The 72,089-nt window shown below is 39.9% G+C and overlaps 2 protein-coding genes across 7 annotated transcripts; both read left to right on the plus strand.

The window, feature by feature from the left end:
* Window positions 1-11,302: 11,302 nt before the first annotated feature.
* Window positions 11,303-12,228, plus strand: LOC102410717 (S-phase kinase-associated protein 1-like). The gene has a single exon (XM_044944184.2). The coding sequence runs from the start codon at window positions 11,373-11,375 to the stop codon at window positions 11,862-11,864; it is 492 nt and encodes a 163-aa protein (XP_044800119.2). The 5' UTR covers window positions 11,303-11,372; the 3' UTR covers window positions 11,865-12,228.
* Window positions 12,229-18,822: 6,594 nt separating this feature from the next.
* On the plus strand, window positions 18,823-49,773 carry LOC102402750 (SLAM family member 5). Of its 6 annotated transcripts, none has more exons than XM_044944186.2 (7): window positions 18,823-19,237; window positions 20,360-20,485; window positions 25,765-26,145; window positions 44,587-44,889; window positions 46,501-46,629; window positions 46,829-46,911; window positions 47,185-49,773. In XM_044944186.2, the coding sequence occupies exons 1-7, from the start codon at window positions 19,180-19,182 to the stop codon at window positions 47,275-47,277; spliced, it is 1,173 nt and encodes a 390-aa protein (XP_044800121.2). In that variant the 5' UTR covers window positions 18,823-19,179; the 3' UTR covers window positions 47,278-49,773. The 6 variants fall into 6 exon arrangements, with proteins under 6 accessions (XP_044800121.2, XP_044800122.2, XP_044800120.2 ...); XM_044944185.2 differs by having other exon boundaries at window positions 18,825-19,237; window positions 25,750-26,145; XM_006050585.4 differs by having other exon boundaries at window positions 18,826-19,237; window positions 20,387-20,485; window positions 25,750-26,145.
* Window positions 49,774-72,089: the final 22,316 nt, after the last annotated feature.

The raw sequence follows: 72,089 nt of genomic DNA on the forward strand, positions 1-72,089 counted from the left end.
GCTTCTTTGCTTACTAAGACTTCTTGGGGTTCTGGACAGTCATCCGCCTGAGAAGGTGCACCGGCTGTACACCCAGAAAACCGAGCAGCAGGGACGGGAGAGGCGACAAGTCGCAGTGACCACGCTCACCAAACACCTCATCACCCGAGCTCCTCGGAGGTGGGAAGGGCACAAAACGCAGGCCCAACGGAGTCTGTGCCTCTGAGGACTACCCAAGTGCCTGAACCTGAGCGGCTTAGACCTGGGAGGTGCATGCAGCCCAGGGCCAGCCTCGGATGGTTCCCAGCAGAGCAACCTAGAGCCTGAGCTGTGTGGGCAGGGAGGATGCACGCACAGTGAGTGGGGGCAGGCCCAGTGTGGCTGAGACACTAGGAGCACATGCCAGTGTTATTTGTTTGCAGCGTCCCTCCCTCCCCACAGCGCGACTGAACAAGTGACCCTAAAAATGTGTCCACCACCGTCCCCTTGTGTCAGGGCGGAAATCAGACACTGAAGAGACCAGCAAACAGAAGCTAAAACCAAGGGACTGCCTTGGAAGTGACAGGTGCAATAGATTAAAACCTTGTAGTTAGTACCAACTACATAGAATGGGACCTATAGATCTTGAGAAATATAAGCCAGACCAAGAAACTTTCCGAAAATGAACTGACCCAACACTGCCCACAACAACACCAGAGAAAGTCCTAGATATATTTTAACTATTTTTATGATCATTCTTTCTTCTTCTTCTTTTTTCTTTTTCTTTTCTTTTTTCTTTTATCTTTTTTATCTTTTCTTTTTTTAACTTTTCTTAATTTTTAAGTCCTCAATTACTCCTTTAATTTTCATTTTTATAACCTACTAATTTTCAAAAAAAAAGACTATTTTTTAAAGCAAACTTCATATATTTTTTAATAACTTTTGTGATCTTCTTCTTCTTCTTCTTCTTCTTTTCTTTAATATTGTATTTTGAGAATCCAACCTCTACTCTAGATTTTTAATCTTTGCTTTTTGGTATTTGTTATCAATTTTGTACCTTTAAGAACCCAATCTTCAGTACCTATTTTTGCTTGGCAGTGAGATTACTGGCTTGACTGCTCTCTCCCCCTTTGGATTCTCCTTTCTCTCCACTAGGTCACCTCTGTCTCCTCCCTCCCCCTTCTCTTCTCTACCCAACTCTCTGAATCTCTGAGTATTCCAGACGGTGGAGGACACTTAGGGAACTGATCACTGGCTGGCTCTGTCACTTTCCTTTTCATTTCCCCCCTTTTATCCTCCTGGCCACCTCTGTCTCCTTCCTCCCTCTTGTCTTCTCTTGTCTTCTCTGTATAACTCCATGAACATCTCTGAGTGGTCCAGACTGTGGAGTGCACATAAGGAAGTGATTACTGGCTAGCTTGCTCTCTCCTCTTTTGATTCCACCTCATCTCATTTGGGTGACCTCTAACTCCCTCCTCCCTCTTCTCTTCTCCATGTAACTCTGTGAACCTCTCTGGGGGTCCCACACTGTGGAGAAACTTTTCATCTTTAACCTAGATGTTTTATCAATGGTGCTGTATAGAAGGAGAAGTCTTGAGACTACTGTAAAAATAAGACTGAAAACCAGAAGCAGGAGGCTTAAGTCCAAATCCTGAGAACATCATAGAACACCTGACTCCAGGGAACATTAAGCAATAGGAGTTCATCAAATGCCTCCATACCTATACTGAAACCAAACACCACCTAAGGGCCAACAAGTTCCAGAGCAAGACATACCACGCAAATTCTCCAACAACACAGGAACAAAGCCCTGAGCTTCAATATACAGGCTGCCCAAAGTTACTCCAAATCCATTGACATCTCATAACTCATTACTAGACACTTCATTGCACTCCAGAGAGAAGAAATCCAGCTCCACCGACCAGAACACCAACACAAGCTTCCCTAACCAAGAACATTGACAAGCCACCAATATAGCCCCACCCACAGTGAGGAAACTCCATAATAAAGAGAACTCCACAAACTGCCAGAATACAGAAAGGCCACCCCAAACTCAACAATATAAACAAGATGAAGAGACACAGGAACACCCAGCAGGTAAAGGAACAGGATAAATGCCCAACAAACCAAACAAAAGAGGAAGAGATAGGGAATCTACCTGATAAAGAATTCCAAATAATGATAGTGAAAATGATCCAAAATATTGAAATAAAAATGGAATCACAGATAAATAGCCTGGAGGCAAGGATTGAGAAAATGCAAGAAAGATTTAACAAGGACCTAGAAGAAATAAAAAAGAGTCAATATATAATGAATAATGCAATAAATGAGATCAAAAACACTCTGGAGGCAACAAATAGTAGAATAACGGAGGCAGAAGATAGGATTAGTGAAATAGAAGATAGAATGGTAGAAATAAATGAATCAGAGAGGAAAAAAGAAGAATTAAAAGAAATGAGGACAATCTCAGAGACCTCCAGGACAATATTAAATGCCACAACATTCGAATCATAGGAGTCCCAGAAGAAGAAGACAAAAAGAAAGACCATGAGAAGATATTTGAGGAGATAATAGTTGAAAACTTCCCTAAAATGGGGAAGGAAATAATCACCCAACTCCAAGAAACCCAGAGAGTTCCAAACAGGTTAAACCCAAGGCAAAACACCCCAAGACACATATTAATCAAATTAACGAAGATCAAACACAAAAAACAAATATTAAAAGCAACAAGGGAAAAACAACAAATAACACACAAGGTGATTCCCATAAAGATAACAGCTGATCTTTCAATAGAAACTCTTCAAACCAGGAGGAAATGGAAAGACATACTTAAAGTGATGAAAGAAAATAACCTACAGCCCAGATTACTGTACCCAGCAAGGATCTCATTCAATTATGAAGGAGAAATCAAAAGCTTCACAGACAAGCAAAAGCTGAGAGAATTCAGCACCACCAAACCAGCTCTCCAACAAATGCTAAAGGATATTCTCTAGACAAGAGACAGAAAAACGGTGTATAAACTCGAACCCAAAACAATAAAGTAAATGGCAATGGGATCATACTTATCAATAATTACCTTAAACATAAATGGGTTGAATGCCCCAACCAAAAGACAAAGACTGGCTGAATGGATACAAAAACAAGACCCCGGTATATGTTGTCTACAAGAGACCCACCTCAAAACAGGGGACACATATAGACTGAAAGTGAAGGGCTGGAAAAAGATATTCTGTGCAAACAGAGATCAAAAGAAAGCAGGAGTAGCAACACTCATATCAGACAAAATAAACTTTAAAACAAAGGCTGTAAAAAGAGACAAAGAAGGACACTACATAATGATCAAAGGATCAATCCAAGAAGATATAACAATTATAAATATATATGCACCCAACATAGGAGCATTGCAATATGTAAGAAAAATGCTAACAAGTATGAAAGGGGAAATTAACATTAACACAATAATATTGGGAGACTTTAATACCCCACTCACACCTATGGATAGATCAACTAAACAGAAAATTAACAAAGAAACACAAACTTTAAATGAAACAATAGACCAGTTAGACCTAATTGATATCTGTAGGACATTCACCCCAAAACAATGAATTTTACCTTTTTCTCAGGTGCACATGGAACCTTCTCCAGGATAGATCACATCCTGGGCCATAAATCTAGCCTTGGCAAATTAAAAAAAATGAAATCATTCCAAGCATCTTTTCTGACCACAATGCAGTAAGATTAGATCTCAATTACAGGAGAAAAACTATTAAAAATTCCAACATATGGAGGCTGAGCAACACACTGCTGAATAACCAACAAATCACAGAAGAAATCAAAAAGGAAATAAAAATATGCATAGAAATGAATGAAAATGAAAACACAATAACCCAAAACCTATGGGACACTGTAAAAGCAGTCCTAAGGGGAAAGTTCATAGCAATACAGGCATACCTCAAGAAACAAGAAAAAAGTCACATAAATAACCTAATTCTACACCTAAAGCAACTAGAAAAGGAAGAAATGAAGAACTCCAGGGTTAGTAGAAGGAAAGAAATCTTAAAAACTAGGGGAGAAATAAATGCAAAAGAAACAAAGGAAACCATAGCAAAAATCAACAAAGCCAAAATCTGGTTCTTTGAAAGGATAAATAAAATTGACAAACCATTAGCCAGACTCATCAAGAAACAAAGGGAGAAAAATCAAATCAATAAAATTAGAAATGAAAATGGAGAGATCACAACAGACAACACACACATACAAAGGATCATAAGAGACTACTATCAACAATTATATGCCAATAAAATGGACAACGTGGAAGAAATGGACAAATTCTTAGAAAAGTACAACTTTCCAAAACTAAACCAGGAAGAAATAGAAAATTTTAACAGACCCATCACAAGCACGGAAATTGAAACTGTAATCAGAAATCTTCCAGCAAACAAAAGCCCAGGTCCAGACGGCTTCACAGCTGAATTCTACCAAAAAATTTAGAGAAGAGCTAACACCTATCCTACACAAACTCTTCCAGAAAGTTGCAGAGGAAGGTAAACTTCCAAACTCATTCTACGAGGCCACCATCACCATAATACCAAAACCTGACAAAGATGCCACAAAAAAAGAAAACTACAGGCCAATATCACTGATGAACATAGATGCAAAAATCCTTAACAAAATTCTAGCAATCAGAATCCAACAACACACTAAAAAGATCATATACCATGACCAAGTCGGCTTTATCCCAGGGATGCAAGGATTCTTCAATATCCGCAAATCAATCAATGTACTACACCATATCAACAAGTTTAAAAAAAAAAACCATATGATTATCTTAATAGATGCAGAGAAAGCCTTTGACAAAATTCAACATCCATTTATGATAAAAACTCTCCAGAAAGCAGGAATGGAAGGAATATGCCTCAACATAATAAAAGCTATATATGACAAACCCACAGCAAACATTATCCTCAATGGTGAAAAATTGAAAGCATTTCCCCTCAAGTTAGGAACAAGACAAGGGTGCCCACTTTCACCACTACTATTCAACATAGTTTTGGAAGTTTTGGCCACAGCAATCAGAACAGAAAAAGAAATAAAAAGGAATCCAAATTGGAAAAGAAGTAAAGCTCTCACTATTTGCAGATGACATGATCCTCTACATAAAAAACCCTAAAGACTCCACCAGAAAATTACTAGAACTAATCAATGAATATAGTAAAGTTGCAAGATATAAAATTAACACACTGAAATCCCTTGCATTCCTATACACTAATAATGAGAAAATAGAAAGAGAAATTAAGGAAACAATCCCATTCACCATTGCAACGAAAAGAATAAAATACTTAGGAATATATCTACCTAAAGAAACTAAAGACCTATATATCAGATGAGATCAGTCGCTCAGTCGTGTCCGACTCTTTGCGACCCCATGAACCGCAGCATGCCAGGCCTCCCTGTCCATCACCAACTCCCTGAGTTCACCCAGACTCATGTCCATCAAGTCAGTGATGCCATCCAGCCATCTCATCCTCTGTCGTCCCCTTCTCCTCCTGCCCCCAATCCCTCCCAGCATCAGAGTCTTTTCCAATGAGTCAACTCTTCCCATGAGGTGGCCAAAGTACTGGAGTTTCAGCTTTAGCATCCATCATTCCTTCCAAAGAAATCCCAGGGCTGATCTCCTTCAGAATGGACTGGTTGGATCTCCTTGCAGTCCAAGGGACTCTCAAGAGTCTTCTCCAACACCACAGTTCAAAAGCATCAGTTCTTCAGCGCTCACCTTTCTTCACAGTCCAACTCTCATATCCATACATGACCACAGGAAAAACCATAGCCTTGACTAGACTAACCTTTGTGGCAAAGTAATGTCCCTAGAAAACTATAAAACACTGGTGAAAGAAGTCAAAGAGGACACTAATAGATGGAGAAATATACCATGTTCATGAATCGGAAGAATCAATATAGTGAAAATGAGTATACTACCCAAAGCAATTTATAGATTCAATGCAATCTCTATCAAGCTACCAACAGCATTCTTCACAGAGCTAGAATAAATAATTTCACAGTGTGTGTGGAAATACAAAAAACCTCAAATAGCCAAAACAATCTTGAGAAAGAAGAATGGAACTGGAGGAATCAACCTGCCTGATTTCAGGCTCTACTACAAAGCCATAGTCATCAGACAATATGGTACAGGCACAAAGACAGAAATATAGATCAATGGAACAAAATAGAAAGCCCAGAGATAAACCCACGCACCTATGAACACCTTATCTTTGACAAAGGAGGCAAGAATATACAATGGAGAAAAGACCATCTCTTTCACAAGTGGTGCTGGGAGAACTGGTCAACCACTTGTAAAAGAATGAAACTAGGACACTTTCTAACATCATACACAAAAATAAACTCAAAATGGATTAAAGATCTAAACATAAGACCAGAAACTATAAAACTCTTAGAGGAGAACACAGGCAAAACACTCTCCGACATCACAGCAGGATCCTCTATGACCCACCTCCCAGAATATTGGAAATAAAAGCAAAAATAAACAAATGGGATCTAATTAAAATTAAAAGCTTCTGAGCAACAAAAGAAACTATAAGCAAGGTGAAAATACAGCCTTCAGAATGGGAGAAAATAATAGCAAATGAAGCAACTGACAAACAACTAATCTCAAAAATATACAAACAACTCCTACAGCTCAATTCCAGAAAAATAAACGACCCAATCAAAAAATGGGCCAAAGATCTAAATAGACGTTTCTCCAAAGAAGACATACTGATGGCTAACAAACACAGGAAAAGATGCTCAACATCACTCATTATCAGAGAAATGCAAATCAAAACCACTATGAGGTACCATTTCACGCCAGTCAGAATGGCTGCAACCCAAAAGTCTACAAGTAATAAATGCTGGAGAGGGTGTGGAGAAAAGGGAACCCTCTTCCACTGTTTGTGGGAATGCAAACTAGTACAGCCACTATGGAGAACAGTGTGGAGATTCCTTAAAAAACTGGAAATAGACCTGCCTTATGACCCAGCAATCCCACTGCTGGGCATACACACTGAGGAAACCAGAAGGGAAAGAGACACGCGTACCCCAGTGTTCATCGCAGCACTGTTTATAATAGCCAGGACATGGAAGCAACCTAGATGTCCATCAGCAGATGAATGGATAAGAAAGCTGTGGTACATATACACAATGGAGTATTATTTAGCCATTAAAAAGAATACATTTGAATCAGTTCTAATGAGGTGGATGAAACTGGGGCCTATTATACAGAGTGAAGTAAGCCAGAAAGAAAAACACCAATACAGTATACTAATGCATGTATATGGAATTTAGAAAGATAGTAACCACAAACCTGTATGCGAGACAGCAAAAGAGACACTGATGTATAGAACAGTCTTTTGGACTCTGTGGGAGAGGGAGAGGGTGGAATGATTTGAGAGAATGGCATTAAAACATGTATAATATCATATAAAAAATGAATCACCAGTCCAGGTTTGATGCAGGATACAGGAAGCTTGGGGCTGGTGCACTGGGATGACCCAGAGGGATGGTATGGGGAGGGAGGTGGGAGGGGGGTTCAGGATGGGGATCACGTGTACACCCGTGGCAGATGCATGTTGATGTATGGCAAAACCAATACAATATTGTAAAGTAAAAATAATAAAAATAATACTAATAATAAAATAAAGAAATAGTTGGGAGTGTCTCAGCTAAAGTTACTCTGTGAATTGTTTTAGATTCTCAGTCAGTTCAGTCACTCAGTTATGTCTGACTTTTAGAAACCCCATGGACTGCACACACCACGCTTCCCTGTCCATCACCAACTCCCAGAGCTTGCTCAAACTCATGTCCATCGAGTTGGTGATGCCATCCAACCATCTCATCCTCTGTCATCCCCTCTCCTCCTGCCTTCAATCTTTCCCAGCATCAGGGTCTTTTCCACTGAGTCAGTTCTTCGCATAAGGTGGCCAAAGTATTGGAGTTTCCACTTCAGCATCAGTCCTTTCAATGAATATTCAAGACTGATTTCCTTTAGGATTTACTAGTTAGATCTTCTTGCTGTCCAAGCGACTCTCAAGAGTCTTCTCCAACACTGCAGTTCAAAAGCATCAGTTCTTCATCACTCAGCTTTCTTTAGCATCCAATGCTCACATTCATACATGACTACTGGAAAAACCCTTAGAGTTTTAGACTCTAAGGGTTACCATAACAAAATAGCAAGGCAGGGTGGCTCAAACAATAGTCATTTACTTTCTCACAGTTCTGGAGGCTGAAAGTCAAAGTTCAAGATGCTGGCAGTTTTTATTTCTCTTGAGGTCTTGCTCCCTGGCTTGCAGAAGGTCCCTTTCTTGCTGTGTCTTCACATGGATTTTCTCTGTGTGTGCATATCCCCCTTCACGAAAGGGTCCAGTGATACCGATGTAGTGCCCTACTTTACGACCTTTTTAACCTAGCTGCCTTCTTAAAGACCCTATCTCCAAATACAGTCATATTGAGAGTTAGGACTTCAACATTTGAAAGTGAGGGATGAGAGGATGGGTTATAATTCACCTCAAAATTGAAGTGCTTTGAATATTTATTCAATTTCATTGTTTGTTATAGATATGATTAGATTTTCTATTTCTTCTTGAGTTCATTTAGATAGTTTGTGTATTTCTGGAAATTTTTCTATTATCTAGGTAATCAAATTCTGTCATACAATTATTCACACTATTTCCTCATAACTTCTTTTTTCTGGGCATTGTAATTAACATCCTAATTTATAAAAGTTTGGGAGTACGTCAAGGCTGTATATTGTCACTCCGCTTATTTAACTTATATGCAGAGTACATCATGCAAAATGCTGGGCTGGAGGAAGCACAAGCTGGAATCAAGATTGCTGGGAGAAATATCAATAACCTCAGATATGTATATGACATCACCCTTATGGCAGAAAGTGAAGAAGAACTACAGTCTCTTGATGAAAGTGAAAGAGGAGAATGAAAAAGTTGGCTTAAAGCTCTACATTCAGAAAACTGAGATCATGGCATCCAGTCCCATCACCTCATGGCAAATAGATGGGGAAACAGTTGAAACAGTGGTAGACTTTATGGGGGGGGGGGGCTCCTAAGTCACTGCAGATGGTGACTGCAGCCATGAAATTAAAAGACGCTCACTTCTTTGAAGGAAAGTTATGACCAACCTAGACAGCATATTAAAAAGCAAAGACATTACTTTGCCAACAAAGATCCATCTAGTCAAGGCTATGGTTTTTCCAATAGTCACATATGGATGTGAGAGTTGGACTCTAAAGAAAGCTGAGCACCGAAGAATTGATGCTTTTGAACTGTGGTGTTGGAGAAGATTCTTGAGAGTCCCTTGGACTGCAAGGAGATCTAACCAGTCCATCCTAAAGGAGATCAGTCTTGAGTGTTCATTGGAAGGACTGATGCTGAGGCTGAAACTCCGATACTTTGGCCACCTGATGCAAAGAACTGACTCAGTGGAAAAGACTCTGATGCTGAGAGGGATTGGGGACAGCAGGAGAAGGGGATGACAGAGGATGAGATGGTTGGATGGCATCACCGATTCAATGGAAATGAGTTTGAGTAAACTCTGGAAGTTGGTGATGGACAGCGAGGCCTGGAGTGCTGCGGTCCATGAGTTCGCAAAGAGTTGGACATGACTGAGCGGCTGAACTGAACTGAACTGAACTGTTGTACTAAGTTCATCTTTTATCTAGTGTGCCCATTAACACATATTTATTTTAATTACTTTCTGCAGGTTGTCTTTTAAATAAGATTGAATAAAAAACTGTAATAAATGACCAAAAAAATCATATTCCTTTCTTAAAATTTTGTTTATTTATTTTAATTGGAGGCTAATTGTTTTACAATATTGTGGTGGTTTTTACCATACATAGACATGAATCAGCCATGGGTATACATGTGTCCCCCATGTCCTGAGCTCCTCTCCCACCTCCTTCCTCACCTCATCCCTCTGGATTGTCCCAGAGCACCAGCTTTGAGTGCCCTGCTTCATGCATCAAACTTGCACTGGTCATCTATTTTACATATGGTAATATACATGTTTCAATGCTATTCTCTCAAGTCATTCCACCCTCGCTTTCTTCCACAGAGTCCAAAAGTCTGTTCTTTACAGCTGTATCTCTTTTCCTGTCTTGCATATAGGGTCATCGTTGCCATCTTTCTAAATTCCATATATATGTATTAATATATTGTATTGATGTTTCTCTTTCTGACTTACTTCACATTCCTTTCTATATTTGCCTTTTCTTATTTTCTCTACTGGTACTCTTCCTTAGTTTATATGATTTTATTTATTGTACAGTATATTCTATTTTAGGCTGATAAAGCAGGTCTGCAAGTAAAAAACTATTAGTTTTTGTTTATCTGAGTGTGTCTTAATTGGTACTTAAAGAATAGCTTGCTGTTAATCAAGATCTTGGCTGACTTTTTTCTCTCAACACCTGCATTTGTCATCCCTGCGTCTTCTCACTGCCTTGGTTTCTGAAATAAACTGTTAATCTTATTGGGTAATCCTTTTTAATATGATGAATCACTTCTTTATTTCTACTTTCAAGGTTCTCTGTCTTTTGATAACTTGGTTATGATATGCCTAGGTGTAGACCTCTTTGAATTTATCCTGTTTTGACATGTTGAGTTTTTTTATTATTAACTTTGGGAAATTTACCACCATTTATTGCTTTGAACATTCTGTGTGGTCCTTTTTCTTTTGCCTGTCTTTCTGAGAATCCATTACATGTGTGCTGATATTGTCATGGTGTCCCTCGGGTCTCTGATAATCTGTTTATTTTTCATTATTTTTTCTTTCTATTCTTCAGGCTGAATTATCCAAATTGACATATCTTTGATTTGTTGGGGTTTTTTTTCTGCCTGTTCATAAATGTTATTGAGTTACTCTAGTGATTTTTTTCTACAAGTTATCATATTTTTCAACTCCAGAATTTCTACTTGGTCCTTTATCTTAATTTCTGTATCTTTGATGACACTTACTATTGATGATACTTTGATCTTATGTTTTCCTTCTGTTCTTCATATTTGATTTCCTTAGTTCTTTGAACTTATTTAAACAGCTAACCTAGAGTCTTTGCCAAGTAAGTTCCATATTTGGTTTTCCTCAGGGATGTTTTCTACTGATTGTTTTTTTTTCTGTGTGTATGGATCATATATTCTGCTTCCTTGTCTTGTATGTTTTATTGGAAATTATACATTTAAATTGATAAAATGCAGCAACTCTGGAGATCAGGATCTCGTCCCTAAAAGGACTTTTAAAAATTGAAAAGTCGACTGTAGTGGCCTTGTTCTCCGCTTTTTAGTGTTGCTGTTTGACAACGTTGCCCTGCTCACTTCAGCCTCCAGCCCGCCATCTCCTTGAGACCTAACACCATGCCTTCAATTAAGTTGCAGAGTTCTGATGGAGAGATATTCGAAGTTGATGTTGAAATTGCAAAACAATCTGTGACCATCAAGACTATGTTGGAAGATTTGGGAATGGATGATGAAGGAGATGATGATCCAGTCCCTTTGCCAAATGTTAATGCAACAATATTGAAAAAGGTCATTCAGTGGTGCACCCACCACAAGGATGATCCTCCTCCTCCTGAGGATGATGAGAACAAAGAAAAACGAACATATGATATACCTGTTTGGGATCAAGAATTCCTGAAAGTTGACCAAGGGACACTCTTTGAACTTATATTGGCGGCAAACTACTTAGACATCAAAGGTTTGCTTGATGTTACCTGCAAGACTGTTGCTAATATGATCAAGGGCAAAACTCCTGAGGAGATTCGAAAGACATTCAATATCAAAAATGATTTTACTGAAGAAGAGGAAGCCCAGGTACGCAAAGAGAACCAGTGGTGTGAGGAAAAGTGAAATTTCATGTCTAACGCTGTAACACTGTAAGGATTATTCCAAATACTAGTTGCACTGCTTTGTTTATAATTGTTAATATTAGAAAAAGAGTCAACAAATGCAGCAGCAAGTCAATTGTATCAGCAGAATGTTGTCCTCATTGCATGTGTAGTTTCAGTACAGTTCCCAAACTTAAGGCCCAGTTTCTTCTAGTATGATTGAAAGTTTCTTTTCTTTGCTCTGAATAAAATTGAACTGTGGATTCCCTATAGAAAGTGGCATTTTGGGCTTTCCCTTTTTGTAAAGCAATTTCTGCCTAGTTTATTGTCCAGTTAATTTTAGTTCAGTGACTTTTAAAGTTGGCGTTGTAAATAAAGCAACTTGCGAAAAACCTTCTGAAATAGAATTTAACAACGTATTATGTTTATTCAACTGGAAACTGGATAAAGGCTACTTGAGGTAAATGCTTTGAGTGGGGTTGTCAGAGTGTCTTTAATCTTCCTGGATGAGTAAGTACCCCTGGTATTCATTAGCCTGTATGTAGCAGGGCTTCCTTAATTGGGTCTGAGGGCTTATTTTTGCACTTTTAATCCTCTCAGCTTTCAAGGCTCAGTTACTACTCAGTTAGTGGTTTGGGAGGAGATATAATAATTAGTTTGCTAGCTTTTCAGTTAAAAAAGATAGCCTATATGGTGTTTCATCTTTTTATAATCAGTGATCCCATGTGGGGAAAACTATTCATACTACTTACATGTAGAAAATAATTTAACCTTTAATGTTAAAACGTGTGGCATAACCCAGAAAGCATCCATCATGAATGCAAGATACTTTCAATAAAGTTACCTAGTAGGTAGTAAATGGTTAAAAAAAAATTTGAAAAGTCCTTTTCAATTATAATTGACATGTAATATTGTGTAAGTTTAAAGTGTACAATATGTCAAGTCAATATATATAGTGATTGCAATAAAATTACTACGACAGCATTAGCTAACATTTCTATCATATGATTCTAATTTCTTTGTTGCTGCTGCTACTTCTGTTTGTAAATTTTTGTCATTTTTATTTAAAAGTTGACTTTTCCTTTGACTTTTCTGAAAATATTCTGAATTTTGTTGTGTGTGTCCAGTGGAGTTTCTGATTGGTTGGCTTAATAGACAACTAGTGCTGAAAGGAAATCTCCTTAAATGTCTGGAACTAATACATCTTTTAGTCTTTGGTGAAGATCTCTGTTTGAATTTTGGGCTTGTCTTCAACACTCATTCATACAGTTCACAACTCTACCTTAGGCTTCAGTTTCTACTTATGATGATGATCTCCAAGGTCAGCTGCAAGTTAGAGAATAAGACCATCTCAGGCTTTTTTGAAAATTGTACACAGTGGCATTTTCTTGGACTGTATGCATTTTCTTGGACTTATAGATTCCTGGGATATGTCAGAACTTTTCAATGTGTCTATAAACATGTCGTTACCAAGGTTTTCCTTTTAAGATATTAGTTAGTCTCTTGTTTGCATTACCAGTAATCCAACTCCTCAGGTATCCACAAAATGAAAACTTGCTCATAATTGCTTTGATGAATGCCACTGGGTAAAGCCATTTCACAGTGGAAGAGCTCTGAGTTAGGCCAAATACAGACTTCCTTGCAAATGAAGTCTTCCAATTTATCACCAAATACTTGATATCATGACAGCTTATTGGCAATGCTTCTGTTTGTCTTTGTTAAAGCTCCTTGTTTGTCTTTGTCATCTTGAGATGCTATAGCAAAACACCATTGAATGGTATTAAACACAACATTTCTTTCTCACAGTTATGGGGCTTGTTCAAAATCAAGGTACTGACTGAATCAGTTCCTGGTGAGGGCCCTCCTCTTGGCTTGCAGATGGTCAGTTCTTGCTGTATCTCACAAGGAAGAGACAGAAAGAGCTCTCTAGTACCCCTTCTTATAAAGGCAATAATCCCATCATGAGGGCCCCACCTTCTTGACCTCATCCACCTCATTACCTCCCAATTGCCCTGTCTCCAAATAACATAATATTGGAGGTTAGTGATTCAACATAAAAATTTGGGAGAAAACAAACATTTGGTTCATAATACTGTTCTGAATGTGATTCAGCCATTTTTCTTGACTGTTGGGGGTCAGCGTGAGGCACTCCGCCTGTAGCAAAGGTCATGAGGAAGGAGGCTCGACATATGCAAAGGCGGGATCGAGCCTCAGGAGTCCCCCTGGAAATCCTCGAGCATCTACCCCCATAACCAGAGCCTGCCTACTTTACTACTTTGTGCTCTCACCTACACCTCTGACTTTACCGGGGGCTGTCCCCCACCACCTCTTTCAAAGAAGGAGTTAACTTAGAGCTCCAGTTAATAAAAATTCCTGGGCGTGACAAGAGTGTTTTAACCTACAAACTCCTCTGAAGGTTCTCTAGCCTGCCTGACAGGCTTGTCCGAGCACATGTGATTGCTTACAGCCTCCCAACCGTGAGAGGCATGAGAGGCTTTAAACCTTCTAAAAACAGGTTCCTTAGAAAAGTTAGAAAACCATTAGTATAAGTATAGTGGGCTGATTAGAAATTGTATTGGTGAAGGGTTTGTCATTTGTTGAGCCAATGTTTGTTGCTAAGTCTCCACATCCCCTGCCCCTGTACACATTAATGAATACATAGAGAAAATAAGTATTAACCTCTGATATTAATCACGTTAGACCTTAGGCTAAGTGAATTCTTTCCTTAACTAAAACCCACTACACCCTCACCCTATAGGAATGTAACTTTATCTGGTACCTTCGGAAGGTGGAATCTTTTTTAAGAATAATCACCCCTGGAGAAATAAGTGTCCTGGTTGACTGACCGCTGTCACAAGGAGAGGGTCATAAATTGTCAGTAGGCCCCCTGGCCAGAAGATGATGTAACACCCCTAAGACCTCTGTATACATTTGTATGAAGCACCTGACTTTGATAAAAGTCAGGACTGCTGACCCCACGTGACTTTTGCATAACATCTCAGTGTATAAAAGTAGACCATGGAAAATAAAGAATGGGGATCAGTTTCTCCAAATACTGGTCTCCCCATGTCGCTCTCTCTCTCAAACTCTGGCTGAGTCTCCATCTGGAGCATGGAACCCATCAAGCTTACTAATTTTTTCTGGGCTTCTAAGATCCAACCGGGGAGGCCTCAGTGTCTCCTCTCCTTCAGGAGAATGGAAGGACGCCTGCGGCCTACGTAAGTGGTGCAAACTTCTTGTCTTGAAGTTTTTTTGGTCTCCCATGTAAACCAAGCTACTCAGCCTCTTTTCTCCACTGAATTTTCCTGCTGAGCTATCCTCATTCTATTACTCTTTACATCTCTAATTAATATCTAATTGAAGCTATTGTATCCTGATCCTTGCCGACGCCGTCCCTGCTTCGAGCTCCCTGGATCAGCTGGGGCTGGACCTCAGCACTTGACTATATGCTCCTCAGGTTGCTGCAAACCATTGGATAATTTCCAGCATTCTGAAAAAGATATCCAAAAGTGTAGTTGGTTTTCTCACTTCTTCTATGAAGGAGAGAATTTTGTATGATCCTAAATTTTCTATCCTCCACATTTGAGTACACATGTTAAAATACTCATTGTTTTCTAATCACATCTAAAGTTTTTCAGTGTGTGCTGTGTATATTATGTGTTCAGTAGTTAAGTCATGTCTGACTCTTTACAAGTCTATGGAATGAAGCATACCAGTCTTCTCTGTCCTCCACCATCTCCCAGAGTTTGCTCAAATTCATGTCCATTGAGTCAGTGATGCTATCTAAACATCTTATCTTCTTCATCCCCTTCTCCTTTTGTCTTCAGTCTTTCCCAGCATCAGGGTTTTTCCTGAGTCAGCTCTTCACATCAGGTAGCCAACGTATTAGAGCTTCAGCTTGAGCATCAGTCCTTCCAACAAATATTCAGGGTTAATTTCCCTTAGGATTGACTGGTTGGTCTCCTTGCTGTCCAAGGGACTCTCAAGAGTCTTCTCAAGCACCACAGTCTGAAAGCATCAATTCGTCAGTGCTCAGCCTTCTTTATGGTCCAACTCTCACATCCATGCATGACTACTGAAAAAAACATAGTTTTGACTAGATGGACTTTTGTTGGCAAAGTTCTGTCTCTGGTTTTTAATATGCTGTCTAGGTTTGTCTAGCGTTCCTTCCAAGAAGCAAGCGCCTTCTAATTTCATGGCTGCAGTCACCATCTGCAGTGATTTTGGAGCCCAAGAAAATAAAGTCTGTCACTGCTTCCACTATTTCCCCATCTATTTGCCATGAAGTGATGGGACCAGATGCCATGATCTTAGTTTTTGAATGTTGAATTTTAAGCTAGCTTTTTCACTGTCCTCTTTCACCCTCGTCAAGAGACTCTTTGAATTCATCTTCATTTACTCCCATTAGAGTGGTTTCACCAGCATATCTGAGGTTGTTGTTATTTCTCCCAGCAATCTTTTTTTCAGCTTGTAATTCATCCATCCCAGCATTTCTCATGATGTACTCTGCATATAAGTTAAATAAACAGGGATTTGACAATATACAGCCTTGTTGTACTCATTTCCCAATTTGGAACCAGCCAGTTGTCCCAAGTCTGGTCCTAACTGTTGCTTCTTAACCTGCATACAAATTTCTCAGGAGACAGGTAAAGAAGTCTGGTACTCCTATAAATTGAAGAATTTTCCAGTTTGTTGTGATCCACACAGTCAAAGGACTTAGTATAGTCAATAAAGCAGAAGTAAATGTTTTTATGGAACTCCCTTGCTTTCTTCATGATCCAATGAATATTTGGCCCATTGAAACCATCCTTCATCCTGTTTATGATTTTTATTATAATTTTTATTGATGTATAGTTGATATACAGTATTATGTTATCAGGGGTACAGCATAGTGAGTCAATATACTGATAGCTTATACTCCATTAAAAGTTATTAGAGGACTTCCCTGTTAATCCAGTGGTTAGGAATCTGCCTGCCAGTGCAGGGGTCATGGGTTCCATTCCTGGTCTGGGAAGATTCCACATGCTTCAGGGCAACTAAGCTGATGTGCCACAAACTTCTGAAGCCTGCACACTCTAGAGCCCATGCTCTACAATAAGAGAATTGAGATGCCTCCACACCGCAACTAAAGAGTAGGCTCTGCTCACCACAACTAGAGAGAAAGCCCATGCACAGCCAAAACAAAAATGTTATTGCAAAATAAAGGCTATAATTTCCTGTGCTGTGCAATATATTCTTGCTGCTTACCTCTTTTATATAGTAGCTTGTATCTCTTAGTCCCATTCCCCTATTTTGCCCTCCTCTTCCCTCTCCCCACTGGTAACCACTAGTTCTTTTTCTATATCTGTGGGTCTGTTTCTGCTTTGCTATACATATTCATTTGTTTTATTTGATAATTTTTAGCAGCAAATAGATACCTGGATTATAGAGTAGAAGGTAAGGAGGAAAAAATGGACAATGAAGGCAAGTTGTCACCCTGCAACTGCTGCCATCTCTTCCCCTCCCCGGCCCAGCTATGAAATGCCCCGGTTCTCTGCTGCAAATGCTACAGGCTGGAATGGTGGCTTTTCTCTCTCAAGCCAGGCAGAGTGGTCAGGGACAAGATCATAACTCAGAGCCTCTCTACCAACATCTTTTATCTAAGCACCTAGCCCTTCTTACTCCTGGGGCTGAAGTTTCCTTCTACATCAGGAAGTGACCATCCTTTCCATACTGAGATCCTTTCTCTCTCAGTTAAAACTTGAGTTTCTCAAAATCTACACTCTTCTCTCCCTCCTGGTCATGTCCATTGCCTGGCTGATGTCAACAGTGTGTAAACACCTTGCTGCTTACTTGAAATATAACCTTGGACAAGTTATGTAATAGCTTTGGACATTCTGGATACTCTTCTATAAGATGCATATAATGATTAGGTAATAGGGTTGTTTTGAGGATTTAATTCAGCAAATAATTTCGATTAGCCGAAATGACACGTATAAATCTTCTGGTAAAGAGTAGATATTGAATCAATACTTTGGTCACCTGTGTGAAGAGCTGACCCATTGGAAAAGACCCTGATGCTGGGAAAAAACTGAGGGCAGGAGAAGGGGACAACAGAGGACAAGATAGTTGGATGGCATCACAGACTCAATGGATAAGAGCTTGAGCAAACTCTGGGAGATAGTGAAGGTCAGGGAAGCCTGGCATGCTGCTGTCCATGAGGTCACAAAGAGTTGGACATGACTTAGCGACTGAACAACAACAAGTTCTTCATGTAACGCAGTCCTTAGGTGGGGTGTCCTGTCCTGTGCAATTCAAAGAAGATAGACATGACCACTCGTGATGTTTTCCAGAGGTCCAGAGCCTTCCTATAATTTCTGGCATTTCCTAGGGATTTTCACTCTCATGGTCACTTCTCTGACTGGTTTTCCAGGGCTCCCCATCTCACTCAGCTCTACACTTCTTTATTATCCTGTACCCCATATATACACATGTATATACTTGGCTGCAGCAGAGCCAAGTGTGCCTTCCTTTAATTCCCCAAAACATTACCAGTACCAAGTAGTTTCATGTAATAAACTCTTACCAAAGTTTCTGTCAGGGAATGTGTGCATGTGTATGTGCTATGCCTTAGAACAGGATGGCTGGGATGCTGAAAATGAGATCAGACCTCTGGATATTTTTAAAGTCACTGATGTTTTACCAAGATGGATTATCTGTTGGCTGACTCTCCTCACAGTGTCCCTGAACTCCAGTGACATTGCTGGTTTCCCCTCTCCAGGGTTCTCCTTCCCACAGCCCATGACCCACATAGTTTTCATAACTAAAATGTTCCCACACTAGGATTTCTCTCATGAGAATTGTGAGGACCAGTGGAGGAGGGGATTGTGGCTTGCTCTCCATTGCCCTAAAGGCAACCAGTGAATGAGCAGCCCATATTTTCAATCATTATAAATAGTTTTTGACCACAGGATGCACGAACCACATTTTAAGCTGATTTGTCTGCTATTAGGTGGAGTAGGGGAAAATAAAACTAATTTTGAATATTCTCCTGTCTGGGATACTGCACAGCAAGTTTTGGAAAGAGCACAGACTAGACTTCAGAAGACTTGCTTGAAATAGGAAAGGGGCTGTGATTGGGGGGATGTGTCTTCAGCTTGCTGTCAAGAGTCCAGGTCTTGCCCTTTGATTAGCTCTATGACCTTTTACAGATAATAAAATCCCTCTTGGAGGAGAGTTTTACATCCATAAAAGATTTAATATGCAGTACCTGACTACCTTAAGTGTACGGTCATGGGGCCAGTCCTGTGGACCCAGCTTTGGGACTTTCTGCCTGAGCAGCTGAGGGAGAAGCCGCAATGGGAAGGAGAAGGAGGTACATTAAGAGGATGGTGCTGCTCCTCCAGAACATGGGAGGTGAGAGTCTCCGATAATGTGGGGTATCCAGCATGGGGAGAAGAAGCCAGGGCCTGACCCTCAGCCAGTTGTGTGAAGGCTGACGCAGCTGAGGCTGTGGCCAGGAGGAATGTGTAGATGTCTCTCTCTTCCCCTCTGTGAGAGCAGGAATGGAGCTGGCAGAGACTAAAGGGAAATGCTTGGTTGTGGCACAATTTCTATTGGGGGTCTGGATTTGCCTGTGTATACAGGGAGCCCTGATGACAGCTGGGAAGGCCATACAGAAGCAAGCAATAGATAAATGCCAATATTTGTGTTGGGATGTGGGAAGTTGACACTTCCCCCAAAGAACTTTCTTCCTTGCCCACAGCTTTTTACATAGGAAACTGAGAGTTGAAGTTTCTGAAAAATTACAAAGAAAATTTGACTCATTAAATGGAAAGGAGACAGAGGAGCCACCAGCCCAGATGGGGCTTTGTTGTTGTTTAGTCTCTAAATCATGTCTAACTCTTTTGCAATGCCACGGACTGTAAACTGCCAGCCTCCTGTGTCCATGGAATTTTCCAGGCAAGAATACTGGAGTGGCCTGCCATTTGCTTCTCCAGGGGATTTTCCCAACCCGAGAATCGAACCCATATCTCCTACATCTCCTGCATTGGTAAACAGATTCTTTACCCCTGAGCACCTGGGAAGCCCAAGATGGGGCTTAGCCTAGGCTTTTTGCGGAGCATGACTTCTGTGCCTGACCACAGCCTGGCACTGGTGAGCTGGGCTGCCCGGGGCAGAGCTGCTACCCCAGGGAATCACAGAAGAGTATGTGAGAACTCCAAGCTAGCTTCACTGAGTGGGGTCTGTCCAACAGTATGCCAGGCACATCACAGAGTGAGATTATTTATACCTTCATTTTAAAATTACTTATTGAGTGTGTACTGTATATGCTGGGGATAAGATAAAAGGGCTTTCTCTAGACTGACAGAGCTCGGGCTTCCCAGGTGGCGCTAGTGGTAAAGAACCCGCCTGCCAATGCAGGAGACATAGACTGACAGAGAACTAACATGCTGGCCAGGGTCCACTAGAAACAAATTTGTTAGCTCCACCCTGAGGGTGGGAAGCTGGGGCCCAAGCTTTTCTCTTCTCTTGCAGCTACTTTCATCAATATTTCCTCTGCAGCTGAACGGGCTGGCAGGCAATCTGCAATGAGGCCCTGCTCAGAAGACCCCCACCTCTGCTGGACCTCCTGGCCCCTGGGATTCATCAGTCTCCTTCTCAGTGAGTGGCCTGGGCTCCTGGGGAGGGAGGGATGTCGGATAAAGCCAGCCAAGCAGGACCCTACCACTTGGAGTGCTCTTTAGGATTTGACGTCTTTGTTGAACAAAAAGGGACAACAACTCTGTTATAAGCTTTCAAATGCAGTGTACTTGGTTTAGAGCCTCAGAGTGCAAGGAAAGAATAATATGGCCTTTTTGGTTGTTGCAAGTCTGGGACCCCTGAGCTCAGGCAGCCTTGTCTGCATTAAGAGAACCATTTCCAAGGAGGTAAGGTTGCTTCTGCTGCGGTAACAGGGAAGCCAAGAGAGCCTGCCCGGGGTCCTGGGGAGAGGGAGTGAAACAAAGAACATGGCTCCTTGGGGCAGAGGGCAAGGGAATGAGGTTCTCCTGGTCTAGACTTGGAGAGGCCCTGGAAGCTTATACCAGACATCGTGGAGGAGGAGGCCGACTAGAGCCCCAGGTCTGAGCCAGAGAAAGCAACTCTGGTTAGGCTCCTTGGGCTTCTCTACTAGAAAGGGATAGTGAACACACACTCTCCACCAGGGTTTGGGGTGCAGATCCTAGCAGACCTTCACAAAGGAGAGGGTCCTTGCAGTCTCCAGTTTATCTCACAAGAGTTTATAAATTTTGCATTCCACCTCAGTGTTAGTTTTCATTTTGAAAAGTTGAAAAATTACCTCCCAGTAAAACAAGTTCTCTGGGAGGATGCCTTCTATAATGCAAAGCACTGTTTTAGGGCAAAACCCTAGAAACAATGAATCTTTACGTCAATTTGGAAATGATTGAACAAGATGGGAAGTTTCTGTATGGTGGAGTATTATGAAGCCTTAAAAAAAAACAGTCTACCAATTGGCTGGGAGGTATTTCTAATTTTTGATAGTGTCAGATGCATGGATTTCCATCAGTAAGATGCAGAAAACTGTATATAATAAAATCTTAATCTTGTAAATGAAACAGTAATCTTCGATATTTAAAATCATCTATACACCCATGTACTTATGAGAGTAGGAGAATATGCAGAAGAAAATTTAATAGATGACTAACAGGGGATTAAAATGGGGGAAAAGTTTGGAGGTGGGAGCAGAAAAAGTGAAGAGAATAGGAGTTGAGCAAAAATGAGGAACTGAAAGAAAAAGAGAATGTCCTAAAGAAGGATGTGTACCAAGAAATTATCCTTCAATTAAAAATAAATAAATTTAGAAAATTCACAGGAATAATGTAGATACATCTATAAATTTATGAAAGATTAGACAATTGTATATATAAAAATTAAATACAAATGAATGAAGAAAAGAAGAAAATATTGTGGATTGTGATTTCTGGATCAGTTCAGTTCAGTTCTGGATAAAATTTAACTAATTAGAGAGCATTTGTAAAACCGGGCCAACTTATATTAATAAAGGGCATTGAAATAAGGACTATATCCCAGAAGTTTAAGATTGCTTCTGTCTACAGTAAAATATAGATTGTCTTCGCTTTTCCAGTGTTATTTAACTGCAAAAATATGTTCAAAATTATAGTCTTATCCAAAGTCTGGGACTAGAAATTCACAAATAAAAAATAAAGAGATGGACACAAAGTGAGATAAAGGGAGAAAAAAAGAGAGAGAAATTGTTTGAATTTCTCATGTTAGAGATGAGACAATCTGCACACAGAGAAGGAACATGACTTCCTCGGGGTCCCCCAGGATCTGGGAAGGAGTGGAACTTGTGGCCCCCTTAGCCCCAACCTCCATGGTACTGAATGAGATGGACACTTCCCAGCAGAGGTTGGGCACCCTGGGTGAACTGAAAGAGGCATCATTGGAAGGAATGTTAAAATGCTCTACACATTTGGAAGGGTGGGTGGTGAGAAGTGATGCTGTGGGTGAAGTATCTTTTTCTTTATCATTCTTAACATCTTTAACCCTTTTATGGACATGAGTTTGGAAGTAGTGGGAAAGGAAGCTTGAAGATGAGTCCAGTTCACACTGGAATTTCCCAGAGACACAGAAGCTACTGGAGAGGTCAGGGAGATGCACTCACCATAGCAATAGTCTCCTTCATGCCCTCAGTGTGTCCCTGTGTCTACTGGCAGAACACAAAGAAGAAAGGGTCCCTACCGTCACTGGCATCTAGAGAGAGTCATGGAGATGGAGGAGATGTGCAAAGGCACAGGTGGGTTTGATTACGAGTTGAGAGAAAACGGTGATTGATTTCCTGGGTGATGATGAAAGAAGGGTCAGAAACGGGAACAAAATATTATGTTGATTTTTAAATTTTATATCATTTAAATAAACTTTACTCTCTTCTTTATAACCGCAGCCTTTCTGGCTTAATTTTCTTCTTCAGGATTAGACCTTTTCTAGTGCACAATGCTGTTACTGTCTGCCTTCTTTTTCTATGTCTTATTTCATCTTCTTCACAGCTGGTGCTCACCACCAGCTGTGAGTCCATCCTCCCTGCAGCCTGAGAGCTGAGCCTCCTCTCTCCCTGGTGCCCTCATTTCCAGCAAGTGTAGGGTCTGGTGGGTCTGCTGTTTAACTCTCTGCTGGCCAGAAGTCCCTGCTCTGCTCTTTATGCATGCTAAGTCGCTTCAGTTGTGTCTGACTCTGCAACCCCATAGACTGAAGCCCGCCAGTCTCCCTTGTCCATGAGATTCTCCATGCAAGAACACTGGAAGAGATTGCCATTTCCTTCTCCAATGCATGAAAGTGAAAAGTGAAAGTGAAGTCGCTCAGACGTGTCCGACCCTTAGTGACCCCATGGACTGCAGCCTACCAGGCTCCTCCGTCCATGGGAGTTTCCAGGCAAGAGTACTGGAGTGGGCCCTGCTCTGCTAAACCCCTGATATTACTTGCTTCCATTTTCCCAGGAGAGAAAGTTGGAGGATTAGCCTCCAAGAGCTGCTTAGATCCTGGTGATGAGACAGCAGTGCTGGGAGGGGAGCCCCCGGGGAGGGCAGGGACAGGGTGGGGAGCTGGTGGGAGCTCCTGCAGGGGAGAAGCACTGGGCTGGGAGCGGGCAGCCCCGGTGCCAGATGTGGCTCTGCCCTGTGTGACCCAGAACAAGTTCACCCGCTGGGGGGCCTCCTCCTCTGTGACAGGAGGGGCCTGGGCAGATGCCCCCGTAAGGCCCTGCCCAGCTTCTGTCCCCTGAGAGGACTCTCCTGTGTGTACATCAAGGCCTCTGCTCTGTCTCTTCATCCCATGTTGTCCTAGCCCTGTGTCATGACAGGGACTGACAGCAGTGAACCTGTTTAGGGTTCCTTCAAAAAGGAGCCTCCGGACCATTACTGAGGTCACTGCTTGGCCCTGTGTGGAATGAGGGATGCTCTTCTTCAAGCATCCCCTCTGGAATCCAGTCTGGCCCTCTGTTTTCTCTGCCTCTGCTCCTGAGAGGGGTGTTTAGACCACCTCCTGAAAGACCTCATCTTTCACAGTCTATGGAAACTTTGCACACCATGCTCTGAAAGTATAGTAAAGCAGTATTAAGCCTAACGTAAGGCTCCAGGCCTGTAAAGGGAAGCTGAAGGGACTGGGATGGAGGCCTGACCCCAAGGAGATTCAGTGAATAAGTGATTAAATAAATACAAAAAAAATTTCTGAAATACACGTACATATGAATACTGGCCTGAGTCATTCTCTGCTTCTAATGAGAGCCAGGAATGGGTATAAGTACAATAGAGAAGGCAGGCTTGAGATGAGGAGAACTTACTCATTTGGAGAGAGAACATTTTTTCCTGGCAGCCAGAGGCCATCCCAGGTGGATCCTGACCTCCTAGAAAGAGCAAATTATTGTTCCCTTCAGGTTAAGGCTGCTTTGAGTTACTTTCTCTGATCCTGTTCTGTCCTACCCTGTCCCCAAAAAGGACAAATAGTATCCGGTCCCTGGGGCCTGTGTCTGAAGATGGAGGGTGGGCTCAGGATGGGGAGGCCCTAAGGGGAATATGCCCACTGGTCTCAGCTCTGCAGGAAAGTGATCAAGGAAGGCCCACTGCAACCTCTCGGGGACTGGCTAGGGAAGTGCTGGCTCGGTGGCAGGGACAGCAGAGCTCACTAAATGATCACTTGCTCACTCTCATATTCTAGTCCCTGGCAGTTAGCCAGGGCCTTGTGACCTGTGCTAGCCAGAAAGCAAGAGCAGACAGCATTCTACTTCTGGACAGAAGTGTGATTCTCCTGTTTCCCCTCCCTGCTGGGGGCTGGGAGCCTGTGAGGACTCTGTGGGCTCCATGGAGGTGGTGGAGCTCCACTCTGTGTGACAGGAACCCTCCCTCACTCTCTCGTGGGGACCTGTGGTGGGGGACATAAACTCCTCTTTTTCTAAGACCTTGAGGTATTGACTGCTTGTTACACAGTGCAGCCTAACCTCTCCTGACTACCACACTGCCTAGAAACAAGAAGGAGAACAGCATTCATATTTGTATTAGGTATTTACTGTTGTGTAACCTGTCACCCCAAAAGTTAGTGCCTTAAACACCGTCAGGTAGAGTGTCACATTTTCTCTAGGCCAGGACCCAGCTGGGTCCTCTGGCTCAGGGTCTCTCAGACTGAAATCAAGGTCTTGACTGAGGCTATATCAGCTCAGGTCATTGAGGATAGCTAGACCCTGATGCTCCGGGTCACCTAGGAAAGATCTGCTAGCAGGCAGCTCCTGTGGCTGTTGGACTGAGGGCCTCAGCTCCTCCCTGGGTGTTGACTGGAGGCTCCCTCGGTTCCTTGTTACATGGGTCTCCCCAATAGGGCAACTGACAACATGGCAGCTGGATTCCTCAGAGCAAGCAAGGGAGAGAGAAAGAGAGAGAGTGTGTATGAGTGTAAGCAAGAGGGAAGTCGCAGTCTTGTGTACTCTAAAATCACTGAGTGGCATCCACCATGTCTGCTGTGGTCCATTCCTGAGAGCAAGTCACTAGGTGCAGTCCACACTGCAGGGAAAGGGGTTAAACATATGTGCGAACACAAGGAGGCAGGGATGTAAGGAGATATTTTAAGCGCCTTCTACAGTTTTGCACCTAATTTGTGCCTGAAAATTTGCTGGGTGCTTTTCACTTGTGATGTCATTTAACTTATTCTGACCTTATGAGGTCAGTAAGGAAATGTCAGGTTAGCAAATTTATGTAACCTATTCAATGATAAACTTCATTAGAAAGAGGACTTGATTCCAAAAGTTATTTCAATTAATTGTACTTGGTTGTCTTACTAGGAATTATCCTGGGTGGATTTCTTTAAAAAGAGGTTTGTGTGGGCTCTTTCCTTTATTATTGATGAAAAAAACATATGTCCAGTTTCCAATCCTTTAGGCATCTGCAGCACTGGGGCCAAGAGTCCTGGTGCACATGGTTCTGAAGTTCAGGATCCTGCAGCCCGTGTTCCCCTGCAGGGGATCCGAGGAGGTTCTGTGTTGTTTCACGTGACCAAGAAGCAAAAAGCTGAACCAGAGGAGGTCTGGTGGGCCTTTGGCCCTGAGTCAAACTACAGTGTCATGCTGCGAGTCCACCATGGGGCAGACACTCCAACCTGGGTCAGCCTCCAGGACAAGTACCAGCAGAGGGTCCATGTGCCCAACATCCTATCCCTGAAGGTTGAGAACCTGACCTGTGAGGACAGTGGACAGTACCGGGCTCGAGTCAGCTTCCCTGGAGGACTCGAACTTACCCAGGTTTTCCTCCTCACTGTCTATGGTAAGTGACACCTCCTCACCATGGCTTCCCTCCTGCTTTTGTCCTAGGAGGGTCACATAGACCCCATTTTGTAAGATTTTATTTAGACCCCAACCTTCAGACTCTATCTTCTCACCCAACAATAAGGTGTTGCATGTTAGCCACAAAAGGAGAGCAGACTTGAGATTCACCAAAGGGAGAAAATCCCTTCAGTACTTTGAGGGAGGAAAATGGGAATTTATATGGTTAACATTAATTGTTCTTTCTAAAACTGAGTTGCTTAATTTCTCTATTTGTTTTCTATTACTACTCTAACAAACTACCAGAAAAAATTTGTGGCATTAAAACCTCTCAAATTGATTATCTTACCATTTTGTAGGTCTTAAGTCAGACTTGGGTCTCATGGAGCAAAATCAAGGTGTTGGCAGGCCTGTATTCCTACCTGGTGACTCAGGGGAGAATCCATTTCTTGCCTTTCTGACCTTCAAGTGGATACCTGATTTCCTTGGCTGGTGTCCCCCCTTCATTCATCTTCAAATCATCAAATTCATCTCACATTGCATCCATCTGATCTGTTCTTCTGCCTATCTTTTTCACTTCATTTTTGATGAGAAGTATTTAATTTTTTTTACAGTATGCCTTTTACTGTGATCTGTGACAAATAAAATATCTTATAGTTGCAGATGAAATAGGTATTGAGATCTGTTTGGCTAGAAAAAAGAAATAGTTGAGAAAAGAAATAATAGTTAAGTGGCCTTGGGTGAGTCATTGAACATCATGTAACTTGATCTAAAAAGTGACAGTAATTCTTTATTTTTCTTAAGGCATTCACTGAACCAGGCGATTGCTTAAAATTCCTTCCAGTTCTAAGAGAGATTGAATTGGTGAATTATCTTAGGGGAATGTCTCAAAATGATATTTCCTCAAAAATTTTAAGACATTATCAGATATATCAGATGGGCTCATAAATTATAATAAAGTATATATTAACTATATAGTATTATTTTTCAAAAGAACTATAGGTAATTTTCATGTGTGTGTGTGTGTGTGTGTGGACTTCCCCAGAGGCTCAGCAGTAAAAAAATCCACCTGCAGTGCAGGAGCCACAGAAGACATAGGTTCGATCCCTGGGTTGGGAAGATCCCCTGGAGGAGGGCATAGTAACCCACTTCAATATTCTTACCTGGAGAATCCCATGGACAGAGCAGCCTGGCAGACTATGGTCCATAGGGTTATGAAGAGTCAGACATGACTGAAATGACTGAGCAAGCACATATACTAGTGAAACTGTCACCATAACTTACGCCAAAAAAGTCAGATTCATCCCCTCCAAAATTTCCTTCTGCCTTCTTCATTTGATTGTTGTTGTTGCTTATGTAACAGCACAAAATTTAAGTGTAGTCTACAGTGTTATTAATTATAGCCATTATAATTATTTTATAGTATTGCTAACTTTAGGCACTATGCCATGCAGTAGCTCTCTAGGATTTATTCATCTTTTATAATTGAACCTTTGTACCTTTTGACTAATACCTACTCATTTCACCCTCATCCCAGATCTGTGCAAGAACCCTTCCACTCTCTGCTTCTATAAGATTGAAAATATAAGACTCATCATATAAGTGGTTTCATGTAGCATTTATTTGTTATTCTCTCTCTGGCTTACTTTACTTAGTGTAATGTCCTATTGCTTCATCTATGTTTGTCACAAAAGGCAAAATTTCCTTCTTCTTTAAGTTTGAATAATATTCCTCTAGATAAAAGTGAAGTGAAAGGAGAGTGAAAAAGCTGGCTTAAAACTCAATATTCTAAAAACTAAGATCATGGCATCTGGTTCCATCACTTCATCGCAAATGGACAGGGAAAAAGTAGAAACAGTGACAGGCTTTATTTGTTTGGTTTCCAAAATCACCGCACATGGTGACTGCAGCCATGAAATTAAAAGATGCTTGCTCCTTGGAAGAGAAGCTATGACAAACCTAGACAGTGTATTAAAAAACAGAGACATCACTTTGCCAACAAACGTCCATCTAGTCAAAGCTATGGTTTTTATAATAGTCATGTACAGATGTGAGAGCAGTTGGATAAAGAACGCTAAACACTGAAGAATTGAAGCTTTCAAATAGTGGTACAGAAAAGTCTTGAAAGTCTCTTGGACAGCGAGGAGATCAAACCAGTCAATCCTAAAGGAAATCAACCCTGAATAGTCATTGGAAGGACCGATGCTGAAGCTGAAGCTCCAATACTTTGGCCACCTGATACAAAGAGCCAGCTCTTTGGAAATGATCCTGATGCTGGGAAAGACTGAGGGCAAGAGGAGAAGGGAGAGACAGAGGATGAGATTGTTGGATGGCATCACCAAGTCAATGGACATGAAGTTTGAGCAAACTCCAGAAGACAGTAAAGGACAGGAAATCCTGGCATGCTGCAATCCAGGGGGTTGCAAAGAGTTGGACATGACTAAGTGATTGACCAACAACAATATTCCTTTGTATGTATATACCACATGTTTATCAACTCATCTGGCAATGGACATTTAGGTTGTTTCCATGTCTTGTATATTGTAAAAATTTTGCAGTGAACATGGAAGTGCAGATATATTTTTGAAATCCTGATTTCTGTTCCTTTAGATATGTACCCAAAGTATAATTGCTGAATCATAGAGTAGTTATAAGTCATAGACAAAGTTATGGGTTTCCCAGTAGTCATCAGGTATGGATGTGAGAGTAGGACCATAAAGAAGGCTGAGCATCGAAGAATTGATGCTTTTGAACTGTGGTGTTGGAGAAGACTCTTGAGAGTCCCTTGGACTGTAAAGAGATCCAACAGACAATCGTAGAGGAAATCAGTCCTAAATATTCATTGGAAGGGCTGATACTGAAGCTGAAACTCCAATACTTTGGCCACCTGATGCAAAGAACTGACTCAGTGGAAAAGACCCTGATGCTGGGAAAGATTGAGGGCAGAAGGAGAAGGGGATGACAGAGGATGAGATGACTGGATAGCATCACCAACTCAAAGGACATGAGTTTGAGCAAGCTTTGGGAGTTGATGGACAGGGAAGCCTGGCATTCTTTGATCCACGGGATAGCAAAGAGTTGGACATGACTGAGTGACTGAACTGAACTGAGGACGAGATGGTTGGATGGCATCACCAACTCAATGGGCATGAGTTTGAGCAAGCTCTGGGGAGTTGGTGAAGGACAGGGAAGCCTGGCATGCTGCAGTCCATGGGGTTGCAAAGAGTTGGACACACAACTGAGCACGGAACAACAGGGAGTAGTTATATTTTTAATTTTTGAGAAACTCTATACCATTTTCCAAAATGGCTGCACCAATTTATAATCCCACCAACAGTGTATGAATATCCCTTTTTCTCCAGCCCAGCAGCAGCACATCTTCTTTTTCTTTTTGGTAGTAGCCATTACAACTGGTATAAGAGTATACTCATTGTGGTTTTGGACTTCCCCTGTGGCTCAGCATTAAATATCTGCCTGCAGTGCAGGAAACACAGGAGATGCAGATTTGATCCCTGGGTCAGCAATATCCCCTGGAGGAGGAAATGACAACCTGCTCCAGTATTCTTGCACACACTGGTTTTGATTTTCGTTTTCCTGGTGATTAGTAATGTTGAGTGATTCTTCATATACCTGTTGGCCATTTTTATATCTTCCATTGACAAATGTCTATTCAGTTCATTTCCCCATTTTTAACTGGATTATTTAGGTTTCTTCGTATTGAGTTGTATGGATCCCTTATAAAATTTGGATACTAACCATTTATCAGATATATAGTTTGCAGCTACTTTCTCCCATTTCTGTAGGTTTCCTTTTCACTCTGTTGAATGTTTCCTGTGCTGTGGAAAAACTTTTCAGTTTATCATAATCCCATTTGTCTATTTTTGCTTTATTGTCTATGCTTTTGTTGTCATATTCAAACAATTGTTGTCAAGGCCAGTGTCAGGAAGATTTTTCCCTTTGCTTTCTTCTTAGAGTTTTACAATCTCTGGTATTACTTTTAAGTTGTTAATCCATTTTTAGTTTATTTTTTATATGGTGTAAGGGTCCAATTTCATTCTTTTGCATGTGGATATCTGGTTTCCCCAGCACCATTTTTTGAGAAGACTTACCTTTCCCCATTGTGTATTCCTGGTTTCCTTGTCAAAGATCAGTTGATCATATATGCATGGGCTTATTTCTGGGATTTTTATTCTGTTCCATTAGTTTATATGTCTGTTTTTATGTTTTAAGTAGCACTGTATACTTTGAAATAAGGAAATGTGATGCCTCCAGTTTAGTACTTCTTGCTCTAAGCTGCTTCTACTATTTGGGATCTTTTGTGGTTCCATACAACCAGTCCATTCTAAAGGAGATCAGTCCTGGGTGTTCTTTGGAAGGACTGATGCTAAAGCTGAAACTCCAATACTTTGGCCACCTCATGCAAAGAGTTGACTCATTGGAAAAGACTGATGCTGGGAGGGATTGGGGCCAGGAGGAGAAAAGGATGACAGAGGATGAGATGGCTGGATGGCATCACTGACTCGATGGACATGAGTTTGGGTGGACTCCGGGAGTTGGTGATGGACAGGGAGGCCTGGCTTGCTGTGGTTCATGGGGTCGCAAAGAGTCAGACATAAATGAGTGACTGAACTAACTGAACTGATTAATTTCAATTTTTTTTCTCTTTTTGTAAAAACTCCCTAATTATATTTACACAGTTTGGACAGAATCTACAGATTGCTTTGGTACTGTGAACATTTCAACAATATTAATTCCTCAAATTCATGAACGTGTAATGTCTTTCTGTATATTTGTGTGTATATATCTATCATCAATATTTATAGTTTTTGGTGCACAGATCTTTCAATCCTTAGTTAAGATTATTCCTAAATATTTTATTCATTTTGATTGTAATGTAAGTGGGATTGTTTTCTTGATTTCCTTTTCAGATAGTTCATTGTTAGTATATAGAAGTGCAAAAGATTTTCATATGTTGATTTTGTGTCCTGAAATTTTGTTGAAATCACTAATTAGTTCTAAAATAATTTTTCTGTGGAATCTTTAGATTTCTCTACATACAAGATCATGTCATTAGCAATAAAAATAATTTTACTTCTTCCTTTCCAATTTGGGTGCCTTTTATTTCTTTTGCTTGCCTGCTTGCTGTTGCTAGAACTTCCAGTCCTAAGTTGAATAGAAACAGCAAACAGACCACTCGCCTTGTTCCTAATGTTAGAGGAAAAGCTTTAAAACATTCACCATTGAGTTTGATGTTAGTTGTAGGCTTTCATATATGGCCTTTATTGTGTTAAAATAGCTTCCTTCTATTCTTAATTTGAGAGTTTTAAATCATGAAAGAATATTGGTTTTTGTCATATGCTTTTTCCACATCTATTGAATTATTGTGTGATTTTTATCCTTCATTGTTTTAACGTGGTATAACACTTTTTTTTTCTTTTTTTTCTTTTTTTTTTTTTACTGTACAATATTGTATTGGTTTTGCCATACATCAACATGCATCCGCCACGGGTGTATACGTGTTCCCCATCCTTTGATTTGCATATTCTGAAACATCATTGCATCTTTAGATTAAATCCCAGTTGGTCATGGTGTTTGATCCTTTTACTATTTTGTTGAATTCCATTTACTAGTACTTTGGTGGAGATTTTGCATTTATGTTCATCAGGATCATTGGCCTATAATTTTTTGTGTGGTGTGTTAGTTTGGTTTAGGATATACCAACATCTTTAAATGTGTTTGTTCCCTATACTACTACTTTTTTTGGAAGTGTTTAAGAGGGATTAGATTAATTCTTTGGTATGTGATTTTATAAAATTCACCTGTGACTCCATTCAGTCATGAAATTTTCTTTGTTGGGAAATTTTTGGTTGCTAATTAAAACTCCTTATTTATTATTATTGATCTGTTCGAGTTGTATATTTTCTATTGATTCAAACTGTATAGGCTGTATGTTTCCAAGAATTTATCCTTTTTTTTTTCAGGATTTTGTAGTTTGATGGTATATAATTGTTCATAATGGTTTCTTATGATCTCTTTATTTCTGTGCACCAGTAATCTCATTTTCTGGTATTAATTGATTCTTCCTTGTTTTTTTCTTGTCTTGCTAAGTCAATTTTGCTTATCTTTCCAACACACTCTTAGGTTCACTGAGTTTTTTATTGTCTTTCTAGTATCTATTTCATTCCTTTCTGCTGTAATGCTATGACTTCCTTACTTCTGCCAACTTCTGGCTTAGGTTTTTCTTTGTTTTCTTGAGATGTAAACTTAAGTAGTTTGAGAACTTTATTCTTTAATATGTTTATCACTATAACATTCTTTCTTAATACTGCTTTTTTAATTTATTTTTTAATTGGAGGATAATTGTTTTACAATATTGTGTTGGTTTCTACCTTACAACAACATGAATCAGCCATAAGTAAAAATATGTTCCCTCCTTCTTAATCCTCCCTCCCACTCCAGCTAGCCCACCCCTCTAGGTCATCACAGAATACTGGGCTGAGCTGGCTGTGTTAACTTTGCACTAGCTATCTATTTCACACATAATAATGCATATATTGCAAAGTTATTCTCTTAATTCATCCCACCCTCCTCTTTCCTGACTGTGTCCACAAGTTCTGTTCTTCCAAATCTCTATTCCTACCCTGAAATTAGGTTCATCAGTGCCATTTTTCTAGATTCCATATATAAGTGCTAATACGTGATATTTGTTTTTCTCCTTCTGACTTACTTCACTCTGCATAACAGGTTCTAGGTTCATCCACTTCACTACAACTGACTTAAATTAGTTCCTTTTCATGGCTGAGTAATATCCCATTGTATATGTAACAATTTTATCTGCTTATAGACATCTAGGTTGCTTCCATGTCCTGGCTATTGTAAATTGTGCTGTAGTGCACACTGGGGCATATGTCTTTTTGAACTATTTTTTTCTCCAAGTATATGCCCAGTAGTGGAATTGCTGGGTTATATGGTAGCTCCATGCTGCGATTCATGGGGTCACAAAGAGTCAGACACGACTCAGCGACTGAACTGAACTGAACTGATGGTAGCTTTTGTGAAAGGAGTATGACAAGGCTCCTGCTGTTTAACCTACACTGAGCACATCATGAGGAATGCTAGGCTGGATAAGACACAACTGGAATCAAAATAGGTTAGAGAAATATCAACAACCTCAGTTATGTGGATGATACCACTCTAGAAAGTGAAGACGAACTAAAGAGCCTCTTGATGAGGGTGAAGGAAGAGAGTGAAAGAGCCGACTTTAAACTAAACATTAAAAAAATTAAGATCATGGCATCTGGCCCCATTACTTCATGGCAAATAGAAAGGTAAAATGTGGAAGTAGTGGTAGATTTCCTCTTCCTGGGCTCTAAAATCACTGTGGATAGTTATTGCAGCCGTGAAATCAGAAGACAATTGCTTCTTGGCAGGAAAGCTATGACAAACCTGGAGTGTGCTGAAAAGCAGAGACATTACTTTGCCGACAAAGGTCCTTATAGTAAAGGCTATGGTCTTCCCAGTGGTCACGTATGGTTGTGAAAGCTGGACAGTAAAGAAAGCAAAATGCAAAATAATTGATGCCTTCAAACTGTGGTGCGGGAGAAGACTCCTGAAAGTCGCTTGGACAGCAAGGAGATCAAACCAGTCCATTCTAAAGGATATCAACCCTGAATACTCATTGGAATGACTGATGCTGAAGCTGAAGCTTCAGTATTTTGGTCGTCTGATGTGAACAGCCAACTAATTGGAAAAGTCCCTGATCCTGGGAAAGATTGAGGGCAGAAGGAGAAGAGGGCATTAGAGGATGAGAAGACTGGATGGAATCACTGACACAATAGACTTGAATTTAGGCAAACTTTGGGAAAAGATGAGGAACGGGGAGGACTGGCGTGCTGCAGTCCATGGGGTTGCAAAGAGTTGGACATTACTGAGAGACTGAACTGAACTGAGCTGATTCTGACCTGTGTGAGGTGATACCTCATTGTAGCTTTGATTTGCATTTCTCTAATAATGAGCAATGCTGAACGTCTTTTCATGTGTTTGTTGGTTTAGTACTGCTTGTGCTTCCTTCCGTAGGTTTTATGAGCTTCCCTTGTGGCTTGGATGGTAAAGAATCCGCCTGCAATGTGGGAGACCTGAGTTCGATCCCTGGGTTGGGTATTTTTTTCCTTTTCTTTTACTCAAGATATTTTCTTATTTCCCTTAAGATTTCTTCTTTGACTCAATGGTTATTCAAAAATGTGCTAGTAATTTCCATGTGTTTGTAAATTTTCCCATTTTTCTTCATTTATTGTTTCCTAATTTCATTCTATTGTGATGGAAAAGATATTTGATATAATTTCTTAAATTTTAAGTATTGTTTTGTGGCCTAACATATGATGTACCCTGGAGAATGTACTGTGTACACTTGAGAAGAATATGAATTCTACTGCTTTGGGTATAATATTCTGTTTGGTAGATCCATTTGGCTCGTTATAGTTGGTAAAGTATTGCCTGCAGATATAGGAAGCTTGGGGCTGGTGCACTGGGATGACCCAGAGGGATGGTATGGGGAGGGAGGTGGGAGGGGGGTTCAGGATTGGAACACGTGTACATCCGTGATGGATGCATGTTTATGTATGGCAAAACCAATACAATATTGTAAAGTATAAAAAATAATAATAATAATAGAAATTAAATTTTTTTAAAAATTGCCTGCAGTGCAGGAAACCCCAGTTTGATTCCTGAGTCAGGAAGATCCGCTGGAGAAGGGATAGACTACCCACTCCAGTATTCTTGGGCTTCCCTTGTGACTCAGCTGGTAAAGAACCTCCCTGCAATGGGGGGCACCTGGGTTCAGTCCCTGGGTTGGGAAGATCCCATGGAGAAGGGAAAGGCTACCCACTTCAGAATTCTGGCCTGGAAAATTCCATGGAATGTATAGTCCATGGGGTTGCAAAGCATCAGATGCAACTGAGTGACTTTCATACAAAATACATACATACATACAATATATGTTTGTTAGCTCCATTTGGTCTATACTATCATTCAAGTCTGCTGTTTCCTTCTTGACTTCCTGTCTAAATTTTCTATCCATTCTTGAAAGCAGGGTATTCAAGTCCTATCTATTTCTTATGTCACTGTATGCTCTATATATTATAGGTGTTCTGATGTTGGATGCATAAATATTTATCATTGTTATATCTTCCTATTGAATTGACCCTCTATCATTATGTAAGGACTTCCTTCATCTTCATGACAGCTTTTGATTTAATGTCTATTTTGTTTGCCATCAGTGTAGCCACCCATAATCTCTTTTGGTTCCCATTTGCATGGAATATCTTTTTCCATCCCTCACATTTAGCCTCTGTGTGCCCTTAAAACTAAAGTGAGTCTCCTGTAGATATCATATATTGATATTGTATATTATATATATATATATATAAAGTTAAGTCTTGTTTTATTCATTCAGTCACTCTATGTCTTTTATTGGGGAGCTTAATCTATATTTAAAGTATAAGAATTTACAATTTCATTTTTTGTTTTGGGGGATATTTTTTTACTGGAGTATAATTGCTTTACAATGTTGTGTTGGTATCTGCCATAAAAAATATGAATGAGCTATACATATACATATATCCCCTCCGTCTTGATCCTCCCTCCCACCCCACCCCCTATCCCAGTGCAGTAGGTCATCACTGACCTACAGCTGAGTTCCCTGTGTTCTACAGCTGCTTCTCACTACTCATCTATTTTACACATTGCAGGGTATATATATCAATGCTACTCTCTCAATTCATCCCACCCTCTCCTTCCCCAACTGTGTCCATAAGTTTATTCCTTACTTTCTTTATCTCTATTCCCGCCCTGCAAATAACTTCATCAGTACCATATTTCTAGATTCCATATATATGTGTTAATATATCATATTTGTTTTTCTCTTTCTGGCTTACTTCACTTTGTATAACAGGCTCTAGGTTCATCCACCTCACTATAACTAACTTAGGTTCATTTCCTTTTATGGCTGAGTAGTATTCTATTGTATATATGTACCACAACTTCTTTATCCATTCATCTGTTGATGGACAGCTAGATTTCTTCCATGTCCTGGCTATTGGAAATAGTGCTACTATGAACATCGGGGTGCATGTGTCTTTTTTTTAAAGTTTAATTATTTTTTAATGTTTAGGGTAGCTTTATTCATAATCACTCCAAACTAGCAACAACCAAGATGTAAAAGACAACTGTCAAAAACAAACAAAAATTTTTAAAGCTGTTATATCTATACAATGGAATTCTAGTTGGCAATAAAAGTAATCTACTTGATGCATGCAACAGGTGGATGAATCATAAATATATTTTTTCATAAATGTATTTTTACAAGTGAAGAAAGCCACATCTAAAAGAAGTGTGTCTTTTTGAATTATGGTTTTCTCAGGTGTATGCCGAGTAGTGGAATTTCTGGGTCATATGATAGTTATATTTTTAGTTTTTAGGGAATCCCCATACTGTTCTCCATAGTAGTTGTGTCAATTTACATTCCCACCAACTGTGCAAGTTCTCCACACCCTCTCCAGAATTTATTTTCTGTAGATTTTTTGATGATGGCCCTTCTGACCTGTGTGAGGTGATACCTCATTATAGTTTTGATTTGTATATCTCTAGTAATGAGCAATGTTCAGCATCTTTTCATGTATTTGTTGGTCATGTGTATGTTTTCTTTGGAGAAATATCTATTTAGGTTCTGCCATTTTTTGACTGATTTTTTTTTTCAGCTGCATGAGCTGCTTGTATATTTTGAAGATTAGTTTTTTATTGCTTCATTTGCAAATATTTTCTCCCATTCTGAGGGCTTTTTTCATCTTGTTTATGGTTTCCTTTGCTGTGCAGAAGCTTTTAAGTTTAATTAGGCCCCATTTGTTTATTTTTATTTTTTTTTTTTTAAATTTTATTTTATTTTTAAACTTTACATAACTGTATTAGTTTTGCCAAATATCAAAATGAATCCGCCACAGGTATACATGTGTTCCCCATCCTGAACCCTCCTCCCTCCTCCCTCCCCATTCCATCCCTCTGGGTCGTCCCAGTGCACCAGCCCCAAGCATCCAGTATCGTGCGTCGAACCTGGACTGGCAACTCATTACATACATGATATTTTACATGTTTCAATGCCATTCTCCCAAATCTTCCCACCCTCTCCCTCTCCCACAGAGTCCATAAGACTGTTCTATACATCAGTGTCTCTTTTGCTGTCTTGTACACAGGGTTATTGTTACCATCTTTCTAAATTCCATATATATGCGTTAGTATACTGTATTGGTGTTTTTCTTTCTGGCTTACTTCACTCTGTATAATAGGCTCCAGTTTCATCCACCTCATTAGAACTGATTCAAATGTATTCTTTTTAATGGCTGAGTAATACTCCATTGTGTATATGTACCACTGCTTTCTTATCCATTCATCTGCTGATGGACATCTAGGTTGCTTCCATGTCCTGGCTATTATAAACAGTGCTGCGATAAACATTGGGGTACTCGTGTCTCTTTCCCTTCTGGTTTTCTCAGTGTGTATGCCCAGCAGTGGGATTGCTGGGTCATAAGGCATGTCTATTTCCAGTTTTTTAAGGAATCTCCACACTGTTCTCCATAGTGGCTGTACAAGTTTGCATTCCCACCAACAGTGCAAGAGGGTTCCCTTTTCTCCACACCCTCTCCAGCATTTATTACTTGTAGACTTTTGGATCGCAGCCATTCTGACTGGTGTGAAATGGTACCTCATAGTGGTTTTGATTTGCATTTCTCTGATAATGAGTGATGTTGAGCATCTTTTCATGTGTTTGTTAGCCATCTGTATAAGAAGAAGTCAAGCTCTCACTGTTTGCAGATGACATGATCCTCTACATAGAAAACCCTAAAGACTCCACCAGAAAATTACTAGAACTAATCAATGACTATAGTAAAGTTGCAGGATATAAAATCAACACACAGAAATCCCTTGCATTCCTATACACTAATAATGAGAAAACAGAAAGAGAAATTAAGGAAACAATTCCATTCACCATTGCAACAGAAAGAATAAAATACTTAGGAATATATCTACCTAAAGAATCTAAAGACCTATATATAGAAAACTATAAAACACTGGTGAAAGAAATCAAAGAGGACACTAACAGATGGAGAAATATACCATGTTCATGGATTGGAAGAATCAATATAGTGAAAATGAGTATACTACCCAAAGCAATCTATAGATTCAATGCAATCCCTATCAAGCTACCAACAGCATTCTTCACAGAGCTAGAACAAATAATTTCACAATTTGTATGGAAAAAACAAAAAACCTCGAATAGCCAAAGCGATCTTGAGAAAGAAGAATGGAACTGGAGGAATCAACCTACCTGACTTCAGGCTCTACTACAAAGCCACAGTTATCAAGACAGTATGGTACTGGCACAAAGACAGAAATATAGATCAATGGAACAAAATAGAAAGCCCAGAGATAAATCCACGCACATATGGACACCTTATCTTTGACAAAGGAGGCAAGAATATACAATGGATTAAAGACAATCTCTTTAACAAGTGGTGCTGGGAACTCTGGTCAACCACTTGTAAAAGAATGAAACTAGAACACTTTCTAACACCATACACAAAAATAAACTCAAAATGGATTAAAGATCTCAACGTAAGACCAGAAACTATAAAACTCCTAGAGGAGAACATAGGCAAAACACTCTCTGACATACATCACAGCAGGATCCTCTATGACCCACCTCCCAGAATATTGGAAATAAAAGCAAAAATAAACAAATGGGACCTAATTAACCTTAAAAGCTTCTGCACATCAAAGGAAACTATTAGCAAGGTGAAAAGACAGCCTTCAGAATGGGAGAAGATAATAGCAAATGAAGCAACTGACAAACAACTAATCTCGAGAATATACAAGCAACTCCTACAGCTCAACTCCAGAAAAATCAATGACCCAATCAAAAAATGGGCCAAAGAACTAAATAGACATTTCTCCATTTGTTTATTTGTAATTGTCATTTTGTTTAATCTGTTTTGTAGTTCTTTTGTTCCATTCTTTCTCCCTTACTGTCTTCCCTTGCAATTTGATGGTTTTTCTGTATTAATATGCTTTGATTTCTTTCTCTTTTTCTTGCATGTATCTTTTTTTTTAATTTTATTTTATTTTTAAACTTTACATAACTGTATTAGTTTTGCCAAATATCAAAATGAATCTGCCACAGGTATATATGTATCTTTTTATGTATACTTTTTTGTGGTTACCATGAAGCTTAGATAAAACATATTTATAACACCCTATTTTGAACAACTAATTTAATTTCAATCACATACAAAAACTCTGCACTTTTACTTCTACCCACACACACATATTTTATGTTATTATGTCACAATTTAAATTTTTTTATATTTTGTACTCATTAATATATATATGTTTCTATTATAGTTATTCTGAATACTTTTGTCTTTAACTGTTATATCAAAGTTAAAAAGTGACTTATGCACCACAATTACATATTATTGCAACATTGCATATTATATTTATCTATATTGTCAGTAAGACTTATACTTTCATATGATTTTGTATATTTTTAGCATTTTTTAATTTCAACATTAAGAGCTCCCTTTGGCATATCTTATAAGGCAGGTTTAATGATGAAAATCTCTCAATTTTTGCTTGTCTTGGAGAGCCTTTATCTCTTCTCCTTTTTTAAAAAACATTCTTACCAGGTATAACAATCTTGGTTACCAGTGGGGTTTTTTCAGTACTTTAGAATACATCATTCCATTCTCTCTTGGTCTATAAGGTTTTTGCTGAGAAATCTGATGATATTCTTTTTTTTTTTTTTTTGATGTGCGAAGAGTTTAGAGTGTCATTAACAGGAAACAGACAATAGCACTAAATTAAAATCATAACTTGTAGCAATTTGCAATTCATTCACATTTCACAGTAGATGCCCCCTCCTTTCAGCTTATGTTGACTATTACCAGTAAAATACACTATACTGCTACTGCTAAGTCACTTCAGTCGTGTCCGACTCTGTGCGACCCCATATACGGCAGCCCACCAGGCTCCCCCGTCCCTGGGATTCTCCAGGCAAGAACACTGGAATGGGTTGCCATTTCCTTCTCCAGTGCATGAAAGTGAAAGTGAAGTCGCTCAGTCGTGTCCGACTCCTAGCGACCCCATGGACTGCAGCCTACCAGGCTCCTCCGTCCATGGGATTTTCCAGGCAAGAACACTGGAGTGGGGTGCCATTGCCTTCTCCAATGCATGAAAGTGAAAAGTGAAAGTGAAGTCGCTCAGTCGTGTCCGACCCTCAGCGACCCCATGGACTGCAGCCCACCAGGCTCCTCCATCCATGGGGTTTTCCAGGCAAGAGTACTGGAGTGGGGTGCCATTGCCTTCTCCAAATACACTATAGCAATCATTAATTGAGCATTTTCAGTGTGCCATGAGCTTTAAACGCATTCGATGACTGAACATTTAAACAGAACTTCCTGTGTGCCAGACATTGTTCTCAGCACTTTATACCTATTAACTTAGTCCTCACAAAAACCCCCCATGAGGTAAGTACTATTATTATCACATTTTTCAGATGAGGGAACTGAGATGCACTGAGTTTAGACAATTTCTCCAGGATCATGTATCTAATTAAGAAACAGGGCAAAAGTTCAAAATCCTTGCAAGTCTGTTCCACAGTTCATACTCTCAATTCTTACCTCATAATTGCATCTTCAAAATATCTCCAAGAAATATATGTTGTAATTCTCTCTTACTATAAGTAAGGAAATTGAGGTTTAGAATGCTTAAGTGATTTCTTTAATCACCCAGCCAGGAGGTGGCAGAGCCTAGACCCAGAGCAGAAGCCTTTCTGATCCCCAAAGCCTAGAGGCCGGAAGTTTATGTTATTTCTTGTATCCATTGTGGTTTATGGGCTCTTAATAATCATTCTTCCTAAATGAATATTAGGTCATATATCTAAATGACTGCTGAGTTCTAGACACTGTGCAGGCAAAGGTTAAATGGCCCCGCCCTTCCAAGAGCTTGCACTATAGCTACAGAAGTTCTGATGTTGAAGCTGTCAGTCAAGTATATAGAGAGGCTGAACAAATGACATCTTCCCCATGCTTTTTTGTCACTTACAAAGACTTCTGGTGGCTGGCGGCTGTAACTATGAGTGTAGAAAAGAACACTGACCACATCCCTTACTCAGTCAAAAGTATCTCTCATAATAAAGGGATACTTTTGTCGATGCTAATTACCAAATTCTCCAAGCCATGTCATGTTGCTTAAAGCTATTGTCAACAAATTTTTATGGTGGTCTCACTTTCTTTGCCAGTTCTGAATGAAGGTCCTTCTGCATCTCCCCACTCCGGCCTTAATGGTTATAGCCATTGCATTGTGTTGAGTAAGGCACCACTTCTAGAGGTGACCATGCTTGAGAACTCAATAATAGTACCAAGAGACATTAACAAATCATCTAAGGACATGAACAGTGTCTTGTTGGTATTGGCCATGGGATCTCTGTTAACTCAATTTTGGTGTGCCTAAGTGTCCTCTTGTATTATGTGAATAAAAACAGTATCTTTCTCTAGAGGTTTTGTAATAAGCTAATGTAAAGCACTTAAAGCAACCCTGGAGGACTGATGCCCATGGATGTTAGCTGGTGCTGCTGTTTCTTCTCTTTGCCCTTCTCCCTCCTTCTTCTGTCTCCCCTCCTTCTTCCTTTCCTCCTCTCCCTTTGAAGATATTCTTGTAGAGATTCCCTTGTATATGATGCTCTTCCCTTACTATTTTCAAAAGTCTGTCTTTCTCTTTGACTTTTGAATATTCAGTTATTACAGGTCTCGATTTATACCTCTTTGATTATACTGTCATGGTACCTTTGGGCTTCGTGGACCTGAATGTACATTTACTTGCCCAGACTTAGGAATTTTTCAGCCATAATTTCTTTAAATAAGCTTTCTACTTTTTTTCTTTGTCCTCTCTTTGGAACTCCCATAACGTGTGTATTGATTTTCCTGTGGTGTCCCATAGACTTTTTTCACTCTTTTTTCTTTTCCTACTCTGACTGTATAATTTCAAGTGCTCTATCTTTGATTTTGCTTGTTGTTTCTTCTGCTTGATCAAGTTTGTGGATGAGACCCTTTATTGAATTTTTAATGCAGTCATATTTTTAGTTCAAGAATTTCTGTTTGGTTCTTCTGAATGGTTCTTCTCATTTTGGTCACAAATTGTTGTCCAAATTTTGCTTAATGGTCTGTCTGTGTTCTTTGGTAGTTTGCTGAGCTTATTTAATATGATGATATTGAATTGTTAGGCAATTCATAGATCTCTATTTCTTTGAGGTTGTTTATTGAAGTTAGTTTTGTTCCTTTGGTATTGTCATGTTTCCCTGATTCTCCATTCTTGTAGCCTTGCATTGGTGTCTGTGTATTTGAGTAAGCAGTCTCTTCTTCTAGTATTTTAGGGCTGGTTTTAAGGGAAAAAAAAAAAAGACATTCACTGTAAAGTTCAACAAATGTAAGGCTTCAGCTCTAGAGGCATGTGGGATGCTGGCTGCAGGAGTATGTGAGTTTCTGAATATAGGGTTGCATTGACCATCTGTGGGTATATGTGAGAAACTGTTTTCCGGGCCATGTGTCCCAGTTGCTGAGATGCCCTTCCACTTACATTTGTTTGGTAAAGAACCCACCTGCCAATGCAGGAGACATAAGATATGTGGGTTCGATCCCTGGATTGGGAAGATCCCCTAGAGAAGGGCATGGCAATCCATTCCAGTATTCTTCCCTGGAGAATCCCATGGACAGAGGAGCCTGGTGGGCTACAGTCAGTGACCCTTTGCAAAGAGTCGGACACAACTGAAGTGACTTAGCACACATGCACGCACCCTCAAATAATGTCCTCACTGTTCTGGGTGCCGTGAGACAGAAGCCAGCTTCTCAGGCAGCTTCTCACAAATTATGAGGAAGCTAGACTATCACTTCATTCCCTCTTTCTCATGTGGGAAAAGTCACAGTCTAGTGGTATCTCTCTCAGCACTGAATCATGCTGGCCTGGGATCAAGGTGATGAGGTAAAGCAAAACTGTTCTTACCCTTTCCCCGTGGCTGACCTAGGATTTTTGGTCCATCAAAGTGTTGGAGCCCCCCACCTGAACTCTGAAGATCTCATAGAGTTATTTCTGACCATGGATAGTTGTTAAGTCATATATCCTAGTGTCTTGCTGGCATCCGTGCCTTCTTTCTCATTCAAGGAAACTTATGGTTGCATTTTGCCCATCCAGATAATCCAGAATAATCTCACAATTTTAAGGTCAACTGATTAGCAGCCTTCATTCTATCTGTTACCTTAATTCTCCTTTTTCATGTAATGTAACATAACCACAGGTTCCATGGATTAAGACATGGACATCTTTGAGGGTCCATTATTCTACCATGATTTGGAAATCCAAGTGTAGTTAGAACCCCCTGTACGCTGTCTTCTCGCTCAGAGCCAATCCATTAATGGCCTCGCTCAGAAAAGACACCACAATTTAGCTCTTAAATGCTACATAAGCGTAGAGAAAGTTTATACTGTAATGCTTATTAAGGAACCCATTTAGTGAACACTGTCTTCTGTCTTTTCCTAAAGATCCTCCCTGCATAGGGAAATATCCTTCTATGGAGAAGACAACTCATAAGTCCCCATGGGATTTCTAAGGCAGCTTGTAAATCTGTCACTTTTCTTCCTGTCTATACCACAATTTCAGTAGAATGTTCTAACCACACTTGGAAGTGTCATTCCTAGTTACTACCACTGCATCTCCCACAAATGCCTCTCTACTTTTGGGAGCCTAGTGCCTTTCTCTGGCCTTCCAGAACTAACCAGATGTCCTTTTCCATAAGATCTGTGCTGTCCCATGCTTCATCTCAGCTGGAGACACAGGCCATGAAGCAGGACAAGCCCTTCTGTCCCAAGCTCCCAAGCTTCTTGCTCTTCTGGGAAAAATCCAATTTTAAAAAAATAATAGGCCCTAAGAAAATGGAATGCAAATTTTATTTTCTTGTGGATGATTCTTAAGGCTTGTGAAACTTAGTGAAATTACATAGGGCCTAACCCAATAGCCCCATTTCAAGCTCTTGGTGAATATTCAGCTTTAGGAAAATTATGTTTTAAGTATAAAATGCACCCACTTGCTTTATAGGAGAAGGAAATGGGCAATCCAATCCAATGTTTTTGCCTGGAAAATTCCATGGACAGAGGTGACTGGCAGGCTACAGTCCATGGGATCACAGAGAGTCCGACACGACTGAGCAACTATCACTCACTCCTTCACTTTCTTTATAAGGCTTCCTTATATGCCTTGGTTTCAATGAGGTAATAGATATTAAACTGTGGCATGTAAAGTTTTCCACATATGTGAAGTTTAATTCTTTTGTTGCCTCCTACCCCAGAGCCCGTGCCCTCTCCCCAGATTCTGGTGGGATCAACATCCATCACACCAGACTGGTGCAACGTCACCCTGGAGTGCAGAGCCTCTGGGGCCACAGACGATCTGAATGTGACCTGGGAGAACAAGGGCCTCCCCAGAGAATGGGAGCAGAGAAGGACATCAGAACCAGCCTGCAACTCATCAGCCAACATCCTGGCTGTGAGCTTTCCTAGAGGCCAGCCCAATGCCAGCCTCGTCTGTGTGGTCAGCAACCCGGGGGAATATAAAAATGCCTCCTTCAACCTTGGGGAAGTCTGTGTCCATGGTGAGTGCAATCTGCCAGAGGGGAGGAGCATTTTCAGAGCTCAGATAGCACTGAGGTCTGGGGGTTCAGGGCTTTTCTTCCCACCATTTTCTTAGCACTGCTTTCTACCTGGCCACTTCATACAGTAATCTAGGAAAAACATTCAACTTACTTTTGCTTTTCAGTGTGTCTCACATCCATGACCTACTGTAAACTGCTTGCCCCTGCTAGTCCAGGTAGTCGTTTTTCAGTGCCTCTCTCCACCACTATCCAACATCCATTGTGCATTCAGCATGGTCTTCAGGAAAGTAATCACACTGGGTCATTTGTGGCTTTTCTTCGAGTCTGACCTCCATGACTTCCTGTGGGATGTCATGGAGAGGCTCAGACGCTCCTCTGTCCACATTTCTGATCTTATTTATACACTTACCACTGAATTCCTTGTTTGTCATTCCAGAATGTGCCCTGCTTTTGCAAGTTTTTGCACCTCTGGGCATGTTGTTTTCTTGACCATCAGCCCTTCTTCACCCTGTATCCTTGACTTCCTGTCTCATACTTCATGGAGGATTCTCCTCAGCCACTGCAGATATGTGGGCATGTGAAAATGCATTCACACATGGCCCTGCCCTAAGGTAGGCCCCATGATTGGTCTAAAAATCTGCTAATTTGTCTAAAAATCTACTGATGTCTTGAAATTTTCATAATTTTTTAAGAAGGAGTCTGCCTTTTCATTTTGCACAGAGCCCTGCAATGCTGTAGCCATCCTGCCTTCAGGCATCGACTCCCTCGGGGTGTCTGTGGCCACCCCTATGCTGAGTGCTGATTATCTGTTTATGGATTTGTCTCCTCCATGGGCAGGAACACTATGAAGGCAGGAGCCATGTTTTGTTCTTTGAATCCCTGCGCAAGCACAAGCTTCTGGCCAAAGTTTATGTAATCAAAGTTGCACTGAATGAATGAATAACCTTATCCTGTGTGCAGTCTCACCCTCTGTAAACCATCCTCCATGAGCTGGTGCAGGGGTCTGAAATGTCAGGATCACTTAAAACATCTGTTAATTGGACCTGTCTACCCCAAGGCTAGAGTGTCAGGTGATTTTCAATACTCAGCATTACCCACAAGCCCTCACTAATTCCCCTCACCTACATCTCGTTCCCTGCCCAGTCCTGCCTGCTGCAATAAGGTGCTGGCAACTCCCAGGGGCTGGCTTTAGATACTGCCATTTCCCAAATGTGGCATCCCTCCTTCCTGGAATACTGTGCCCACCGTGAATATCTGGGAAACTGCTGCTCATCCCTCAAGGTCGGTTTATGCATCACCTCCTCTGGGAAGCCCTCCCTGAGGACCTCTTTGCAAGGGGTAAAGCTCTGTTTTACTGCAATCCCTCTGGCTAGCAGACTTAGATATTTCCTCAGTCCTCTCCACCCCATCTTACTCGTCTCAGTACCCCTGTCACCAAGCAGGAGCTTAGGACCTGGTTGAAGGAAAGAAACTGCTATACTCCTCCCTCTTCAGCTTCTGAACCAGAATTGTTTAGACTTCTCCACCTGCTGTCTATCTTCCTTTGGCAATGAATATCTCAAGCTCTCTCTTGACTTTAACTTATTTGCCCTCTGTGTTTGAGGAAAACAGATTCAGCCAATCTGGTCATTGCTGAACTCTTGCCAGGCATCCTTGGGGCAGTTGTGGCTGTGTTGTTGATCCTCGGAGGTGGACTGTACCTTTGGAAGATACGTAGGAAGAAGATGGAGACTGGAAGAGGCAGGTTTCCCTTCTCCTTCCATGCCCACAAACCTCTCTTTCTCACTGCATTCTTGATATCCTTTCTCCTACAGTTTATTCCCTTAGAATGTCCCTGCAGAGGGTTTAGTAGGTCTGGCCATGGTCTGTGTCCATAGCAGTGGGTGAGGGTGCAGATTTCCAAGGCTCAGATTCAACCTCCACTCTGCCTGTCTCTCAGGTGCAAGATCACAAGATGATGATGATGATAGCATCCAGTATGTAGAGCTGAGCCAGCAGAAATCTCAAGAGAGCTCAAACAAGGTGAGAGCTGGGCTGTGTGCTCTCCCAGGTCTCTCACTGCCTGGCCTGAGTTTGTCAAATCTTGTCACTGATGTTTCTGTTCCTACTGCCTCTTTAACACTTTCCAGACAGTCAACAATGTTAACTAAGAAAATTTGCACTTGGGACCAATATAATGCTGGGCACTTAGGGGAATTCATAAGTATTGCATGTGATCCACCGGTTCTATTCTGATCCTTCTAGGGCTCTTCTATCCCTCGGCTGTTTCAGGAACCCTTTGTCTTGCATTCCCAGGTTATCAGAGAACAGCATCTGAAAGAAAGGGTACCTCTCACTACTATCTACAGTGAAGTCTGTAAGCCAGGTCATGCCGTGAAGATAACTTAATTGGAGGAAACAGAAGAACTGACATTTCCAGGACAACTCCACCAGGAGCTTGATCCCTGCAGACACCTGCCTCTCACCTCTGGTCCAGTTCCAGCTGGTCCAGTACAGCCTTTGGTTTGCTGTACTCTGATCCTCCTGGCCACCATTCCCTGGGCCTATGTGGTCCTACCACTTCCTCTGATGCCTCTCCAAGCTGTCCTCCCACTAAGGATCCTCACAGCTGCAGAGCAAGCACTCCTCCTCTGCCATTGACTCAACTTCTAACCCCTCTCCTCCTGAAGCTTCCCAAAAAGGACCTTCCTGACTGTGTTAATCCCCATAGCCTCTGATGTGTGGTTGGTGTATGTCTTTCTGAGAACATGACTCCAGGCATGGAGACTGTGTGGAGATGGTCCATGCCACAGAGGAAGGAGTTAAGACCTTTGTGTTGGATGCTGAGCTGGGGGTCCATGGAGGCATCACGTATAGGTGGGAGCCCACAGAGGACTGGCCTGAGGCTTTCTTTGTGCCTCACACAGGGCGAAGTCTTGGGAAGAGTGTCTACTGTACATTATATATCTTATTCTTGGCTACTTGTGTTAACCTGGAGTTTGGTCTCAACTCGGCCCAAGGGCCCCAAACCCAGCTTCCTTTAAAGTTGAAAGAGGAATCTGTGCCACTTCACCCCTTTCCAAGACTTATTTTTCTCAGAAAATAATCCTAAAACCTCAAAGTCAGGAGTTGCATTCTTAGAAAAATAGCTCTAGCCTGTCCCTTTCTGGAATAAGAGTACTTGGTCATGAAGATGGATGTCAGTATCCTCCGACCATCCTTGATGAGGCTTCCAGGGGATAGGAAGAGTGAATTTTGTGGGAAAATCTGAACCAGACCTCTCCAGTTGCTTCTATTGAAGAGTCCTGCTGGCCTCAGTCTCTAGGTCAGCCTCTTTTTGGCTCACTCACATCCTTCTGTCAGGAATAATGGTTCCCTTTCCAGCTCCTTGCTCCCATCCCTGACTATTGGAACCCTACCATCCTGCCCAAAGCCCTCTTCCTAACCACATGTTCCATGAAGCCTGTCTGGTTCACAGAGGTTTAGACATGGTCTCTCCTATACTGATCTTTTCAAACACATAACTGAGGCCCTATCACAGTCTGCCATGAGATTGGTCATGAGTCTTCCCTGCTAGACTCACCTAGGGCTTCCTCAGAAGGGTGTTGGGGCCACAGGAAACCAGTGCCAAGAAGACAAGGACAAGCCCCTCTGCCTGTGAAAGGTCTGAGCAACCGTTCTTCCCAACTCCCAGGGGGACTCAGCAGACTGAGACCCAAAGAAGAGGTTGCTGAAGATTTTTCTGGTAGTGAGTCTAAAAGGGAATCAAAGATGGACCTGATGACCTCCGGCAACATCCCCAGTCCACTGACAGCCTCACACTCCCCGAAGACCTGTTTCAGCTGCACTATGGTGTGGGGGAGCTTCTCCTTTCTCTGGAGGTCTCCACCTCTTGGAATCCCCTGCTTCCTACCTTGGGTCCCAGCTCTTGGGTCAGAAGTGGGCTTGATCTAGTAGTGTGAGTTGCTGTGATTTCTAAATTGACCCAGATTCCTGGGTCACTTCGTTCTTCTCCTTGCTCACCTCAGTTCAGCTGCCTCATATCTGCCTTCAGACTGTCTAAACATGGTCCCTGCTCAGGGCTTGAACATTGTGAAGCAATACTAAGAGCCTGCTGGATGGTGAACAGGTGAGGGAGGCGGTGGGAGATCTGTAATAGGACACTATTTCTGATCTCCTGTCCCTCAGGTGGAGCAGAAAACTGAGGGAGAGATAGGCTCCATCTCCTAGTGGACTTCTCAGGTAACTGATCATGGTTGGGCATCAGTGCCCATAAGCCCAAGAGCATTGTAAGATGGGACCATCCAGTAGCCATTCCCACCCCCACCAAAATTAGAAAAAAATAAAATGAAGGGACTGGTTTTTTCTGAACCTGTAATGAACCAGGGTTTGTTCCATGCATTTTAGAAATATTATTCTTCTAATTCTAACAATGACACTCTAAGGTTGGTATTATTATTCCCATTTTGCAGAACAGAAAACCAGTATCTCAAACTAGTTGGTGGTACAGCAAAACCTGAATCTAACAAAGTTCATAGCTTGCCCCTTCACATTAGTCACTGAAGACTTTGGAATTCTCAAGTATTCAGGTGGGAATATCCTCCAGCTTTTTCTCTCCCAAGGATCCCAGACTCTGACTGAGGTGCTTTAGTATCCTCATTGATATGGAGCAGCTGGTGGTTAAAAAGGAATTATTCCTGAAGTGGCCAATGTGGCCTTGGTGGATGGGAAACATAGAATGAGAGACCTTGATTTCTGATGCAGATGAGACATTTTAAGGGAAGATGTTTCTTCCCCTTGGGTCTCTGTCTTTCCTTGTAAGGTATGTGTGGATGTCATCACCTCATCTTCAAACCAGCTTCCCCTTTGCAATGTTATTCATAAAATCATTCAACATTCGATAAACTTTCTGTAAGTCTCTCATTTATGCCTTTAACAATTCTGTGAGCAAAGATCTCTATCATACAAATGAAGACATATAATCCAAAGATATTAAGTACTTCCACAAAGTGTCCTGAGTGTAAATGATTTGGGTCACAGGGAATCATAATTTCATTCATTTTGACTCCTTCTCCCTCATCCCAGACACCCAACCAATCACCATGTCCCTTTGAGATAATCCTCATTAAGTTTCTTGTATTCTATTCTCTTATTCTTTTAACCACATTGTCTACCTAAAATATCTACTACTTACATGACATCTTCATTTGGATGTGTAAAATGTTTAAATTTGAACTCGCTAGACATACTTTCCATATGCATCCATTCAGTAAATGTTATCTTTCTCCCTTTTGTCCTGGGTACCCAACCTTGGTGTCACCCTTGACTTCATTCTTTTTTTATACCCCAAACTCTCTCAGCAAATACTGATTATCTTTTCATTTTATATATATAAACACATACACGTAACTACCTGTCACTACCTACTTGATCCAATATGACAATCATCTCTCATCTGCACTACTGCAATAGTCTCAGAGTCTCTCTGTTTCTGTTCCCGGTCCCTTAAAGATTATTCACAAGATACCATCAAGAGTGATCCCTTCAAACATGTTTCATTTCATTACTCCTGAGCTGAGTATTCTTCTTTCACTCCCACTTTTCCCGCAAGCCCTACACCACCTGACCCCATCTCCCACACTCCCTTCTTTCCTTAATCCCCTCTAGGACATTGGGCTTTTTGCTATACATTTAACACAACAGTCATGCTCCTGCCTCAGAGTCTTTATTTCTGCCTAGAATTCTCTTATTCCAGCATCTATATATCTCATTCCCTTACCTTCTTCAGGTCTTTGCACAAATTTTGTCTTCCTCACCTCCCTATTTAATACCATACCCTTCTGGCACCTCCTCACTCCTCCCTGCTCTGTTTTATCTATAGCACTCATCATAAGATTGAGGCAATATGTACTTAATCTAGGCTTTCCTCTAAAACAAATGTGCAAATCAAGTTTCAAAAAGTAACCTGCAAATGCTAGTATACAAATATCATTATTATTCCCAGGAAATTGCAACACTGATAAGTTAATAAACTTGCCCTAGGTCACATAGCTATTAAGTGGGCAAAACTATGATTTAAATGTTGGAGTCAGATTCTAAGGTCCCTGATCTTGACCACTATATTATATTGATTAAATAAATTGTAATCTATCTACATGAAGGGATACTATTTAGGAATAAAAATAGTAAAGTACATCTTTATATGTTTAAACTGAACAGAGTCTATGAACATTAAATGTTCTAATCTATTGTTGATTCCTTATAGTGTAATTTTTAGTTCAGAAGAAAAAATGCATGAACACCTGAGATGTTGACCAAATAATTTTTTTTAAAAAAGAACCAAACAGAACTGAAAAACATAATAACTGAACTAAAAATTACACTATAAGGAGTCAATAATAGATTAGATGCTACAAAAAAAAATCGGCAAACTGGAAAAGAGAAGAATGGAAATCACTCAAGCTTAATAGATAAAAGAAAAATATTTAAATTAAGACCCTTTAAGAGACTTCTGAGACAACATCAAGCATACTAGCATTCACATTACAGGGGGTCCCAAAAGAGTAAAAGAAAGAGAAAGGGTTATAGAATATACTTGAAGACATAGTAGCTGAAAAGTTCCATAATCTTAAAAAGGTCACATGCATCCAGTTCTAGAAAGAACAGGGTACAAAGGATGATAAACCAAAGAGAATTACACTGAGACATACTGTAATTAAAACAGGAAAAACTAAAGATAAATAGAGACTATTAAAAGCAAAAAGGAAAAGGCAACAAGTTACGTGCAGAGGAAATCACATAAGACTATCAGCTGATTTTTCAGGAGAAATTGTCGGTCAGAGGGTGTGGCATGATAAAGTGATGAAAGGGAAAAGCCTACAACCAATAACACGTTACCTGGCAAGGCTCTCACTCAGATTTGATGGAGAAATCAAAAGTTTTATAGGCAAGCAAGTTCTAAAAGAGTTCAGCACCAACAAACCAGCTTTACAACAAATGTTAAAGGACCCTCTTTAAGCAAAATAAGAAAAGACTACAACTAGAAATATAAAAACTACAAAGGAAAAAGCTAAAGAGCAAAGGCAGATATATAGAAAAGATAAGAAATCATCCATACACAAAGCTAGGAAGAAGGTTAAAAGAGAAAAGTAGTAAAAACAATTATCTATATTCACAATAAGTAGTTAGTTCAGTTCAGTTAAGTCATTCAGTTATGTCCGACTCTCTGTGATCCGATGGACTGCAGGACGCCAACCTTGCTGTCCATCACCAACTCCCAGAGTTTACTCAAACTCATGTCCATTGAGTCGGTGATGCCATCCAACCATCTCATCCTCTGTTGTCCCCTTCTCCTCTTACCTTCCATCTTTTCCCGTATCAGGGTCTTTTCAATGAGTCATCTCCTCGCATCAGATGGCCAAACTATTGGAGTTTCAGCTTCAACATCAGTCCTTCCAATGAACATTCAGGACTGACTTCCTTTAGGATGAACTGGTTGGATCCCCTTGCAGTCCAAGGGGCTCTCAAGAGTCTTCTCCAACACCACAGTTCAAAAGCATCAATTCTTCAGCGCTCAGCTTTCTTTATAGTCCAACTCTCACAACCATACAAGACTACTGGAAAAACCATAGCTTTGACTAGATGAACCTTTGTTGGCAAAGTAATATCTCTGCTTTTAATATGCTGTCTGGGTTGGTCATAACTTTCCTTCCAAGGAGTTCAGTTCAGTTCAGTTGCTCAGTCGTGTCCGACTCTTTGCAACCCCATGAATCACGGCACGCCAGGCCCCCCTGTGCATCACCAACTCCCAGAGTTCACTCAAACTCATGTCCATCGAGTCAGTGATGCCATCCAGCCATCTCATCCTCTGTCGTCCCCTTCTCCTCCTGCCCCAATCCCTCCCAGCATCAGAGTCTTTTCCAATGAGTCAACTCTTCTGATCAGGTGGCCAAAGTATTGGAGTTTCAGCTTTAGCATCAGTGATTCCAAAGAACACCCAGGACTGATCTCCTTTAGAATGGACTGGTTGGATCTCCTTGCAGTCCAAGGGACTCTCAAGAGTCTTCTCCAACACCACAGTTCAAAAGCATCAATTCTTCAACACTCAGCTTTCTTCACAGTCCAACTCTCACATCCACACATGACCATTGAAAAAAACCATAGCCTTGACTAAACAGACCTTTGTTGGCAAAGTAATGTCTCTGAGTAAGCATCTTTTAATTTCATGGCTGCAGTCACCATCTGCAGTGATTTTGGAGCCCAAAAAAATAAAGTCTGACACTATTTCCACTGTTTCCCCATCTATTTGCCATGAAGTGATGGGATAGGATGCCATGATCTTCGTTTTCTAAATGTTGAGCTTTAAGCCAACTTTTTCACTCTCCTCTTTCACTTTCATCAAGAGGCTTTTGAGTTCCTCTTCACTTTCTGCCATAAGGGTGGTGTCATCTGCACATCTGAGGTTATTGATATTTCTCCAGGCAATCTTGATTCCAGCTTGTGCTTCTTCCAGCCCAGCGTTTCTCATGATGTACTCTGCATAGAAGTTAAATAAGCAGGGTAACAATACACAACTTTGATGTACTCCTTTTCCTATTTGGAACCAGTCTGTTGTTCCATGTCCAGTTCTAATTTGCTTCCTGAACTGCATACAGTTTTCTCAAGAGGCAGGTCAGGTGGTCTGGTATTCCCATCTCTTTCAGAATTTTCCACAGTTTATTGTGATCCACACAGTCAAAGGCTTTGGCATAGTCAATAAAGCAGAAATAGACATTTTTCTGGAATTCTTGCTTTTTCACTGATCCAGTGGATGTTGGCAGTTTGATCTCTGCTTCCTCTGCCTTTTGGCAAACCAGCTTGAAAATCTAGAAGTTCATGGTTCATGTATTGCTGAAGCCTGGCTTGGAGAATTTTGAGCATTACTGTACTAGCATGAGAGATGAGTGCAATTGTGCAGTAGTTTGAGCATTCTTTGGCATTGCCTTTCTTTGGGATTGGAATGAAACTGACCTTTTCCAGTCCTGTGGCCACTGCTGAGTTTTCCAAATTTGCTGGCATATTGAGTGCAGAACTTTCACAGCATCATCTTTCAGGATTTGAAATAGCTCAACTGGAATTCCATCACCTCCACTAGCTTTGTTCGTAGTGATGTTTCTAAGGCCCACTTGACTTCACATTCCAAGATGTCTGGCTCTAGGTGAGTGATCACACCATCGTGATTATCTTGGCTGCAACGGACTGCATAGAAGCATGGCCAAGATGAGCTACCCCACGTCCAAGGTCAGGGGCAGCGGCCAAGAGGAGATACCCCACATCCAAGGTCAGGGGCAGCGGCCAAGAGGAGATACCCCACCATAGTTTGGCCCCAGCTAGATAGCAGGGAGGGAAGACAGCTCCACCCATCAACAGAAAATTGGATTAAAGATTTACTGAGCATGGCTGCGCCCATCACAACAAGACCCAGTATCCCCCTCAGTCAGTCTGTCCCATGAGGAAGCTTTCATAAGCTTCTTATCCTTCTCCATCAGAGGGCAGACAGGCTGAAAATCACAATCAGAGAAAACTAACCCATCTGACCTAAGCCATGGACCACTGCCTTGTCTAACTCAATGAAACTATAAGCCATGTGGTGTAGGGCCACCCAAGATGGACGGGTCATGATGGAGAGTTCTGACAAAATGTGGTCCACTGGAGAAGGTAATGGCAAACCACTTCAGTATTACTGCCTTGAGAACCCCATGAACAGTATGAAAAGGCAAAAAGATAGGACACTGAAAGGTGAACTGCCTATGTAGGTAGGTGCCCAATATGCTACTGGAGATCAGTGGAGAAGTAACTCCAGAAAGAATGAAGAGACGGAGCCAAAGCAAAAACAACACCCAGTTGTGGATGTGACTGGTGACGGAAGTAAAGTTTGATGCTGTAAATAACAATATTCCATAGGAACCTGGGATATTAGGTCCATGAATCAAGGCAAATTGGAAATGATCAAACAGCAGATGGCAAGAGTAAACATCAGCATTTTAGGAATCAGCGAACTAAAATGGACTGGAATGGGTGAGTTTAACTCAGGTGACCATTATATCTACTACTGTGGGCAGAAATCCCTTAGAAGAAATGGAGTAGCCATCACAGTCAATAAAAGAGTCTGAAATGCAGTACTTCGATGCAATCTCCAAAACGACAGAATGGTTTCTGTTCATTTCCAAGGCAAACCATTCAATATCACAGTAATCCGAGTCTATGCCCCTACCAGTAATGCTGAAGAAGCTGAAGTTGAACAAGACCTTCTAGAATTAACACCCAAAAAAGATGTCCTTTTCATTATAGGGGACTGGAATGCAAAAGTAGGAAGTCAAGAAACACCTAGAGTAACAGGAAAATTTGGCCTTGGAGTACAGAATGAAGGCGGACAAAGGCTAATAGAGTTCTGCCAAGATAATGCACTGGTCATAGCATACACCCTCTTCCAACAACACAAGAGAAGACTCTACACATGGACATCACCAGACGGTCAACACCGAAATCAGATTGATTATATTCTTTGCAGCCAAAGATGGAGAAGCTCTATACAGTCAGCAAAAACAAGACCAGGAGCTGACTGTGGCTCAGATCATGAACTCCTTATTGCCAAATTCAGACTTAAATTGAAGAAAGTGGGGAAAACCACTAGACAATTCAGGTATGACCTAAATCAAATCCCTTATGATTATACAATGGAAGTGAGAAATAGATTTAAGGGACTAGATCTGATAGACAGAGTGTCTGATGAACTATGGACTGAGGTTCATGACATTGTACAGGAGACAGGGATCAAGACCATCCCCAAGAAAAAGAAATGCAAAAGAGCAAAATGGCTGTCTTGGGAGGCCTTATAAAATGCTGTGAAAATAAGAGAAGCCAAAAGCAAATGAGAAAAGGAAAGATATACCCATTTGAATGCAGAGTTCCAAAGAATAGCAAGGAGAGACAAGAAAGCCTTCCTCCATGATCAGTGCAAAGAAAGAGAGGAAAACAATAGAATGGGGAAGACTAGAGATCTCTTCAAGAAAATTAGAGATACCAAGGGAATATTTCATGCAAAGATGGGCTTGATAAAGGACAGAAATGGTATGGACCTAACAGAAGCAGAAGATATTAAGAATAGGTGGCAAGAATACACAGAATAACTATACAAAAAAGATCTTCACGACCCAGATAATCACAATGGTGTGATCACTGACCTAGAGCCAGACATCCTGAAATGTGAAGTCAAGTGGGCCTTAGGAAGCATCATTACAAACAAGGCTAGTGAAGGGATACACAAATCAGATGTAAAATACGATATCAGAAACATTAATAATGAGGGGAGAATAATACAAATCCAGGATTGCTAAAATGCATTTGAACCTAAGAGATCAGCAACTGAAAATTATATATATACATATATATATATATATATATATACACAAATACCAATATATATGTCTCATATACATATAAGCCTTATGGTAATCACATGACAAAAATCTATAATAGATTCACACACAGAAAGAGAAAAGAATCCAATCATAATACTAAAGATAGTCATCAAATCATAAGACAAGAGAGCTAAAGAGCAAAAAATAAATAAAAAAGAACTACAAAAACAACCAACAAAACAATTAACAAGATGGCAATAAGTATGTAACTATAAATAAATACTGTAAATATAAATGGACTAAAGGCTCCAATCAAAAGACATAGAGTGACTGGATGAATACCCCCAAAAAAGGGATCTATATATATATATGATGTCTGCAAGAGGCTCACTTAGGCTTTGAATACACACAGAATCAAAATGAGAAGGAAGAAGGTATTCCAGGCAAATGAAAACAAAAAGAAGCAGGGATAGCAATACTTACCTAAGACAAAATATACTTTAAAATGAAGACTGTAACAAGAGACAAAGAAGGACATTATATAATAATAAAAGTATCAATTTTAGGAACAGATACAATAGCTGTATTAATAATTGAATTTGTCCCAAAACAGGAGAATCTAAAGTAAATATTAACACACATAAAAGGAGAGACTGACGGTAATACAGTAATAGTAGGAGACTCTAACACCACACTTAACATCAATGGAAAAATCATCCAGATAGAAAATCAATAAGGATACACTAATCTTAAATAACACATTAGATCAGATGGACTTATAGATCTACATAGAAGATTCCATCCCAAAGTAGCAGAATAGACATTCTTTTCAACTGTACATGAAGCATTCTCCAGGACAGATAATATTCTAGCCACAAAACAAGTCTCAGTAAATTTAAGAAAACTGAAATCATATCAAGCATCTTTTTCTGACCACAATGCTATGAAACTAGAAATCAACTACAAGAAAAAAACTAAAAACACACACACACACACACAAGTATGTGGAGACTATACAACATGCTACTAATCAACAAGAGTCACTGAAGAAATTAAAAAAGAAATCAAAAACTACTTGGAGACAAGTGAAAATACAATGACTCATAATTTATGGGGTGCAGCAAAACCAGTTCTAAGAAGGAAGTTTATAACAATATAAGCCTACTACCGGAAACAAGGAAAAGTTCAAATAAACAACCTAACTTTATACCCTAAGAAACTAAAAAAAAAAAAAAACATACAAAACCCAAAGTTAGAATGAAAGAATAATAAAGAGCAGAGCAGAAAATAGAGGCTAAAAAGACAACATAAAAGATCAATGAAATAAGAGCTTGTTCTTTAAAAAGACAAACAGAATGGGTAAACTTTTAGCCAGACTCATCAAGAAAAGAATGTAGGCACAAATGATAAAATAAGAAATGAAAAAGAAGTTACATTGACACCACAGAAATAGCAAGGATCATAAGAGTGTGATGCAAACAACTTTACACTAATAGAATGGACAGTCTAGAAGAAATGAATAAGTTCTTACAAATGTACAATCTCCCAAGACTGTATCAGGAAGAAATGTAAAGTATGAACAGAGCAATTACCAGTAATAAAATTGTATCAGTAATGAAGCAAAACTCCCAAAAAGCAAAAGTCCAAGACCAAACAGCTTCACAAGTGACTTCTACCAAACATTTAAAGACGAGTTAACAACTATCCTTCTCAAATTATTCCAAAAAAAATCAAAGAGAGAGAAAAGCTTCTGAACTCATTCCACAGGGTAAGCAGCACCCTGACACCAAAACCAGACAAAGATATTACAGAAAAAGAAAATTGTGAGTCAATATCACTGATGACCATAGATGCAAAAATCCTCAACAAAATATTAGCAAACTGAATTCAGCAATACATTAAAAGTAGATTTTATCAAATAGAATTTATCCCAAGATTTCAAGGATGGTTCAATATTCACAAATCAAATATACCACTTCACCAAAATTGAAGAATAATATTTATAGGATCATCTCAGTAGATACATCGAAGCTTCTGATAAAAGTTAATATTCATTTATGATTTTTTTAACTCTCAGAAAATTAAATATAGATGGAATTTATATCAACATAATAAAGGCCATATATATATAACAAATGCACAGCTGACATTATAGTTAATATTTAATATAGTTACTATCCACCACTTTAATATAGTTAATATTCACCACTTCACCAAATTGAAGAATAATATTTATAGGATCATCTCAGTAGATACATCAAAGCTTCTGATAAAAGTTAATATTCATTTATGATTTTTTTTAAATCTCAGCAAATTAAATATAGATGGAATGTATATCAACATAATAAAGGCCATATATATATGACAAGCACACAGCTGACATTATACTTAACAGTGAAAAGCTGAAAGTTTTCAGTCTAAAATTAAGAAAAAAACAAGGATGCCCACTGTCATCACTTTTATTCAACATAGTATTGGAAGTTCTGGCTAGAGCAGTTAGGAAATAAAAAGAAGTAAAAGTCATCAAAATTAGAAAAGAAGAAGTAAAAATGTCACTATTTGCAGATTACAAAATATTATATATAGAAAACTCTAATGACTCCATCAAGAAACTGTTAGAAATGATAAATTCAGTAAAGTTGAAGAATTAAAAATCAATACACAAAAATGCTGTATTTGTATACATTAATAACACTTATCAAAAAGAGAAATTAAGAAAATAATCCCACATATAAGTGCATCTGGAGAAGGAAGTGGCAACCCACTCCAGTATTCTTGCCTGGAGAATCCCTTGGACAGAGGAGCCTGACGAGCTACAGTTTATGGGGTCACAAAGAGTTGGACACGACTGAGTGACTAACACACACACACATAACTGCGTCAAAAAGAATAAAACACCTAGGGATAAATTTAACCAAAGAGGTGAAAGACCTGTATATTGCAAACTATAAGATATTAATGAAAGACATTGAAGAAGACACAAATAAATGAAAATTTTTTCAGGGCTCATATAGTGGATGAATCAATATTGTTAAATTGTCTACACTACCCAAAGCAATCTATAGATTCAATGCAATCCCTACCAAAATTCCTGTGATTTTTTCAAAGAAATAGAACAGATAATACTAAAATTTATGAAAACACACACACTCAAAGAGCAAAAGCAGTATTGAGAAAGAAGGACAAACCAGGAGACACCACACTGCCTGATTTCATAATGTATTACAAAGCTATAGGAACTAAGACAGTATGGTGTTAACATAAAGACAGACATGAATCAATAATTAGAACTGAGAGTTAAAAAATAAATGTATGCACATACAGTTAATTAATTATTAACAAGGGACCCAAGAATATACAGTAGGAAAAGGACAGTCTCTTCAATAAATGATGTTGGGAAAACTGCACAGCCACATGTGAAATGACCTTTATTTCATACAATACACAAAAATTAACTCAAAATGGGTTAAAGACTTAAACATAAGGCCTGAAACCATAAAATTTCTAGCAGTAATCCCATTGACATAGGTCTTGATGATGATTTCTTTAATCTGATGCTAAAGGCAAAAGCAATAAAAGAAAAAATAAATAAGTGGGACCACATAATACCTAAAACCTTGTGCACAGCAAAGGAGATCACCAGCAAAATGAAAACCTAACATACTGAATGGTATTGTTTAAACAAAATTCAAAACATATATCTGATAAAAGGTTAATATACAACCTTTATGAGTAACTCATACAACTCAATGGCAAAAAAAAAGCTAACAATACAATTAAAAATAATTAAATATCTGAATAAACATTTTTACAAAGAAGACATGCATGTGACCCTCACACCTGTTAGAATGGCTATTACCAAAAGACAAGAGACAACAACTATTGAGTTTATAGCTATAGAAAAAAAAAGGAACCATTATGTAGAGTTGGTAAAAGTACATTGGTACAGCCACCACGAAAAACTATGAATGCTCCTCAAAAAAATAAATAAGTAAATAAACAAATAAATAAAACTACCATGTGCTAAGCTGCTTTGGTTGTGTCTGGCTCTTTGCAATGCTATGGACTGTAGCCCTTCAGGTTCCTCTGTCCATGGGATTCTCCAGACAAGCATACTGGAGTGGGATGCCATGCCCTTCTCCAGGGGATCTTCCTGATCCAGGGATCCAATCTGTGTCTCTTACGTCTCCTGTACTGGCAAGCGGGTTCTTTACCACTAGCGCCACCTGGGAAGCCCTAAAACTATCACATGATCTATCAAACGCATTTCTGGGTATATATCCAAAGGAAATGATAGCACTACCTGGAGGAGATATCCACCTCCCATGTTCATTGCAGCATTATTTGCAGTAACCACAAGAAGGAAACCTAAATGTCCATCAACAGAACAGTGGATGAAGAAAAATGTAGTATACATAAGGAAAAGTTGTTCAGCCATAAATAAGAAGAAAATCCTGCTATTTGTAACAAGATAGATGGACCTTGAAGGCATTATACTAGTGAGTCAGGCAGAGAAAAATGGATACTATATGTTCTTGCTTATATGTGAAATTTTAAAAAGCCAACTCATAGAAACATGGTAGAATGATGCTACCATCCAGGAGTCAGGATGGAGGAGATTGGGAGATGTTGGTCAAAATGTAAAAATTTCCACTTACAAAATGAATAAGTTCTTTGGATCTAATGTACAGCATGGTGACAATAATTAACAATACTGTATTATATATGGGCCTCCCTGGTGGCAAAGATGGTAAAGAAACTGCCTATAGTGTGGGAAGATCCATGTTCAATCCCTGGGTTGGAAAGATCCCCTGGAGAAAGGAATGGCTACTCTTTCCAGTATTCTTGGGACTTCCCTGGTGGCTCAGACAGTAAAGAACCTGGAGAAGGAAAGGCTTTATATATACTTGCAAGTTGTTAAGAGGATATCTTTTAATTCTTATTACCAAAAAAAAAAATTACTAATTATGTGGGGATGAAAGTTTAAATAACCTCATTGTACTAATTATTTCACAATATTATATGTTTCATAATCACATTAAACACTAGCTTACAAGTCCTATAAATCAACAATATCTCAATAGGACTGGAAAAAATAGAATATTTTGATAGCTAGCTTTGTGATGTGTGATAGCAAGTGATTTTTATTCTTCTGTATAATTTTTAAATGTTTTTCAAAGTTTATATAATCAAACTGGATTATTGATCACCATGGATTATTCTTATCAGGAAAAGACTCACTTTTAAAAATGTGTTTGTCCTAATGCCAAAAGAGCAAAAGTCTGTTGTATTAGCAAATAATTAATGATTCTTGGTTGTTGAGATTTGATTTCTGTATTTTTTAGTCACAAAGTGTATAAGATTTATAAGAGAATTTAAGGCTAATGATCTCAGAGTTTTCTTGTTATAAATATTTCAAATATATCAATATCTTAATGTTATTGATGTGCAGGTTTGAAAATCAAGCCAACTATATTTTTAAAATAATTTTTTAATTTCCTAAAATCTAACTGATTAAATCTCAATTGTATAAATATTTATACAAATTTCATTACAATTATACACTTGAAATGAATATATAGTCTTTGGAATAAAGCTTCTATAAACATCAGCGTGCAGGTTTTTGTGAGGACCTGCACAGAAGTTTTCAACTCTTTTGAGTAAATATTAAGAAATACAACTGCCAGGTAGTTTGGAAAGAGTATGTTTGGTTCTTTAGGAAATTGCCATATGGCCTTCGAAGTTTGCTGTGCCATTTTGCATACTCAGCAGCAGCAACTTCCTGTTTTATCACATATTATTGTTAGTATTCTGGGTTTGGCCATTCTGATTGGTGCATAGTGATGTCATCGTTTTGATTTACATTTCCCTGAGGACACATCATGTGAAGCATTTTTTTTTCATGTGTTTATTTGTCATCTGTTTATATTCTTTGGTGAGGTGTCTGTTGGAGTCTTTGGCCTATTTTTTTTATTGTCATTTGTTTTGTTATTCTTGAGTTTTTAGAGTTTCTTTTATATTTTGGATAAAAGTCCTCTGTCCAATGTGTTTTTTGTATTTCTCCCAGCATATAATTTGACTTCTCATTCTTTTGTCATTGTCTTTCACAGAGTCAATCTTTTTAATTTTAATAAAGTCCAACACATCAATGATTTCCTTCATGGATTATGTCTTTGGTGTATTTAAAAGTTATCACCATACCCAAGGTCATCTAGGTTTTCTGCCATTATATCTTCTGGAAGTATCATATTTATTTTTTTTAATGAAAAATAATTACTTTACAACGCTGTGTTAGTACCTGCTGTACAACAATGTGAATCAGCTATGTTGTTATTCAGAGCTCAGTCATGTCTGACTCTTTGCAATCCCATGGACTACATCATGCCAGGCCTCCCTGACCTCCACTGTCTCCTGGAGTTTGCTCAAATTTGTGTCTGTTGAGTCAGCAATGCTATCTAACCATCTCATCCTCTGTCGCACCCTTCTCCTCTTGCCCTCAATCTTTCCCAGCATCAGGGTCTTTTCAATGAATCAGCTGTATGTATACATATATTCCCTCCCTCTTGAGCCTTCCTCCCACTCTCCCATCCAACCCCTCTAGGTCATCCAGAAGTTTTAAAGTGCTGCATTTTATGTATAGGTTTATGGTCCATTTTGAATTAAGCTTTGTGAAGGGTGTAAATTGTGTGTCCAGATTATTTTTTGTACATAGGTGTACAACTGTTCTGGCACTACTTTTTTTAATTTATTTATTTTAATTGGAGGCTAATCACTTTACAATATTGTAGTGGTTTTTGCCATACATTGACATGAATCAGCCATGGGTGTACATGTATTCCCCACCCTGGACCCCGCTTCCACCTCCAACCCCATCCCACCCCTCTGGGTAATCCCAGTGCAACATCCCTGAGGATCCTGTCTCATGCTTCGAACCTGGACTGACGATCTGTTTCACATATGATAATATGCATGTTTTAATGCTATTCTCTCAAATCATCCCACCCTCCCCTTCTCCCACAGAGTCCAAAAGACTGTTCTATACATGTGTGTCTCTTTTGCTGTCTCTCATATAAGCTTATCGTTACCTCTTTCTAAATTCCATATATATGTGTTCAGTTCAGTTCAGTTCAGTCACTCAGTCGTTTCTGACTCTTTGTGACCCCATGAATCGCAGCATGCCAGGCCTCCCTGTCCATCACCAACTCCCAGAGTTCACTCAGACTCACGTCCATCGAGTCAGTGATGCCATCCATCCATCTCATCCTCTGTCATCCCCTTCTCCTCCTGCCCCCAATCCCTTCCAGCATCAGAGTCTTTTCCAATGAGTCAACTCTTCACATGAGGTGGCCAAAGTACTGGAGTTTCAGCTTTAGAATCATTCCTTCCAAAGAACACCCAGGGCTGATCTCCTTCAGAATGGACTGGTTGGATCTCCTTGCCATTCAAGGGAATCTCAAGAGTCTTCTCCAACACCACACTTCAAAAGCATCAATTTTTTGGCGCTCAGCTTTCTTCACAGTCCAACTCTCACACCCATACATGACTACTGGAAAAACCATAGCCTTGACTAGACGGACCTTTGTTGGCAAAGTAATGTCTCTGCTTTTGAATATGCTATCTAGGTTGGTCATAACTTTCCTTCCAAGGAGTAAGTGTCTTTTAATTTCATGGCTGCAGTCACCATCTGCAGTGATTCTGGAGCCCCAAAAAATAAAGTCTGACACTGTTTCCACTGTTTCCCCATCTATTTCCCATGAAGTGGTGGGACCGGATGCCATGATCTTCATTTTCTGAATGTTGAGCTTGAAGCCAACTTTTTCACTCTCCACTTTCACTTTCATCAAGAGGCTTTTTAGTTCCTCTTCACTTTCTGCCATAAGAGTGGTGTCATCTGCATATCTGAGGTTATTGATATTTCTCCCAACAATCTTGATTCCAGTTTGTGTTCCTTCCAGTCCAGCGTTTCTCATGATGTACTCTGCAGAGAAGTTAAATAAACAGGGTGACAATATACAGCCTTGAAGAACTCCTTTTCCTATTTGGAACCAGTCTGTTGTTCCATGTCCAGTTCTAACTGTTGCTTCCTGACCTGCATACAAATTTCTCAAGAGGCAGAACACGTGGTCTGGTATTCCCATCTCTTTCAGAATTTTCCACAGTTTATTGTGATCCACACAGTCAAAGGCTTTGGCATAGTCAATAAAGCAGAAATAGATGTTTTTCTGGAACTCTCTTGCTTTTTCCATGATCCAGCGGATATTGGCAATTTGATCTCTGGTTCCTCTGCCTTTTCTAAAACCAGCTTGGACATCTGGAAGTTCACAGTTCATGTTGTGCTGAAGCCTGGCTTGGAGAATTTTAAGCATTACTTTACTAGCATGTGAGATGAGTGCAGTTGTGCGGTAGTTTGAGCATTCTTTGACATTGCCTTTCTTTGGGACTGGAATGAAAACTGATCTTTTCCAGTCCTATGGCCACTGCTGAGTTTTCCAAATTAGCTGGCATATTGAGTCCAACACTTTCACAGCATCATCTTTCAGGATTTGAAGTAGCTCAACTGGAATTCCATCACCTCCACTAGCTTTGTTCATAGTGATGTTTCTAAGGCCCACTTGACTTCACATTCCAGGATCTCTGGCTCTAGGTGAGTGATCATACCATCAAGATTATCTGGGTCATGAAGATCTTTTTTGTACAGTTCTTCGGTGTATTCTTGCCATATCTTCTTAATATCTTCTGCTACTGTTAGGTCCATACCACTTCTGTCCATTATTGAGCCCATCTTTGCATGAAATGTTCCCTTGATATCTCTAATTTTCTTGAAGAGATCTCTAGTCTTCCCCATTCTGTTGTTTTCCTCTATTTCTTTGCATTGATCACTGAGGAAGGCTTTCTTATCTCTTCTTTCTATTCTATACTGTATTGGTGTTGTTCTTTCTGGCTTACTTCACTCTGTATAATAGGCTCCAGTTTCATCCACCTCATTAGAACTGATTCAAATGTATTCTTTTTAATGGCTGGGTAATATTCCATTGTGTATATGTACCACAACTTTCTTATCCATTCGTCTGCTGATGGACATCTAGGTTGCTTCCATGTCCTGGCTATTATAAACAGTGCTGCGATGAACATTAGGGTACACGTGTCTCTTTTAATTCTGGTTTCCTCAATGTGTATGCCCAGCAGTGGGATTGCTGGGTCGTATGGAAGTTCTATTTCCAGTTTTTTAAGGAATCTCCACACTGTTCTCCATAGTGGCTGTACTAGTTTGCATTCCCACCAACAGTGGAAGAGGGTTCCCTTTTCTCCACACCCTCTCCAGCATTTATTGCTTGTAGACTTTTGGATAGCAGCGATTCTGACTGGGGTGAAATGGTACCTTATTGTGGTTTTCATTTGCATTTCTCTGGTAATGAGTGATGTTGAGCATCTTTTCCTGTGTTTGTTAGCCATCTGTATGTCTTCTTTGGAGAAATGTCTATTTAGTTCTTTGGCCCATTTTTTGATTGGGTCATTTATTTTTCTGGAATTGAGCTGCAGAAGTTGCTTGTATATTTTGAGATTAGTTGTTTGTCAGTTGCTTTATTTGCAATTATTTTCTCCCATTCTGAAGGCTGTCTTCACCTTGCTTATAGTTTCCTTTGTGTGCAGAAGCTTTTAAGTTTAATTAGGTCCCATTTGTTTATTTTTGCTTTTAATTTCCAATATTCTGGGAGGTGGGTCATAGAGGATCCTGCTGTGATGTATGTCGGAGAGTGTTTTGCCTATGTTCTCCTCTAGGAGTTTTATAGTTTCTGGTCTTACGTTTAGATCTTTAATCCATTTTGAGTTTATTTTTGTGTATGGTGTTAGAAAGTATTCTAGTTTCATTCTTTTACAAGTGGTTGACCAGTTTTCCCAGTACCACTTTTTAAAGAGATTGTCTTTTCTCCATTGTATATTTTTGTCTCTTTTGTCAAAAATATGGTGTCCATAGGTGCATGGATTTATCTCTGGGCTTTCTATTTTGTTCCATTGATCTATATTTCTGTCTTTGTGCCACTACCATACTGTCTTGATGACTGTGGCTTTGTAGTAGAGCCTGAAGTCAGGCAGGTTGATTCCTCCAGTTCCATTCTTCTTTCTTAAGATTGCTTTGGCTATTCAAGGTTTTTTGTATTTCCATACAAATTGTGAAATAATTTGTTCTAGCTCTGTGAAAAATACCATTGGTAGCTTGATAGGGATTCCATTGAATCTATAGATTGCTTTGAGTAGTATACTCATATTCACTATATTGATTCTTCTAATCCATGAACATGGTATATGTCTCCATCTATTTGTGTCCTTTTTGATTTCTTTCATCAGTGTTTTATAGTTTTCAATATATGGGTATTTTGTTTCTTTAGATAGATTGTTCCTAAGTATTTTATTCTTTTCCTTGCAATGGTGAATGAAATTGTTTCCTTAATTTCTCTTTCTGTTTTCTCAGTGTATAGGAATGCAAGGGATTTCTGTGTGTTAATTTTATGTCTTGCAACTTTACTATATTCATTGATTAGCTCTAGTAATTTTCTGGTGGCATCTTTAAGGTTTTCTATGTAGAGGATCATGTCATATGCAAACAGTGAGAGTTTTACTTCTTCTTTCCAACCTGGATTTCTTTTGTTTCTTTTTCTGCTCTGATTGTTGTGATTAAAACTTCCAAAATTATGTTGAATAGTAGTGGTGAGAATGGGCACCCTTGTCTTCTTCCTGAGTTTAGGGGAAATGTTTTCAATTTTTCACCATCGAGGATAATGTTTACTGTGAGTTTATCATATATGGCTTTTATTATGTTGGGGTATGTTCCTTCTGTGTCTGCTTTCTGGAGGGTTTTTATCATAATGGATGTTGAATTTTGTCAAAGGTTATCTCTTCTTCTATTGAGATAATCATATGGTTTTTATTTTTCAATTTGTTAATGTGGTGTATCACATTGATTGATTTGAGAATATGGAAGAAACCTTGCATCCTTAGGATAAAGCCCACTTGATCATGATGTATGATCTTTTTAATATGTTGTTGGATTCTGTTTGCTGGAATTTTGTTAAGGATTTTTGCTTCTATATTCATTGATATTGGCCTGTAGTTTTCTTTTTTTGTGGCATCTTTGTCTGGTTTTGGTATTAGGGTGATGGTGGCCTCATAGAATGAATTTGGAAGTTCACCTTCCTCTGCAATTTTCTGGAGGAGTTTGAGTAGGATAGATGTTAGCTCTTCTCTAAATTTTTGGTAGAATTCAGCTGTGAAGGTCCTGGGCTTTTGTTTGCTGGAAGATTTCTGATTTCAGTTACAATTTCCGTGCTTGTGATGGGTCTGTTAAGCTTTTCTATTTCTTCCTGGTCCAGTTTTGGAAAGTTGTACTTTTCTAAGAATTTGTCCATTTCTTGCAAGTTGTCCATTTTATTGGCATATAGTTGCTGATAGTAGTCTCTTATGATACTTTCTATTTCTGTGTTGTCTGTTGTGATTTCTCCATTTTCATTTCTAATTTTGTTGATTTGATTCTTCTCCCTTTATTTCTTGATGAGTCTGGCTAATGGTTTGTCAATTTTATTTATCTTCTCAAAGAACCCGCTTTTAGCTTTGTCGATTTTTGCTATGGTCTCTTTTGTTTCTTTTGCACTTATTTCTGCCCTAATTTTTAAGATTTCTTTCCTTCTACTAACCATGGGGTTCTTCATTTCTACCTTTTCTAGTTGCTTTAGGTGTAGAGTTAGGTTATTTATTTGACTTTTTTCTTGTTTCTTGAGGTAATCCTGTATTGCTATGAACCTTCCCCTTAGCACTGCTTTTACAGTTTGGGGTTGTTGTGTTTTCATTTTCATTCATTTCTATGCACACTTTGATTTCTTTTTTGATTTCTTATGTGATTTTTTGGTTACTCAGAAGCACATTGTTCAGGCTCCATATGTTGGCATTTTTTATAGTTTTTTTCCTGTAATTGACATCTAATCTTACTTCACTGTGGTCAGAAAAAAAATGCTCAGAATGATTTCAATTTTTTTAATTTACCAAGACAAGATTTATGGCCCATGATGTGATCTATCCTGGAGAAGGTTCCATGTGCACTTGAGAAAAAGGTGAAATTCATTATTTGGGGGTGAAATGTCCTATAGATATCAATCAGGTCTAACTGGTCCATTGTATCATTTAAAGTTTGTGTTTCCTTGTTAACTTTCTGTCTAGTTGATCTATCCATAGGTGTGAGTGGGGTATTAAAGTCTCCCACTATTATTGTGTTATTGTTAATTTCCCCTTTCATACTTGTTAGCATTTGCCTTACATATTGTGGTGCTCCTATGTTGGGTGCATATATAATTGTTATATCTTCTTCTTGGATTGATCCTTTGATCATTACGTAGTGTCCTTCTTTGTCTCTTTTCACAGCCTTTGTTTTAAAGTTTATTTTATCTGATATGACTATTGCTACTCCTGCTTTGTTTTGGTATCCATTTGCTAGAAATATCTTTTTCCAGCCCTTCACTTTCAGTCTATATGTGTCCCTTGTTTTGAGGTGGGTCTCTTGTAGACAACATATATAGGGGTCTTGTTTTTGTATCCATTCAGCCAGTCTTTGCCTTTGGGTTGGCGCATTCAACCCATTTACATTTAAGGTAATTATTGATAAGTATGATCCCATTGCCATTTACTTTGTTGTTTTGGGCTCGAGTTTCTACACCCTTTCTGTGTTTCCTGTCTAGAGAAGATCCTTTAGCATTTGTTGGAGAGCTGGTTTGGTGGTGCTGAATTCTCTCAGCTTTTGCTTGTCTGTAAAGCTTTTGATTTCTCCTGCATATTTGAATGAGATCCTTGCTGGGTATAGTAATCTGGGCTGTAGGTTTTTCTCTTTCATTATTTTAAGTATGTCCTGCCATTCCTTTCTGGCCTGAAGAGTTTCTATTGAAAGATCAGCTGTTATCCCTATGGGGATCCCCTTGTGTGTTATTTGTTGTTTTACCCTTGCTGCTTTTAATATTTGTTCTTTATGTTTGATCTTTGTTCATTTGATTAACATGTGTCTTGGGGTGTTTCACCTTGGGTTTATCCTGTTTGGGACTCTCTGGGTTTCTTGGACTTGGGTGGCTATTTCCTTCCCCATTTTAGGGAAATTTTCAACTATTATCTCTTCAAGTATTTTCTCATGGCTTTTCTTTTTGTTCTTCTTCTGGGACTCCTGCTGCTGCTGCTGCTGCTGCTAAGTCACTTCAGTCATGTCCGACTCTGGGTGACCCCATAGACGTCAGCCCACCAGGCTCTCCTGCCCATGGAATTCTTCAGGGAAGAACACTAGAGTAGGGTGCCATTTCCTTCTCCAATGCGTGAAAGTGAAAAAGTGAAAGTGAAGTCTCTCAGTCATGTCCAACTCTTAGCAACCTCATGGACTGCAGCCTACCAGGCTCCTCCATCCATGGGATTTTCTAGGCAAGAGTTGTGGAGTGGGGTGCCATTGCCTTCTCCATGATTCGAATATTGGGGCATTTAACATTGCCCCAGAGATCTCTGAGGTTGTGCTCATTTCTTTTAATTCTTTTTTCTTTTTCCTCTCTGCTTCATTTATTTCTACCATTCTACCTTCTACCTCACTTATCCTATTTTCTGCCTCCATTATTCTACTGTTGGCTCCTTCCAGAGTGTTTTTGATCTCATTCATTGCAATATTCATTATATATCAACTCTTTTTTATTTCTTCTAGGTCCTTGTTAAACATTTCTTGCATCTGCTCAATCCTTGTCTCCAGGCTATTTATCTGTAACTCCATTTTGTTTTCAAGATTTTGTATCATTTTTACTATCATTATTCTGCATTCTTTTTCAAGTAGACTCCCTACATCCTCCTCTTTTGTTTGGTGGGCATTTATCATGTTCCTTTACCTGCTGAGTATTTCTCTGCCTTTTCATCTTGTTTAGATTGCTGTGTTTGGGGTGACCTTTCTGTATTCTGGTTGTTTTGGTTCCTTTTTATTGTGGAGGTTCCTCCCTGTGGGTAGGGTTGGATGAGTGGCTTGTCAAGATTTCCTGGTTAGGGAAGCCTGTGTTGGTGTCCTGGTGGGTGGAGCTGGATTTCTTCTCTCTGGAGTGCAATAAAGTGCAGTAGTGAGTTTTGAGATGTCTATGGGTTTGGTATGACTTTGGGCAGCCTGTATATTAAAGCTCAGGGCTATGTTCCTGTGTTGCTGGAGAATTTGCATGGTACATCTTGCTCTGGAACTTATTGGCTCTTGGGTGGTGCTTGGTTTCAGTGTAGGTATGGAGACTTTTGGATGATCTCTTATCAATTAATGCTCCCTGGAGTCAGGAGTTCTCTGGTGTTCTCGGGTTTTGGATTTAAGCCTCCTGCCTCTGGTTTTCAGTCTTATACTTACAGTAGCCTCAAGACTTCTCCATCCATACAGCACCAATGATAAAACATCTAGGTTAATGGTGAAAAGATTCTCCACAATGAGGGACACCCAGAGTGGCTCATAGAGTTACATGGAGAAGAGAAGAGGGAGAAGGGAGATAGAGGTGACCAGGAGGAGAAGAGTGGGGATCAAAAATGGAGAGAGCAATCTAGCCAGTAATCAATTCCCTATGTGCTCTTCACAGTCTGTAACCCTCAGAGAGTTTCACAGATTTACTTAGAGAAGAGATGAGGGAGGAAGGAGACAGAGGTGACCAGGAGGAGAAAAGGGGGGAATCAAAAGGAGGGAGACAGATCTAGCCAGTAATCAATTCCCTAAGTGTTCTCCATATCCCAGAACACACAAAGAGATTCACAGAGTTGGGTAGAGAAGAGAAGGGGGAGAGAGAAGATAGAGGTGACCCTGGGGGAGAAAAAGGAGAGTCAAAAGGGGGAGAGAGTAATCAAGCCAATAATCACACTCCTAAGTACTGATGATTGGATTCTTAAAGGTACAAAATTGATAACAAATACCAAATAGCAAAGATTAAAAATCTAGAGTAGAGGTTAGACTCTCAAAAATACAATATTAAAAAAATGATAAAAATTACTTTAAAATATATATGAAGTTTGCTTTTAAAAGAGTCTTTTTAAAATATATATGAAGTTTGCTTTTAAAATGGAGTCTTTTTTGCAAGGTAATAGGTTATAAAAATGAAAATTAAAGGACTAATACAGAACTTAAAATTTTTTTTAAGTTTTAAAACTTTATAAAATGATAATGGTAAAAATATATCTAGGAATTTCTCTGGAGCTGTTGCAGGCAATGTGGGGTCAGTTCAGTTTCAGATAGTTCCTTGCTCCAGCCTATACTTCTCAAGACCTATAGGCCCCTTCCAATGTAGTCAATGCTAACTACAGGGTTTTAATCTCTTGCACCTGTCACTTCCAAAGCAGTTCCTTCTGTTTATTTGGGGTTCTTCTGTTTGCAGGTCTCTTCAGTGTTTAATTTCTGCCCTGACACAATGTGGCAAAGGTGGTCACTTATTTAGGCTCACTTATTCAGTCGTGCTGTGGGGAGGGAGGAACACTGCAAACAAATATCACTGGTGTGTGTGAGGAGTGCTCTCAGTGTCTCGGCCACAATGGGTTTTCCCCCACTCACAGCGTGTGTGCTTTCCCAGACTACACTACTCATGCTCTGGGTTGCTCTGCAGGGGAACTATCTAAAGCTGGCCCTGGGTTGTGTGCACTTCTCAGGTCTAAGCCTCTCAGGTTCAGGTTCTCGGGTACTCCACAAAGGCACAGATATGGTTGGGCCTGCGTTTTGTGCCCTTCCCAGGTCCAAGCAGCTCAGGCCACTAGGTGCTTGGCGAGGGCACTCTCCCCAGGTTGGGGAGGGGGAGTGTCATATCGCCT

Source organism: Bubalus bubalis, chromosome 6, assembly GCF_019923935.1.
Source record: "Bubalus bubalis isolate 160015118507 breed Murrah chromosome 6, NDDB_SH_1, whole genome shotgun sequence".
Taxonomy (NCBI): Eukaryota; Metazoa; Chordata; class Mammalia; order Artiodactyla; family Bovidae; genus Bubalus; species Bubalus bubalis.

What these genes read in the sequence shown, in the direction of transcription:
- LOC102410717 (XM_044944184.2), top strand. Translation starts at nt 11,373, where the DNA reads ATGCCTTCAATTAAGTTGCAGAGTTCTGATGGAGAGATATTCGAAGTT.
- LOC102402750 (XM_044944185.2), top strand. Translation starts at nt 19,180, where the DNA reads ATGGGAAGGAGAAGGAGGTACATTAAGAGGATGGTGCTGCTCCTCCAG. An exon ending in TGGGGAAGTCTGTGTCCATG is followed by an intron (nt 44,890 to 46,500) that starts GTGAGTGCAATC and finishes TGAGGAAAACAG; the next exon opens with ATTCAGCCAATCTGGTCATT. An exon ending in GAAGATGGAGACTGGAAGAG is followed by an intron (nt 46,630 to 46,828) that starts GCAGGTTTCCCT and finishes CCTGTCTCTCAG; the next exon opens with GTGCAAGATCACAAGATGAT.